The sequence below is a fragment of the Mirounga angustirostris genome, unplaced genomic scaffold (assembly GCF_029215605.1).
Source record: "Mirounga angustirostris isolate CCGP_5_RB_7025 unplaced genomic scaffold, mMirAng1.0.hap1 SCAF_6, whole genome shotgun sequence".
NCBI lineage: Eukaryota > Metazoa > Chordata > Mammalia > Carnivora > Phocidae > Mirounga > Mirounga angustirostris.
The window spans coordinates 53,474,178-53,546,266 of record NW_026991714.1 but is presented as its reverse complement, the minus strand read 5'-3'; the positions used below and the strand labels follow the sequence as shown (position 1 = coordinate 53,546,266).

Genomic DNA, 72,089 nt, shown 5'->3' with positions numbered 1-72,089 from the left:
TGTGGACATTGCTGCTATAAACATCGGGGTGCACGTACCCCTTCAGATCCCTACTTTTGTATCTTTGGGGTAAATACCCAGTAGTGCAATTGCTGGATCATATGGTAGCTCTATTTTCAACTTTTTGAGGAACCTCCATACAGCTAAAACCACCTCTTGTGAGGTAGTTATTTTTGCTTCTTTGTTGTTCATGAGTTTAATTACCCTGTGGACCAAAGCTAAGAGGAAGAGATGAGCATGTAAGAAAAAGCAGTCAAATTGCACCTGGCAAAATGCCATCACCAAGGAAGCTGGCTTTAATGTTTCCCTCAGCTTGACTAAACTTTAGACAGGCTTCCTCCTAACTCTGGGCTCTGATCTTTTTCTTAGAGATTTTACTTTAGAAAACTTGTAAATTCTTCCTATGACCCTTTGAGATGTAAATCTTTTTGAATGCCTCTTGCTAGTTTTATAATCCAAGAAAGTCTTTATCAAGAACCTGGGAGCAATCCCTTTGAAATATAATCATCAAGGGACATGGCACCACATCTAGTCTTTGTGGGAGAATAGGAGCCTAATGTTAGTGGGTGACTTACTCCAAGTTGCAAAATTATGTCCTGTCGTGACACATGAGAAATGTACTTTTCCTTTGGATAAAGTCAATTAGCAAGCATGGCTGGCCTATGATTTCCCCCTAGCATCTTCTGGTACTTCTCTCCTAGCCCAGCTGAGTTCATAAAAACCCTCTTGCCCTTTATTTCAGTGCATTTGAGTTCAGACTGAGTTCTAGCATCTCTCTCCTATTGCAGTAGTCTTGAATAAAGTCTTCCTTACCTGTTTAGATTTGCCTGGTGCAGTTTGTGCTATAACAGAAATACAGATGGTTGAATGGAAATTTTTGGGTGGGAATGAAGGCATTTTAAACCTTCCCTCAGTCTGGAATATTCTCATCTGAGCCCTGTTACCCTCACTTCCCAGCCACTACAGAAATCCCTACCCATCTCTCCAAAATGAGTTCACGCATTTTATCTTCTACAAAGCCTTCCTAGAAACCCTACACCTGATTTTAATCCACCCTGTATATACCTCTATCACCGCATTGCCTACCATATTGTAATTATTTCTTTGTACATCTGTCTCCATGAAGTCCAGGACTATATCTTATTTAGCTCTGTAGCCTGAGTACTTGCCATAGCACTTGACACATAACAGATATTGTTGAGTGATAGATTTATTTCATATCCTGCTTTTCAACCTAAAGAGCAATTAGGTTTGAGGTACATGCTTTGGATTTAATAATTAGGCTTGGCTTGTATTACAAAGTTACTTGCCTATTACTATTGCTCTGTCCAGGAGAAGGTACCTAACACAGTTTAACATTCTATGTGGACCTCTACCACTACACCTACATCCAGTATGACACCACAGAAAACTGCTCCTGCTCAGCAGTTAGTGGGAGGCTGAGAGTAATGAATTCTGAATGGCCTTCTAGTCACTTAAAATCAAAAAATCAAAATATGACCAATTTTTATTCAGGAGAGTAACATGTTTTGAGTTCTTTCACCATGAATGAGATTAGTTTTCCCTAATGGAGGTAACTTATTGTGCAATTGTCTGGGAGGAAGGCAAAGCCAAAATGCAGAGACAGTTCACTTGTTGGGTGCCATTCTCTTTCTCCCATTGTTTCCCATAGGGAACACCAGGAACTAGCTGATGGATTTTACCATGGCACTCACAAGGCCCAAATCAAGATTTAGGACTTTTTAGAAGTTTTGTTTTGTTTTTGTTTCCTGTCTGCTAAATTCCAGTCCATTACTACATCAGGAATTCTCATCATCATCAAGTATTTGCTAAGTTAGCACCTATGAAGCTAGGCATTAATAACACACAGAGCACAACATGATTTCTGCCCTGTCAAAGCTGAGAGATCCATAAGAAAGACCAATGAATAGATAGACCATGCTGTTCTCTACTTCCAGAGATGCTGATCTTACAGGTTTCTTTTTTGATAATATTCAGGTAATTGATATTGATATCAATTTTGATAATAGTCTGATAACATTCAGATTCAATTTGCAAGAATTTCAGATTCCTCATTGTGATACTGAGGTTGCAGAAAGAAATCCTAAAAGTAGTTAGGATTTCAGCAGTTCTGAAGATGAAGCTCAACATGTAGATTCTAGCTTTAAAAGGTCGTGGTAAAGCATTTTAAATCCCTATGCTCCGCTAAATCTGCACCCTATACATGATGAACCAAAGTGAAATCTTTCTTATGAGCATTTGTTAGTTGGGGCTCACTCTCCCTTTTGGCATTCTGAAGCTAGAAAAGGGCTGCATGCTGATTGACAGTAATGTTGAGGTTAAATTGGGAGTGCCTAGCTTTAGCTCAAGGCTGCCATGTATCTCTTGATATTTTTCTCTAAGTGAGTTTGCCTCCACTCCTTTCTTCTCCCACATCTACCCTCCAGGTAACTTCCTTTACACCACAAGGGAAGTGTGAAAGGGAGGGATAAGGCTGAAGAAACAGTTTATTTAGGTCATTGCCAGCCCTGCTGAGGCAATAAATGAGGGTAGGTTTCTTAATCCCCAAAACATCTGATCCTGCCAGTTGCCCACACTTGTCTCAGGTGGCTAGACCAGTGGTTAGAACCTGGTATCATTCCGTGAAACAGCTCAGGGATGGGGCGCCTGGGTGGCTCAGTCATTAAGCCTCTGCCTTTGGCTCAGGTCATGATCCTCAGGGTCTGCAGGGAGCCTGCTTCTCCCTCTCCCACTCCCCCTGCTTGTGTTCTCTCTGTCTCTGTCTCTGTCTCTCTCTCGCTGTGTCTCTCTTTGTCAAATAAAATCTTTAAAAAAAAAAAAAGAAAAGAAACGGCTCAGGGTTCCCTGAGCTTCAGAGCCAAAAAACTCAGTAGAGATCAGTCCTATTGGCAAGAGGGAAAACAACCAAGTATGCATGTTTAAATATTGTGCCTGTAAAATTCCCATGGTCTCTTGTTTTAATGAGTTTCAATGAGAGGGTGTACATAAAAGAACTTAGAAAAATATTAAGCCTACATGTGGAAGGTAATGTTACTTTTATCTTGTGTTTACTTGGCAATCCCCCACTGTCATTAATTCTCAGCATAGAAATTATCTTTGCTCCACATCATAAATGGGAAAACAAAGAGAGAAAAGGTAAACTTAACATGTTGAAGGTCAAGTATGTGATGATTTCCTCCTTGTTCTTCATCTCTGACTCCCACACTCATTCTTGTACTCATTCAACAAATATTTTGTGAGCCCTGATTCTATACAAAGCACTGATGTCTTAAAAAGTGTCTATTTATCAATTGAATCTGATCTTGTGGTTACATGGTAATTTTTTTTTCCTTTCTCTTGGACAATCCCTTCAGACACTTCCAAACAGAAGGCTAAATAATGTTTTTCTACAGTCACATAGCAAGACAGGAAAGACTTGGGATGTGAACCCAGCCCCCTTGATTCCCCTCTGGACAGGTCTTGCTGCTGCTTATTGTGGCCTTAGATCATCAAAACCCCTTTCCTCTTCTAATAAGTGCATCCACCTTAATAAATTTGGCTGTCATTTGTTTTTTTCCTCTTTCTTCCATGCCTTTCTTTTTTCTCCTTTCAGATAAAACAGATTTGTATGTGATCAGCCAAATTAAAAAAAAAAACTCATTTATCTAATTCACAAGCTCAACAGAGAAATCTAATAAATGTACTTACAGTCTTATTACTGCATCTTTAAAATCCAATTGTTGAAAATTAATATGAAGCAAAAACTTAAAAGTAAACTTTAAAAAAATGGCAATTTGCAGTTTGTTTAACATCGTTCTGTGGAGGACCTGTAACTATTCTCTAATATTAATGACTCACTATTGTACATATTGCACTTAACACATTACAAAATACTTTTAGACACATCCCATTTGAAAACTTCCTATAACTTTTGGAAGATGAAAGCCAAAGCAGGATTAATGCTCTCCATTTTGCAGGAGATTAACAGATGTGGTGAGTTTAGAGACAGATGATCTAAGATCACATAAGTTCTATTTGGCAAATCCAAGTTTTCTTATACTACTAATACATTTTCCAAGAATGCTTCTTTGAGAGAAACTTAGTTATATTAAACAAAACTAAACTTTTTAAATAAATCACACAAAGCAGAGCCATGTCATACAGACACAAATACTTTCATGTACCATTTTCTCATCATTTGATACACACTTGGCCAACCATGAGCAAAAATTAAACATCCAGTAAGTTTGTCATTTGGGATCCTATTATTCTCCTTCATCTTTTACCCTCCATCCCTCCTCCCCTTCTCCCTTTGTACACTCTTCAGCCTTCTGCTTGCTTCATTCTTCTCCATCTATCCAAAAAGAAGAAAAAAACATTTCAAAGATCAACATGTTATCCTTCTGGTTGTGTAAAGTGCATAAGGATATGCCCAGTCAGTAAGGATAGCACAGAAGGGTGAGTTGAAGGATGTTCCTGATATCCAGGAGAAATTATAAGCTTTATACATTTCTATAACTGAAAAAAACAACCATTCATGTATTCATTCACTCAACATTTATTAATGCAATAATTTATTTAATAGCTACTCTAATCTGTTCTATGCTTTACAGACCGAATAGTATTCTCCTAGGCTACTGGTCTAGATATATAGTAGAAAACAATACAAAACAAAAAACAAACAAAAAAACCAAACCCATAATAATGTTAAGTACTATGTATAATAGGGGCACAAAAGAGGAAGTAATCAACTTATAAGACAGAGGTCAGCAAAGACCTCTCAGAGAAGAAGATATTTCAGCTGGAGTTGTAAAGAGAAATAAAACTTAGCCCTCCAGGCCTTCCAGGCAGAGAAAATGGTACTTGCAAAAGCATGAAGGCCTGGAATGGACTAGCACATTCGAGAGACTGTAAGTAGTCCAGAGATAGAAAGGAGTAAAGATGGGGGAGACTAATAGCAATCAAGATCATGGAAAGATACGGATGTCATGGGAAGTTTACCTGTGTTGTTTTTGTAGGACCAACATCTCTTCACCCTTCCAGTGATAGCAGCACCCTGAATTTCTTTGGGGAACCACATTTCCTTGTGGTCTTGGTTGGGTTGTCTTTCATTGCAACCTCCTGGGGACAGACAATGACTCAAGCTACCAAGTCAGTCTTCCTTGGCTACAGTGATTACTTCAAAGCATATGACCTAGGCTAGGCCAATAAGAAACTAAGATTCAGTGTGTGGAAATTGGGATAAAAGGTCTTGTCTTCCTTCCTTTGGAATCTTGAACTGTATAGATCACACAAGCCTGCAGTTGTAAGTAGCTTCCTCCACTGACTGCCTACAAGATGTCTGCCAAATGAATCAAATACACAGGGGAGAATAGAATCCAGGGACACAGAGAGGGCAGGGGAAAGGGAAGAATGGAGCCCTGGTGATAGCACTAGTACCCTGTGCTTGAAGCTTTTGATCAATTCCTGGACATTCTCATTACATGGGTTCCACTTGAGCCACTTTAAATTGAATTTTGGTAACTTATGACCAAAAAAATTCCTGAATGTTAAACTATGCTAAGGACTTTAGGGGCGCCTGGGTGGCTCAGTCAGTTGAGCATCAACTCTTAGTTTTGGCTCAGGTCCTGATCTCATGTGAGACTGAACCTTGTGTTGAGCTCCACACTCAGTGGGGAATCTGCCTGAGGATTCTCTCCCTTTGCCCCTCCTCCCACTCTCTCACTCTCTCTCAAATAAATAAAACAAGGACTTGGAGTTTATTATCTGAGCAGTGACAGCATCTTTGAAAAGTTTGGGGCAGTGAATAGATTTGTGTTTTACAAAGCATATGGTGGCAATAGTTTAAAGAATGGGTGGGTGCAAGGGAGGGATTGTCAGGGAACCCAGCTATGAAGCTAGTCTGACAATCTAGGTAAGAGACCAGAAAGACCTAAACTAAGGTGATGGCAGTAGGTGTGAAAAGAAAAAATCTTTTTGAGGAAGATTTAAGAGGTAATCAACTGGGTAAGTGGTATGAGGGGGAGGAAGAATTCACAGATAATTCTTGGCTTTCTTGCATGGATTTTTAGGTTGAATGGTTTTTTGGTTAACCAGAAGAGGAAACCCAAGGGGAGAGAAATATTGGGGGTGGGAGGAGTTAAGTTTATTCAGGGAACTTCTAAATTAAATATTTCTGTGGCACATCGATATGGAGATGTCTAGGTGTCAGTTAGCTGTACAGTTCTGAAGGTAGATCTTAGTCTAGGCAGGAGATCCAGATTTGAATGTCATTGTTATACAGATAATACCAGAAGTTTTTGATGTAAAAGAGATTACACAGGGAAACTGGAAGGAGTGAGAAGAGAAGAAGACCAAGAACTGAATTTTGGGGAATGACAGCATTTAGGAGGTGGGCCTGCAACAGGAAAAGGAAGGGGAGATGTTGGAGAGATAAGAGAGAAATTATGAGAGTGTAGTGTCCCAGAAGCCAAGCTATCAAGAAGGAGGAAGTAGTCAACTGTCTAAAATACCTCAGAGAGGTCAGGTAAGGTAAAGACTATGAAGTGTACTTTATTTGACTATTTAGAGGTCATCAGTGACAGGAGACTATGCACTTTCAAGAGAATACAGGAGCCAAAAGACAAAACTTTATAAGCAGAGGAAATAGAAGGGAACGTGCTCATCCAACTGTATTTTTAAAAATATTTTCAGATACAATATCGATTATATGTAGAATTTTGCTTCATGTCATATCATATGGAAGGCATAGAAGTAGGATTTTACAGAAAATATTTATTTTTTATTGGGAGGGGTATACTTCAAACATGGGAAATATCTTGTGTACATAAGTATGTCATAGGCAATCCAGAAACCCAAAAGACACATCTTCCAGAATCATCTAGTTACCACATTTGTGTCTATCTAGACTGTTCTTCACCACCTCAGATACCATGTGGCTTTCATTCAGGCTAAGCACTTTCATTCTGCTTAAATAATCAGAGTCAGAGTCAGAGAGGTTGTTTAAAATGACCATTTCCTGTCTTTGATTCAATCTAATTTTGCTTGGGCTGGGAATTAGATTGGGGTTTGTAGCTATGAGTCTTAATACCCTCCTTAGAGAGATCTTGTGTGTGTGAATCACAGAACCATAGAATTAGATGTGAGGACATCACTCTAATATAAAATGAATGGAAAGTGGGGAGAGGAGAAAAAGAAAGAAGATAAAAGATAAAGTATAGGAGAGGGGGAAAAAGGAGAGAGGAAAGGCCAAAACCAAGTGAAAGGCAGTCCTTATCATCAGAGTACGTTCTTAGGATCTCACGTGGAAATGCCGCTGAAACAAAAGCCTTCAGAACAGCAGAAAACTTGGCTGTAATATAACCTGATTGCACAGTTTCCATTCTCTCAGGATTTTTCTAGCATAGGAAGTATAGAAAAGGAAATAAATGGCCTCATTGCCCTTTAAGACCACCTCATGCCAACAGAAGTTAAACTTTCTGCTACCCTGAGTTTAAATATCACCACAGCAGGGGGAACATGTGAAAAGATTAGCCCTGACCATTCTACCATTGATCTATGCAGTCACAAGACACATATTTAATAAACCTCTGTTTTAGCCCAAGAACTGCACAGGTCCTGTGAAGAAAGAAGGCTTAGATTCCAGTCTCTAGAGGCTCAAGGGCCTTTTTTTTTTTTTCTTTTTCACTTATTTGAACAAAGTCTGGAGCCTGAAACCTACCTCCTTCACTTAATATGCTCTGTACCTTAGAGAAGTCCTTCACACACTCTATGTCTCTGTTTACTTACCTGTAGAAGGGAGGTAATACTAGTGACTGACACCCTTAGAGATCTTCTGTGAAGACTAAATGAACTAGAAAGTGTAAAGCACCAAAACCAGAGTCTAGCACATAATAATCACTCAATTATCTGCTATTGCCTTTATCATTATCACTGTTAATTCTGTCCTCCAAAAGAAAGTAACTTTTTCTTGGAATTTTTGACTGGGACTCTATTATTTTATTTTATTTTATTTTATTTTGTCCAACCCAATGAAACTGCTTGCATGTTCTGTGATAGAAAGCCCTACACTAAGCCACAGATTCTTGAGAAATCCTCAGCCTGGTCAGGCTCTGGTGAGAATAACTTCCTTTGTACTCCCTGTGGTTGCTCAGGAAATGAGAGAGGATTTGTAGAATGTCTTCCCTACTCTATCCAATTATGGCTTTATTTCTTGTCAAAGAATAAAGTGTCTTCCCACATGCTCACATCCGCAACTTTGAGACATTACCCAAGACAAGTCAGAGCAGCAGCTCTTCTCCAGATGTGAGCTCCTACTTGGGTAGCTGTATGCATTTTTTTGATTCTTGAGGATAGAAAAATCTCTCCAGAAACAATGCTTTGATACACTAAAAACTGTAAACTCATTTCCTCTCTCAGGTGGGTTCAAAGCATTCCCTTAAGTTCACAAGTGTGTTATGTAATGTGGAAAAGCAAAAAACATGTTACATTCTTTTGCATCTCACCAAGATCCATGTGAATGAAGTACACTGACCTCATGCTTTCATGCAAAGTCTTATCAATACCAGAGCTAATTGAGTCAAAGGGTGGAATGCACCACCCAAACGCTGAAGTGGGAAGTGCTTGCAGCGTGGTTGTTGTTGTTGTTGTTGTTTTTTAAGATTTTATTTATTTGACAGAAACACAGCGAAAGAGGGAACACAAGCAGGGGGAGTGGGAGAGGGAGAAGCAGGCTTCCTGCCGAGCAGAGAGCCCGATATGGGTCTCAATCCCAGGACCCTGGGATCATGACCTGAGCCGAAGGCAGACGCTTAATGACTGAGCCACCCAGGCACCCCTGCAGCGTGTTTTGATATCTAGCCTGTCTTTGGCTGAGAACCTTGAAGATCACCCATGCTTATCCTTCTGAACATGGACTTCTTTTCCTTAACAATCTTCTGAAATGGAAACTTCTACAGGACACACATAAGTGAGCTGTGTATTCATAGCTAGCTGGTGGCTCTCTGTGTGTTCTACCCATCATGGTCATCATCCTGGTTATGTTCGCATCTTCTTTCTGTCCTGAGTCTCCATTCCTTCACCCATCCTAGTTATCTATTGCTATAGGCTGCCACAGAATCAAACAATCAAGCATCTATCTACAGAGCCCACTTAAGGGCCAAGGACTATGTACCTTCTGTTGTCCATGTAAAGGAATTCTGTGATGTAGTCCCTTTCTGTGCAGTTTGAAAGACAAAGTGAACACATCTGAAGCAATTAAAAAGCTATAAGGTATCTAAATCATAGTGCATACTTCCCAGATGTTCCCCCAGAGGGACATCCTAAAGTAAGGGAGCTCTAGGTTTGCTTTAGATGTGATGGGAAGGACCCAAGGAAGAGGAATTCAGCCAAACCTTGGAAGACTAGCAGGCTAGAGAAAGAAGGCAGGAAGGCTGTTCCAAACAGTGGGAATTAAAAACACAAAAGCCAAAGTGTACAGAGCAGGTATGTGGGACTGTGGCAACGGGGTGAGGGACAGGGAGAGACTAAATGACAGAGCAGCATATTTTAGGAAATTTAATTGCCCTCCCTGGATTCTAGCCATCCTTCCATGCATTGGAGTGTGTTTGTGAATCCCAGGACTTCCTTTGAAAGAGGTAACTGAGAAAACTGAGAGTCTTGTTCAGGGAGTTACCTAGAGTCAGAGGGGAACCAGTGAGCTAGATACTGTGTTTTCCTTCTCCTTGTTAGGGCTGTAGTGAGGGCCTGGCACAGAAAGCTCTCATTTTCCCATATTCCTTTCTCTCATGCCTACTCCACATCAGCACCACCATCTATCATCATGAAGAGCTGTCCACACCAAGAAAGGCATGGGCAAATCCAGCATGGTGCCAACCAGGAACAAAGCCTGATCCTTGAGTGTTAATTTCATGGCCTCTGTCACACTGGTCTGGGGCCCCAAGAGGGCCTCAACTGCTTTCTAGAGAAGTCTTTACCAATTGCTTTTCTGCTTCAAGATTGTAAAACCAGCACTTTTAGCATTATTTTAGTTCTCTTTTAACACTTGCTCAGTGAAAGAAGGCAAAAGAGAGAATTAACTTTCTCAATATTCCCTCTTCCCAAGAAAAAGCACACAAGCCTTTTTCCCCTCCTCACCAACTCAGAATACAAGTTCTTACCTGCTTCTGGGTCCTCATACGATCTGGTAGTAGGGTTTCTATGTATATTTCTCTGGCTGGACTGTGAGTTCTCTGAGGACAGGACACTGTGCTACACGTACCACATTTATCTTTTCACCCCAATGCTTAACAGAATGGCTGATACCTATAGAGCATTCAATAAATGGAAAAGGAGAAAAGACACCAAAAGAGTTTCTAGCCCTCATCCTGGAATTCTTTCTAGGACAAAGCAGATCATGAATGAATGAATGAATGAATGAATGAATGAATGAATGAATGTTTACTCCACCCAACACAATGCCTTTAAACTCTTTAAGTTTAGGTTAACGCTTCCTTTAAATTGAAAAAGACTGGATGTCCTCATTAAATCATCAAGTCTTTTCCAAAGTGGCAACTAACTATAAGCAAGATCTTATGATCACACAGGGTAATTTTACTAGAGAGGAGAGCAGAGGTTAGGATATAGGATTTCATGTATTTATTGGAAAAATAGAATATGGTGATGTCACACAATGAAAGCTTTATGTATCTTGTGTGATGAGGGAAGGGGTCAGGTTACAGGAAATGTGCTAAGGAGGGAGATGAAAGGGTACAAAACACCACATTACCTCTTCACTTGACCTATAATCAAGTTGCACAATTTTGAAGTTACCTCTTTCAACAACAAATCAAGTTGCCACATTTGAGGAAGAGACCCTGTTACTATCCCTAGAAAACTGTTCTTTCCCTCTAAATACAAAGCTTAGCAATTTTTCCAGAAGTTTTCATGCACATCAGGCTGAAGTCATTTTTCTCTCCCGCAAAAAATGTTCTATAGAGAAGACAGAAAAATGAGCATTTTAAAACTGGCTGGGGGACTAGAGGAGGAAAATAATAAGACACCATGTGGGCATATTAAGAAAATATGTGTCACAAATAAGTTGTAAAGAAATAGCTATTCTGTCTTTGAAGAAATTTCTTCAAGTTCCCTGAAATGTAGTCAAAATAAAGCTGACAATTTGGTGGCCTTTTCTAGAGATCTACTGTGCAAACATTGAGAAAATATCCCCAAGGTTCTTGCATGGCTTTCTCCAACAGGGTCATTACCTTATCTGTCTTTGGACCTTAGTATTTTTTTTCACCAGCTCAGGAGGTAACTGAAAATAATTTATCTTGTTCAAACTTGTCCCAGTGTTTAAAAGGACACATCATATCTCATATTTAGGTCAACTGGCAATTCTGCCAAGAAAACAGCAGACCATCACAGTGGCAAGAGAATATCCCCAAAGCTAGAGACCACAGATGTGCCCTTTGGCTATCATACCACAGCAGAGCCCTGATTCCCATGCTTTTTAATATTGACTTGCCCCACCCCTGCCACACACACACAGTGCATTCATACAACCTGATCTCTACTTCCTCCTGGGAGCCTTCCCCGGCTACCCAGGTCTCACTCATCTCTCCTTTCTGTAAACCACATATCGATGACAATACTCACTTTGTATTTAATTATCTGGATCTTCTAGGGTTTTATATAAGTACTTTCTGTCTCCAACCAAAAAGCAAAGTCCTTGAGGGTCAGGGACTGTGCTTATATAGTACTTCTCTTGAGACCCTCACCTGGTCTTTGCATTGTGTTGAACTTGTCCTAAGCATAGAGAAAGTAATGGTTGGTGAATTGTTCTATTTGGAGCCTCTCATCCTGCAGGTCTGTTTAGCATCCCTGTCATAAGTGAAAATTTTTCAAATATAATGACTTCTGGAGTTACTAAGAGAAAAGATATAGTAGAACTTAGCATCATTTTTTCTAATGCAGCTAAAGAAAAAGTGACAAAACAAATTATACACAGGGGAAACTATGGGGATGTTTCTCATCTGGTTTTATCTTCCTCACTGGATTATACTTCCCATGTCATGGACTGACTATGTCAATGAGACTCAAAAGGCCAACAAGTTATCCTAGGACTTCAGAAAGAAAAGAAAACAAAAACAGATATCCTTCCTCAAAAACTCTGGTGTTAAGCCCCTAGGTGGGAGACTTGATGTCAGAAATCATGTGAAAACTCCATTTCCTGGTGATTGCAGACCTGCTCCATCAATGAGAGATTTCCAAAGGACATATCTACAGCTTGATATCCCTTGTCTTGCCTTCAAATGGCAAGCTCCTTCAGGCCAACACTCAGTTCTCATTCTTTTGCAATTCCCTCAGTTTCTCTCAGAGGCTAGTTATGTGGTACTCAATAAATACTTGATTAAATGACACTTTCAGTTGTGATTTTTATTTCAATTACCAGCATGTATCATAATAGTTACTCTCAGTCTAGGCAATAACTCTTCTCCCACCAACATGGTATCTTTTTTTTTTTTTTAATTTTATTGTGTTATGTTAGTCACCATACAATACATCATTAGTTTTTGATGTGGTGATCCACAATCCATTGTTTTCGTATAACACCCAGTGCTCCATGCAGTATGTGCCCTCCTTAATACCCATCACTGGGCTAACCAATCGCCCCTCCCCCCTCCCCTCTAAAACCCTGTTTGTTTCTCAGGTCCATAGTCTCTCATGGTTCATCTCTCCCTCCAATTCCCCCCCCCCATTTTTCCCTTCCTTCTCCTAATGTCCTCCATGCTATTTCTTATGTTCCACAAATAAGTGAAACCATATGATAATTGACTTTCTCTGCTTGACTTATTTCACTTAGCATAATCTCCTCCAGTCCCAGCCATGTTGATGTAAAAGTTGGGTATTCATCTTTTCTGATGGCTGAGGAATATTCCATTGTATATATGGACCACATCTTCTTTATCCATTCATCTATTGAAGGGTATCTTGGCTCTTTCCACAGTTTGGCTATTGCGGACATTGTTGCTATGAACATTGGGGTGCATATGGCCCTTCTTTTCACTACATCTGTGTCTTTGGGGTAAATACCCAGTAGTGCAATTGCTGGGTCATAGGGTAGCTCTATTTTTAAATTTTTGAGGCACCTCCACACTGTTTTCCAAAGTGGCTGTACCAACTTGCATTCCCACCAACAGTGTAAGAGGGGTCCCCTTTCTCCATAACCTCTCCAAATTTGTTGTTTCTTTCCCTGTCCATTTTTGCCATTCTAACTAGTGTAAGGTCGTATCTCAGGGTGGTTTTGATTTGGATTTCCCTGATGGCTAATGATGATGAACATTTTTTCATGTGTCTGTTAGCCATTTGTATGTCTTCTTCAGAGAAGTGTCTTTTCATATCTTCTGCCCACTTTTTGACTTGATTATTTGTTTTCTGGGTGTTGAGTTTGAGAAGTTCTCTATAGATCTTGGATACCAGCCCTTTATCTGTAGTGTCATTTGCAAATATCTTCTCCCATTCTGTGGGTTGCCTCTCTGTTTTGTTGACTGTTTCCTTTGCTGTGCAGAAGCTTTTTATCTTGATGAAGTCCCAAAAGTTCATTTTTGCTTTTGTTTCACTAGTTTTTGGAGATGTATCTTGAAAGAAGTTGCTGTGGGTGATGTCAAAGAGGTTACTGCCTATGTTCTCCTCTAGGATTTGGATGGATTCCTGTCTCACATTGAGGTCTTTCATCCACTTTGAGTTTATCTTTGTGAATGGTGTTAGAGAATGGTTGAGTTTCATTCTTCTGCATGTGGCTGTCCAATTTTTCCAGCACCATTTATTGAAGAGACTTTTTTCCATTGCATGTTTTTTCCTGCTTTGTCAAAGATTATTTGACCATAGAGTTGAGGGTCCATATCTGGGTTCTCTATTCTGTTCCATTGGTCTATATGTCTGTTTTTGTGCCAGTACCATGCTGTCTTGGTGATCACAGCTTTGTAATATAGCTTGAAATTGGGCAACATGATGCCCCCAGCTTTGTTTTTCTTTTTCAACATCTTGGCGATTCAGGGTCTTTTCTGATTCCATACAAATTTTAGGATTGTTTGTTCCAGCACTTTGAAAAATGTCATTGGAATTTTGATCAGGATGGCATTGAAGGTATAGATTGGTCTGGGTAGCATAGACATTTTAACAATGTTTATTCTTCCAATCCATGAGCATGGAATATTTTTCCATCTTTTTGGGTCTTCTTCAATTTCTTTCATGAGTGTTCTGTAGTTCCTAGAGTATAGATCCTTTACCTCTTTGGTTAGGTTTATTCTGAGGTATCTTATGGTTTTTGGTGCTACTGTAAATGGAATTATTTCTTTAATTTCTCTTTCTACAGTTGCATTGTTAGTGTATAAGAAAGCAACTGATTTCTGTGCATTGATTTTGTATCCTGCCATATTACTGAATTACTGGATGGGTTCTAGTAATTTGGGGGTGGAGTCTTTTGGGTTTTCCACATAAAGTATCATGTCGTCTGCGAAAAGAGAGAGTTTGACTTCTTCTTTGCCAATTTGAATACCTTTTATTTCTTTTTGTTGTCTGATTGCTGTTGCTAGGACTTCTAGTACTATGTTGAACAACAGTGGTGAGAGTGGGCACCCTTGACGTGTTCCTAATCTTAAGGGAAAGGCTCTCAGCTTTTCTCCATTGAGGATGATATTCACTGTGGGTTTTTTATAGATGGATTTTATGAGTTTGAGGAATGTTCCCTCTATCCCTATACTCTGGAGAGTTTTAATCAGGAAAGGATGTTGTATTTTGTCAAATGCTTTTTTTTGCATCAATTGAGAGGACCATATGGTTCTTCTCCCTCCTCTTATTAATGTGTTCTATCACATTGATTGATTTGCGAATGTTGAACCACTCTTGCATCCCAGGGATAAATCCCACTTGGTCGTGGTGGATGATCCTTTTAATGTATTGTTGGATCCTATTAGCTAGGATTTTATTGAGGATTTTGGAATCCATATTCATCAGGGATATCGGTCTGAAATTCTCCTTTTTGATGGGGTCTTTGCCTGGTTTGGGAATTAAGGTAATGCTGGCCTCATAGAATGAGTTTGGAAGTTTTCCTTCTATTTCTATTTTTCGAAACAGCTACAGTAGAATAGGTATTATTTCTTCTTTGAATGTTTGGTAGAATTCCCCAGGGAATCCATCAGGCCCTGGACTCTTGTTTTTTGGGAGGTTTTTGATCACTGCTTCAATCTCGTTACTGGTTATTGGCCTATTCAGGATGTCAGCTTCTTCCTGTTTCAGTCTTGGCAGCTTATAAGTTTCCAGGAAGGCCTCCATTTCATCCATATTGCTCAGTTTATTGGCATATAGTTGTTGATAATAATTTCTAATAATTGTTTCTATTTCCTTGGTGTTAGTCATGATCTCTCCCCTTTCATTCATAATTTTATTAATTTGGGTCCTTTCTCTTTTCTTTTGGATAAGTCTGGCCAGTGGTTTATCAATCTTATTAATTTTTTCAAAGAACCAACTTCTAGTTTCATTGATCTCATCTACTGTGTTTCTGGTTTCTAATTCATTGAGTTCTGCTCTAATTTTAATTATTTCTCTTCTAATGCATGGCTTAGGCATTGTTTGTTGCTTTTTCTCTAGTTCTTTAAGGTGTAGAGTTAGTTGGTGAATTCAGGATTTTTCTATTTTTTTTGAGTGAGGCTTGGATGGCTATGTATTTCCCCCTTAGGACCGCCTTTGCAGTATCCCATAGGTTTTGGACCAATGTGTTTTCGTTCTCACTGATTTCCATGAATTGTTTAAGTTCTTCTTTGATTTCTTGGTTGACCCACACATTCTTGAGCGGAGTGGTCTTTAGCTTCCAAGTGTTTGAATTTCTGCCAAATTTTTTCTTGTGATTGAGTTCCAGTTTTAGAGCATTATGGTCTGAGAATATGCAGGGAATCATCTCAGTCTTTTGGTATCAGTTGAGACCTGATTTGTGACCCAGTATATGGTCTATTCTGGAGAAAGTTCCATGTGCGCTCGAGAAGAATGAGTATTCTGTTGTTTTAGGATGGAATGTTCTGTAAATATCTATGAGGTCCATCTGGTCCAATGTATCATTCAAAGTTCTGTAAATATCTATGAGGTCCATCTGGTCCAATGGTTTCCTTATTGATTTGCTGCTTAGATGATCTGTCCATTGCTGAGAGTGGAGTATTGAGGTCTCCTACAATTAACGTATTGTTATCAATATGACTCTTTATTTTGGTTAACAGTTGGCTTATATAGATGGCTGCTCCCATGTTGGGGGCATAGATATTTACAATTGCTAGATCTCCTTGTTGGATAGACCCTTTAAGAATGATATAGTGTCCTTCTGTGTCTCTTATTACAAACTTTAGTTTAAAATCTAATTTGTCTGATATAAGAATTGCTACCCCAGCTTTCTTTTGAGGTCCGCTGGCATGGAAGATGGATCTCCATCCCTTCACTTTCAGTCTGGAAGTATCTTTAGGTTCAAAATGAGTCTCTTGTAGACAGCATATGGATGGGTCCTGTCTTTTTATCCAATCTGCAACCCTGTGCCATTTTATGGGAGCGTTTAGGCCATTCACGTTGAGAGTGATTATTGAAAGATATGAATTAATTGTCATCATGTTGCCTGTGAAGATGTTGTTTTTATAGACTGTCCCTGTAAATTTCTGTTGTATCTCACTCTTGTGGTATTTCTCCTTTTATAGAACCCCCCTTAATATTTCTTACAGGGCCGGCTTAGTGGTCACATATTTTTTCAGCTTCTGCCAGTCATGGAAGCTCTGTATCTCTCCATCCATTCTAAATGAAAGCCTTGCCGCATAAAGTATTCTTGGCTGCCTGTTCTTCTCATTTAGTACCCTGAATATGTCTTGCCAGGCCTTTCTGGCTTGCCAGGTCTCTGTGGATAGGTCTGACGTTATTCTGATGTTCCTCCCTCTGTATGTAACTGCCCTTAAGATGGTTTCCTTGGTTCTAACTGCCCTTAAGATGGTTTCCTTGGTTCTAAGATTTGCAAATTTGACTATTACATGCCGGGGTGTTGGCCTGTTTTCCTTGATCTTAGGAGGGGTCCTCTCTGCCTCTAGGACTCAAATGTTTGTTTCATTCCCCAGATTAGGGAAGTTCTCAGCTACGATTTGCTCAAATACATCTTCTAGCCCTCTCTCTCTCTCCACTCCCTCTGGGATTCCAATTATTCTGACATTGGAATGCCTCATGGTGTGACTTATTTCTCTGATTCTATTTTCATGGATTCTGAGTTGTTTCTCCCTGGCCTCCTCTTTTCCCTTTTTATCTATTATATTGTCCTCCAGGTCGCTTATTCTCTCTTCTGTCTCAGTTACCCTAGATGTTAGATTATCTAGATTGGATTGGATCTCATTGATAGCATTTTTAAGTTCTGCCAATTCACCTTTTATTTCTGCCCTTAGAGACTCTATGTTGCCATTAATTGATTTCTCCATTCTAGCCATTGTCTTCACAATTGCTAGCCTGAATTCCATCTCCAACATCTTGGTTATATCTGCATCCATTTGTAAATCTGTGGCATAAGTCATAATCTCTGAGTCTTTTCTGTTTTGGGGGCTCCTCCTCCTAGTCATTCTGTTGATGGGTGTTTGAGGGAATGTATAGAGTTGAAATTATTGACCAGAACCCAAGCAAGAGGCACCTGTTTTCTAGGGACCTTAGGGTTGCTGGCCTCTTGTTTTCCCAGCCTGTCTTCTGGGGGAGGGGCCTGCCACGCTGTCACTCAGGCAACCCTGTTTGGGCGGAGTTGACCTGCGCCCTTGTGGCGGGAGATGGGCTCAGTGGGAATCAGTCTTTGGGGCTTTTGTTCTCTGGCGCCTTTCCCTGGTGGCTTTCCATGTCTCGTCCATGAGTCAGAGCAGAAGAGACCGTTTCCAACCCTCTGCCTCAGAGCAGAGAGACCGCAGTCTGTTCTTCAGTGAGCCCTCCAGGCCACACCATCTCCATTTCTGTCTGTGCTGCTATAAACTGCAGCGTCCTGGGTTGTGCGCCCCTCCGCAGTGCACCCAGTCCTGCCTCCAGGTCAGGGCATGTCTCTGCCCTTTGTGCTTCTAAAACCGCCAGCCGCTCCCAGTTCACTGCGTGCGCGACTCCACCGCTCCGGGTTTCCACCCTGGGGGCTACAGTTCACCAGTGAGACCCTGGCGCTCTGGTTTTCCATCTGGGGGGCTGCAGTTCACATGCACGTGACTCCATCGCTCCGGGTTTCTGTCCCAGGGACTGCCCTAAAGTCCTTTCCCGATGCTACCGGTCTGCCAGTCTGTGCCCCGTCCGCAGTGCACGAGGGTGTCACTCACCGGCAGTGTAGGATCCCCATGGCCATGCACCCTCCTGCTGCCGTTTATCCTCTGATATCTGCCCGCAGAATCATGGCTCCCCGCTTTGTACCTCAAAACCAACTGCTGCGATATTCTGTTTGTAGAGATCCAGATCTTCTTACATCTCAGGCTGGTTTCATGGGTGCTCAGAGTGGTCTGGTAGATATCTAGCTCAATTCCGGGGACCAGCTGAAATAGGGTCCCCTACTCCTCCGCCATCTTTCCCCTCCCCCTCAAGGCTTCTTCCCAACGTTTAAAATTAAACAGTTCCTCTCCAGTATGGCTTCTCTCCATTTCTACCACACTGGGTGTTTTCCCCTGCAAAATATTATGCTGAGACACTGACCATTTGGTATTAAGACAAATCTCCCAATCTATTGCAGCCAGACTCTTGTAGTTCTCCAGCATCACATTTCTGCACAGCCTTCTCTGAGTTTGATCCAGCAAAATCCACTTCTCCTGGGTGAATTCCACAGCCACATCCTCAAAGATCACTGGGTCCTGAGAATAATTTGTCAGACACCTGGTCACTATGCTTTCCTCTTCTGACTTCTCCTCACAAAGACAGAAAAAAAAGGTGACCACAAGAGAAAAGATCAATGGCTGGCATCCTGTGGGTATGACAGTAAAACCTCCCTGAACCCTTCTTGTTCCCAAAGTCCTTCAAGACAGTTATCTGAATTTAGTGGAGATAGGTCAATCTCAATTCCTCTTGATTAAGTAGCAGTGGAGTCTTGCCACATACCATCAGTCTTTAAGCAACAGGTAGTAGTCAGCTGTCATGAAGCATCATTCATTAGTCAGCTCTCGAATTTCAATAACTGACATCCAGAAGTGCACTGCGTGCCCGCCGGCAGGAAACACAACTGCCAGGCTGCAGGGGGCGGGGGTCGCAGGAGTCGGAGTCACCACGACCAGAAAAGGCCCGGCCAGCACGGCTCGCCCCGGGGCTACCGTCACCGCCCCCGGGGACCCAGCCGGCCCCGGCCCTTGGAGGAAGGGACCTTCAACCCTGCGCCTCCCCCTTGGGATCCTTCCTTCCCTCGTAGGCACTCCAAGGCCGGCCGCTGAGGGTAGGACTTCCCTTCAGACACGGGAGTCGCGTGCGGCCCCAACATGGTATCTTGAAAGGATTTCATGCCTTAGCTAAGGTTTATAATCTGGATTGATGAGTGAGCTAATATAGCAGAATGGTGAAGTGTTTGGTCTCAAAGTCAAACCACCTGAGCTTGTAGCTTGACTTTGTTACTTATTTCTTGTGTGAATTTGAATGAGTTTTTTCTTTGTTTATCTTCTCTGCATCTCAGTTTCCTTACTTGGCATGGATTTGTTATGAGGATTAGGTGAGATAATCCACATAAAATACTTGAGAAAGCACCTGGTACACTAAATGTTAAGTAGGTATTAATTATTACTAGTTATTCTTCTTGTCTAGCTCCAGAGGGTATGTCAGCCACCTAGACATACCTTGTCTGTACTCTGAATTTGGGGCCTCCACTCTGAAACCAGACTCTTACCCACCTTACAGGCTTAAGGAAGGTAAACATCACTCCCTCCCACATAGCCATATGTGGAAGGACAGTGAACACCCTGCTGCACTGTGGAGCTGGAGCAGAAAGCAGTGCATGTGGACCAGAGTTGCCAACTTGCCCGAGTTCAAGTGAACATTGATGAGCCAAGACATTCTGTGACAACATGACAGCAGCTTGTATTTGTTTCCTCTTTCCTTGCTGCTTCCTTTTCAGTGAAACTTTTGTACAAAACAGACCACTGTACAACAAAGAAATTTCCAGGCCCTCAAATGGTTTGTTTCTTAAATGTTACCTGATCAGACCAAAGTTCAGTACAAATACTTGGAATTGTATAGGACTTTGGAATGTGTTGTGATCAACATGACTGATGAGAACAACTTAGGAATTAACTTCTTCAAGTGGGTGTCAAAAAATTATCTTATTTCTAATTCTGAGACTGCTATCTGGAGAACTTCCTTCTTGGATTACTTCCTTCCTGGATTTGGATTTCCCCCTGATAATCTCTGAAAAATAATATTCATCCCCACTCTACTGTCAGAGTCTGTCTAAAAGCACTTCAAGAGTTCCCCCCAAACAGTAGGCAAAGGCAAAGGAATAAAAACCCTTCCTGGTTTGATAGGTTCTCAAACCTGTCTTTCTATGTTTCCATGATAAGCCAATTAACAAAGAAGTTGGATGATTTTCTTGCATCAAAAACAAAGAAAATCCAGAAAGAGAATCTTATTATATGAAGAAAGACATTGTTTAATATGGATTAACTTTTAGGGTAGGATAACTTTAGGTAGGAATTATTTTGTTAAAATTTTTCTGTGACCTGAGTTAAGATTGCAAAATGCAAATCTTAAATTATCCTGAGAACCCTTCATACGGTGTCAGTGATTTTACAACTCTCATCTAAGTCCTTTTGACTGTTTAATCAGAAAAAACTAAATTTGTCCAATCTCAGAAGTCCCCAAGAATTCCAATACAAATATTTACTTTTTAATTGAAATATATTTATCATATAATACTGTGTAAGTTCAAGATGTACAATGTTAGTTTGATATATTTATATATTATAATATGATTGCCATTGTACTGATAATTAACACCTCTATCATGTTACATAATTATGCTTTCCTTTAAGAAGTTGGAATAATTAAGTTCTAGTCTCTTAACAAGTTTGGTGATTTTAATACAATATTGTTGTCTATATTCACTATACCATGCATTAGATCTCTAGGGTTTATTTACTACTCATTGCAAGTTTGTACCCTTAAACATCTGTCCTAATATTTCTCAAGTCATTCTTCACCACAGATGAGAGACTAAGTCTTATTAGTGAGGACACAATAATAATAGCAAGTGGCATCCTCACATATCACTTTATAATTTATAAATAAGTCATTTCATATACATTATCTCATTTAATCCTCACAACACTGTGAAATAATTATGAGAGATATAGTTATCCCAATTTTTATACATGAAGAGGACAGAAAGAAGAGGAATCAATAGAGATGACAGAGAATGGATGGCCACTCATAATTTATCCACCCATTCTTTCAACAACCACTAATGAATAATTATATGTTTCAAGTTACAAGAGGATATAGCAATAAACCAAATATTTATAAAACCTATAGCTTAATGAAAGCAACTGACAGTTAAAGAGATAATAAAATAAGATAAATGTTGGGATATGGATCTCTGAGATCAAAAAGCAGAGACCCCTACTTTAAAGGTTACAGAAAGCCTTCTTAAGGAACTTATATTTCAGCCAAGATATAGGAAAGGTAAGGAGTTAGCCAGATAAAGTGGAAGTGGGGATGAGTAGTCCTAGAGGAAGGAACATCATGTCCCAAGGACCAGAGATGAGTGATGACAAATAATGCTTACCACAAAACCAAAAGAATTTTATCATGATGGAGAAATGCAAGATGGAAAAGGAACAAGATGAAGCTGTAGAGTTAGAAAAAGCATGAAAGTCATATGGGACTTTATTTATTTTAAGACCAATGACAAAACAAAAGCTAAGGCAGCATAAAAAACTAGGAAAGTAAAATATTTTGGAGGTCAAGGACCAAGGAAAGCTTCAGGAATATAGTCAATGATATCCTAAAAAGAAGTCAAAGAATAAGAGAACTGAGAAGAGGCCACTTGAGATATCATGGATGACCTTAACATTTTCAGTTTGGTGGAAGAGGAGGAATACAAGCTCCATGTGTGATTAAAAGACAAGGAAGTAGAAACAAATGTTGTGTAGACTATGGTTTGAAAAGTTCAATTCCCTTATTGCTAGAGTCGGTCGCAGGGTCAAAGAAAGTTTTTCAAGACCGAAAAATTTAAACATGTTTGAAGGCACAGGGAAAAGGTTGAGGATAAAGGTAGAAATTAAAGATGTCATTAATTCATTGAAGATTATGGACGTGGTAATATACAGCATACTAACTATAGTTAATAATATTGTTTTTTAAAAAATATTTTATTTATTTATTTATTTGAGAGAAAGAGAGAATGCACAAAAGAGTGCATGAGCTGGTGGGGGGGTGGTGGAGGGGTAGAGGGAGAGGGAGAAGTGGGGTCCCCACTAAGCAGGGAGCCCCACACAAGGCACGATCCTTGGACCCTGGGATCACAACCTGAGCCAAAGGCAGCTGCTTAACCGACTGAGCCACCCAGGCGCCCCTATAGTTAATAATATTTTATTGCATATTTGGAAGTTGCTAAGAGAGTAGATCATAAAAGCTCTCATAACAAGGACAAAAAGCATTGTAACTCTGTATGGTGATGGATGCTAACTACACTTATTATGGTGATCATTTTGCAATATATACAAATATCAAATCATTATGTCATACACCTGAAACTAATATGTTATGTCAATTTTAAAAAATTAAGGAAATAGGATACATGGGAAGAGTTAAAATGAAATGCTCAGGGGGCGCCTGGGTGGCTCAGTGTGTTAAACGTCTGCTTTCAGCTCAGGTCATGATCCCAGGTTCCTGGGATCGAGCCCCACATCGGGTTTCCTGCTCAGTGGGGAGCCTGCTTCTCCCTCTCCCTCTGCTGCTCCCCCTACTTGTTCTCTCTGTAAAATAAATAAAATCTTAAAAAAAAAAAAAATGAAATGCTCAGGTGAGCAAGAAGGCTCAGAAAAATATCTGTGTACATGTTTTTAAAGCCCAAGTACCAAATCCAATCCTACCTATTTCCCTCTCCCTGGCTACTTAAACTATAACATTCCTGAAATGCTGTGTCTTTTTATCATTTGGTCTCTCTGTAGCGGGACACTTTCATGTTGGACCCAACTTACTTATCTTCATCTTTGAGATGATGTTTAAGATGATGTTAAGAATTGTTAAGTCACATATCCTTGAGATATGGAAAGACAACCTAGAAAATAAGTTCTGGCATATGAGGATATTCTTCTCCATTCCCATGAAAAGGGGAAGTGCTCATATGCAATAAATGGGTATGGAAATGTCTTCAGAATTTGAAGTGAGATGAGTCAGGCTGTTGTCTTTCATCACTTTAGTAACCAAAATGGCAAGTTCTCAGATCATCAAAGCATTGACAATCAACAAGGAGAAACCTCTCACAAGCATTTGCAAAGTAAGCCACCCAATGACGGTTGTGCCGTCAACACCCACAACACACACACACACACCCCAAAATTCCAGCAATGGGGTTTTTCTTAGACATTTCAAGGGATTATGGAATCAGATACCCTGGAAGATTGCATCTCAAAGTATTTCAAGACCTCTTACATCTATATGTGTGGATCCTCCTAGGCCGACAATGGAGAAGTAGAGGACAAATCTATCCCTTATGCAGGCTATAGGCAAAGAATATTGAAAAGAAAATTGATCTATTTGCAGATGCTGCAGAGCTGGATAACAGGACTCAACCAGAAGAATCACCTAATATTCTAAATATCCTCAACATATTCAAGCTTTGGGCCAAGACCAACAGTGTGAAATTTAGCTGGCACAAATCTTAATTCCTGCATCTAAAGTAAATACCATGATTGCATTTGAGCAAAGTGGAGGCAAGCTATGAAAAAGATCTGGGTATTTTAGTTGATCACAGGTTTAAGATGACCCAGTATAGCTACTAGAGACATCTAATGACACTTTAGACATACTAAAGAACAGTGTCTTCACTGAGAGAGCAAATTACCTCCCCATAACCTTTACAAATCAGCCCCATTCTGAAGTGCTTTATTCCAGTTTAACAACTGGACTGTGAGCAGGGGTAGGACAGCCATGATCACATTTATATACCAATCTGCAGTATTCACATCTTTAACATATTCTCTAATATTGATTTTGATCCCCATAATCATCCTATGAGATAAATGTTATTACATCCATTTTTATAGATGGCAGAGCTAAAGTTGACCAAGGTAGCATGGTTTATAAGTGACAGAGCCAAGTCATTGACTCTTAGACTTCCAGTGTTTCATCTGTACCATCCTATAACAACTGTGATGTTTAACCGAAGGAGAGAGACTTAGTGATTCATGTTAGCACTCTTCAAACATTGGAAGGACCATTATAGGAGTTAATGGATAGATGTTAAGAGAACTGGATATGAGTAAAGGCTAGATGACTGTCACTGAAGGAGTAGAAAGGTGAAGAAGGAGAATGGAAGATAAAGCCCATGTAACTAAAAGGAGTGAGTACACTAAACTGTATTCCCTAGTAAAACTTTCTGTTTTAAAAAACACTTCAAAGAAAATTCCTGAACAAGAGTTTGTGCAAAATTTTCCTTAACTCTCATTTTCTCTATAAAATTTCCTCTATTTTTATTATGAAAGCAGAAGTGGAAAAATGGGAGGGAGAATGCATTGAAAGTGACTCTAGAAAAGGAACCACTGATGGTACCACCTCCCTAAAACTTTAGGATTACATCAGCAAAGCCTTTTATGAAACATACCAATTCTTCCCACTCCATGTGAAGGAAGACAGAGAGTAAAGGGTGAGAGGCTAATCTTTTCCCAAGACAGTGTTTGGATCTAGCAGAAGTATATCCTTTCACACTCAAAATTCATTCTAGTCCTTCAAAATATCATATAAAATATCAAGCCAATTTCTGCTATATCTACCTAAATCCAGTAATGGAGAATGTCAAGACATAGTAGAAAGAGCACTGAACCAGTAGTCAGAAACTTTGCTTCTAATTCCAGTTCTGCTAGGTACCACCTGACTGGCCTTGGGCAAGCTTACACTCAGGTTTACATTAGGCAATGGGGCTGTCAAGGTCTGTAGCACCTCATATAGGACTTATGAGCATATACTGTGTAACAAGGATTAAGAGTGCATGCTTTAGCATCAGACAGCCTGATTTTAAAGCAATTCCCTGCCACTTAGATGTCTCGCCTTGAGCACTTCACTAATTTTTTCTAACTTTAGTTCCGTCATATGCTAGTTAAAGTTATAGAAATGAAAATGCATATGAGAGCCGCCTGGCTGGTTCAGTGGGTGGAGCATATGACTCAATCTTAGGGTCATGAGTTCAAGCCTCATGATGTACATGAGATTATCATGTACATTTCCAATGAAGGTAGTCACTGGTCATTATACTTATATTTTTGAGAAGGCAGATTTCAAAAACTTCAAAGAAAGTTAAATAGAATTCAATGAAATATAATTGGGAGAGGGACAGGGAGTGGACCAAGAAAGTTGGGAAACTATGAGAAAGAAATTGCTGACACTACAATAGTGTACCACCCAGATGAGTAAGTAAAGAAAGCCATATGGAAGGAGATATGTGGCTATACAAACAGCTTTTCTGATGGGCTCAGATCCAAAAACATATAAATTAAAGATGAGAGATGGGGCATATAACCAAGACAATTTTAAAACAGTGACACAAACCTCCCAGAATAGAGGCAGGAACACTTGCTTTCGACCAAAATGAACTAAGGTGTGTGAAAAAACATTCCGAAGCAAGAAAAAAGACTGCTTTATTTGTGTTTTGTTTTTTGCTTGTTTAAAGAAGACTAACAAGAAAAGAGTAAGAGCTTGATTCCTTGGGGATAATATTGTCATATTAACTTGCAAGCAGAGGAACCTGAGTTTCTCAGGACCTGTTTTGCTTTCCTCCAATTTCTGTCAGGAATATTTATTGAGCAGCTGCTATGTGTCAAACATCGTTCCAAACACTGAGCGTTTTATAATGATGTGATATAATCGCTCTTGTCAAGAGTTTGAGAGTCCAGTAAGAAGATAGGCATGAAAATAAATAAATATAAATTATATAATTAAATGTGCTAAAGTAATTATAGTAATGGAGGTGAGTATGAAACCCAAGGGAAACATAACTAAAAAATTACCCAAATCTGCCTGGGTTTCTAGAGGACAATTCACAGAAAGAATAGCATTTAGACTGAGACATCTCAGTTAATGAAATGCTGTACAAACTGGAAAGGATAACAGATAAAAGATAAGAATATACTAGAATTTTCTGTCATGTTGAATGAGTTTAGCTCCATTGATCCTGGTGAATTCTTTCAGTTTGCTAAAAAAAATTTACTAAGATTTCATAATGCCTATCAAATTTTGGAAATAGTAGAGAACCAGAGAAATTCCAGAAGACTAAAAATTAGTAAATATTTAGACTTTCAATTTTAAGAGGAAGGATTCAGTGAAAGACAATGTTGTGGATTGTTTGAGAGGACAGGCTCCAAATTTACACTGCTAAGATGGAGTTCTGGCTTTACTCCTTACTGTTGTGTAACTTTAACTAAGTTATTGAATATCTCTGTTTTTCAGTTCCTCATCTATAAAATGGGAGAATAAGAGGTTCTATTCAAAAAGGTTGTAGTGAGAATTGCATGGAAAGTGCTTAGAAGAGTACCTAGTACATGATAAGCTCTCAATAACTGTGAGCCATTTTATAATTCTACAAACTGTAGATGAAATGGTTGGCCTCACTCACAAGAAAGACTCCAAAATATAAGGTTTAAAGACTCTTACCACAGAAAAGGAAGTGATGATATTTTAGGACGAGGGTGGGTTCTCTAAAAACAAGTCGTTTCAGACCCCCATACATTTCCAGTATTGACCCATGTGTCTTGCCGGCATGGGAAAGGGATTTTGTGGACCCAGAACATATGGATTTTATCAAGGAATTTTTCAACCCTTATAAAAAAGATGAGAAATGCATACAGGTTGATGTTCTGATTGGGCATGTCCTTAACTAAGTCAATGAAAGGATCTTGCCCAGTACCCAGGGAAGGAATGTACACGGAAGGCTTTAGTAATACACACAGATGAAGAACTATGCTAGACACCAGAGAAACAAAATAAAATCATATTCCTATTCTCAAGGAGATTATAATAGATTAGGGGAAATAGATGTTTATACAAATGCTTACTATAATAACAAATATATGTCAACTACTATAGAAGGCAGAGTCGTCCATTCTGCTTAAGTGATCATGAAAGGCAAAGAGGTCCCAGCAGGGAAGATACTTGGACTAGTTTTGAAAGCTGGCTTCTTGACCTTGTTAAAATATTTTGAAAAACACCTCGTCATGTTATTTTAACTACCAAAACTTCAAAATATATGATTGTTCTAATGACAATAGTTCTATCTATTTATTGCTAAAACAAAACTATCCAAAATAGTTATAATTAAAACCATCATTAGTACAACCATGTCTTATTGTTCAGGATTGGAGTTTTCTTAATTTTGCTCCTCTGGCAGAGCCTCCCCTCCCCTCTATTGCTTCTATCACCACAGACCCCCTCCTCACCTGAGCTGTCTTGGTAGCCTCTTGGGTGGCTTTGCTCTGCCTTGCCCACCCATCTTTCACCATGCCACCTGAGCTATCTTCTCCAAAACAGATCCCATCAAGTTGTAAACTCCTAAAATAAAAAATAAAAAGTCCCTAAATAGTAAAGCATAGATTCCTTGGACCAGCTCTACAGCTACTTGGGATTTGGCCTCTTGTCCTGTATCAGCTCCCATCTCCTATCTCCACAAGCCACCTTTGCCAGGCCATGGGACCACACCTGCTCTCTTCCACATTTCTATGCCTTTGCTTGCACTTCTCCCTCTGCCTGGAGGGCTACCTCCTACTGTGTCATCACACATAAATTCAAATACTCCACCTTCTCTCATTTGGCTAGAATGTGTTATTCCTTTATTAGAGCCCTATACTTATCATAAGACTTGCTTCTTTCTTTGTTTCTTTTTTTTTTTTTTAGATTTTATTTATTTATTTGAGAGAGAGAGAGAGAGCACATGTGCACAAGTGGGAAGGAGGGGCAGAAGGAGAGAGAGAAGCAGACTCCCCACTGAGCAGGGCAGGGAGCCAATGCAATGCAAGAGCTTGATCCCAGGACCCTGAGATCATGACCTGGGCTGAAGGCAAATGCTTAACCGACTAAGCTGCCCAGGTGCCCCCCTTGCTTCATTCTCTATTGTATTGGGTGAAATAATGGAAAAAGAACTGGGCTAGGATTTGGACTATCCAGATTCCAATTCCCGCATTACTTCTTTTCTTCACCGTGTCTCAGTTTTCCCATTTGTAAATGAGAAATGTGGGATTAATTACAGACAGTCCCTAACTCATGATGATTTGACTTATGATTCTTCGACTTTACAATGTGCAAAAGCGATACACATTCAGTAGAAACTGTACTTCAAATTTTGATCTTCTTTGATCCTGGGCTGGTGATATGTGGGACAATCCTGTCTCACGATGGTAGGCAGGGGCAGTGAGCTGCAGCTCCCAGGCAGCCGGGCAGTCAGGAGGATAATCGACTGATATCATTAACAACCATTCTGTATCCATACAACCACTTCGTTACTTTCAGTATAGTATTTAGCAAATTACGTGAGATACTCAACACTTTATTATAAAATAGGCTTTGTGTTATATCATTTTGCCCAACTATAGGCTAATGTAAGTGTTCTTCTAGCAGGACTAAACTAATCACATTTCTCCATGTCAACCCCTAAGCACATGATAAGTTTATAGCAATCAATTCTGTTTAAAGTGTCTTAAGAAACTTGAAGAACTTGACCTACATTAACTAAAGACACCTGAATGATTGCTCGAGCCTGAGTGGCAGCTGTAGCTGATCCCCCCCCAACACACACTTCTCTCCCCTTTTAAAAACTCCTGCCTACATGAACAGGGAAGGTGGTTTTTTGGGACATTAGTTTGCCATCTTCTCAGTTAATTGACTTTCTCAAATAAAGTTGCTTTCCCTGTGCCAACACCTTGTCTCTTGACTTGTTGGCCTATCATGTGGTGGGCAGATGGGACTTAGGTTTGGTAACAATTTTGGTGAGCCTGCCAGGAGAGTTTGCTCATGGTTAGCTAGCCCAGTGCTGGGAAGACTTTGGGAATGGTCCCTATAAACTTCTAGAACTGCTTTCAACCATGGACCCTCCCTTCATTTTTGAGGTCAGTGTAGTTTACCCCAGCTTTCTGTAGGAGCAAGGAGCCAACCTCTGGATGAGTTCACAGACTCAAATACTGGGTGGGTTGCTGCTCCAGTTTGTACAACTGGAACGCCCTTTCTTTGCTGTTTGTTTCTGTTGCTTGAGGTAATTGGCTAGTAAAATTAGTTGTTGGACTTTTTATCCAATTTGGTTTTGGATTGTCAAGTAAGCAGCTTTTTTGTAATTGTGTGTGATAGTCATGGGAAGTTTAATACCTGTTCTACCTTGACAGGCTGTTTGAGTGCATTTTGAAGAAATAGCCCAATTTCAGATAGTCGTCCATGTCCAAGAAAATGACCCTTTATTGTGACACAGCATGGACACAAAATATACCCTGGAATCTGTGAATGATGGATTTTAAACAGCTCCTTGAATTATCATACTGCTTTGAAATTGGAGTTGTATTGCCAGAGATCTGGCAAAGATGATGAGATTCCCCTGTGTGCAAGCTTTTTTGCTCCTCTATCAGGAGGAGACTAAAAGGGAAGTTGATGGCACAGAGACCAGAAAAAAAGGCTATTCCTCTGGTACTATAAGAAGATGGGGCAATTTAAGGGAGGAAGAAGGCAGGATGATGTTATAAGCTCTAAATCCTTTACCTGTCCTTCCACCCTTGCCTCCTCTAGCCAATTTTCCATCTCCTTTGGCTGAAACACTTTAGCTTCTGGAAACTGCTGGGGCTTTAACTCCTCCTCAATAGGATACCAGGGAAGCACCAGGGCCTGGAGTAGTCTCCCCTTATAAGAACATCAAAAGACTCAATTTGGCTAGGAGAAATTCTAGCCAGAGCAGAGCAGTTCCCTGCTGTGGTATAAACCAGCATGGACAACTGGCCAGATACTTATGGACTTACAGTCCCTTTTCTACTTCAGATCTGTTGAATTGGAGGAACAATAATCTCTCTTACCAGGCTGATCCCCTTGAAATGACTGAGCTATTTACCTCAGTATTTGCAACTTACTGACACTCTTAGGCAGATATTCAAACTCTTAAATATGCTTTCATGGTCAATAAGAAATGATTAGTGATAGAGAAGGCTTGTGAAGAGGCATGCAGGCTCCATTATAGAGGAGCTAATAGAACACCCAGGTTGATTTTGTGGTTCCCTTGGTGGAACCAAATTGGGATCCCAATGACAGGGGAATGCCTGGATTTGGTTACTGCAAGAAGTACATTTTTGATTGGTTTCAGAAAGGGGGTTCTCAAAAGAAACCCTAATAAAATACAGGAATTCCAACAAAAATCTAATGAGGATCCCTTTGAGTTCTTGGAGCACATTTACCAAATGTACCAAAAGTATACAGATGCTGATCCTGAGGCACCTGAAAATATTCAGATGGCTAATATGACCTTTATCAGAGTGCTCCTGACACTAAAAGAAAACTGCAAAAGTTGGGTAAAGCATTAGGAATGAATCCATTGCAGCTAGTGAATATAGCATTCAAAGTATACTATGGCAGGGACTAGATACCAAAAAAGAGAAGATGCAAAGAGACAGGGTACCACTTTGTGGAAGCCCTGGGTGGCTCTCACAAATCCGGAGCTCTTTGGAAAAATAAGGGAGGTCCTTTAGTTGAAAATCAATGTGCTTACTGTAAGAAAGAAGAACACTGGAAGAAGAGCTGACCTAAATGAAGAAAGAATAAAAAGGCTAAGGAGGGGAAGGAAAGAAGTATCAAATGATCAAACAAGATGCAGGTGTCTATGAAGAATAAAGGGGCCCAGGGGCTCCCATTGATTTAATGAAGCCAATAGTAATTTCCCCACAGGAGCCCTGGGTAAAATTGACAGTGAGGAGTCAACTAATGGACTTTTAGTAGACCCTGGAGCCACTTATTCAGTTGTCAATACTAAAATAGTAAAAAGTTCTAGTAGAAAATCTCCATAATGTGGATTACTGGGGAATTACAACAAAAAACCTTTATGCAAGCTATGAAATATAAATTAGGAGATCAGAAACTATGACAGATTTCTGTACATGCCTGAGTGTCCCATCACCATAGTTGATTGAGACTTGCTCTGTAAATTGAATGCTCAAGTCACTTTTTCTCCAGGAAAAAAAGCAGTGAAGAATCCAAGTACCTCCTGGACAAGCTTAAAGACTGCTGGAAGATGAGGCTTTAAGATGATTCTGCTGGGAGATAAGGCTTCGACTGCTGACTTATTCCCACCTGAGATCTACGAAAAAGCAAGTAAGGCTGTATGGGCAGATGGGAACCAGGTAAAGCTAAGAATGTGGAACCTATTTCCATCATGTTGAAAGAAGATGCCAAAAAAAAATATCCTTTGAAAATGTAGGTTCTTGGAGGCATATAGCCAATCCTCCAAAACTTTTTAAAGTATTGGCTCATTAGACCTTGCAGGTCTTCCTATAATATTCCTATTTTAAAAAGTCATGTTCTCACCAAGACAGCATGGTATTGGCAAAAAACAGACACATAGACCAATGGAGCAGAATAGAGACTCCAGAAATGGACCCTTGACTCTATGGTCAACTAATCTTTGACAAATCAGGAAAAAATATCCAATGGAAAAAACACAGTCTCTTCAATAAGTGGTGCTGGGAAAATAGGACAGCTACATATAGAAGAATGAAACTGGACCATTCCCTTACACCATACACAAAGATAAACTAAAAATGGATGGAAGACCTCAATGTGAGACAGGAATCCATCCAAATCCTAGAGGAGAACATAGGCAGTAACCTCTTTGACATCAGCCACAGCAACTTCTTTCAAGACACATCTCCAAAGGCAAGGGAAACAAAAGCAAAAATGAACTTTTGGGACTTCATTAAGATAAAAAGCTTCTGCACAGCAAAGGAAACAGTCAACAAAACTAAGAGGCAGCCCACGGAATGGAAGAAGATATTTGCAAATGACATTACAGATAAAGGGCTGATATCCAAGATCTATAAAGAACTTCTCAAACTCAACACTCAAAAAACAAATAACCCAGTCAAAAAAATGGGCAGAAGACATGAACAGACACTTCTCCAAAGAAGACATACAAATGGCTAACAGACACATGAAAAATGTTCAACATCACTAGCCATCAGGGAAATACAAATCAAAACCCCAATGAGATACCACCTTACACCAGTTAGAATGACAAAAATTAACAAGGCAGGAAACAACAAATGTTGGCAAGGATGTTACACTGTTGATGGGAATGCAAGCTGGTACAACCACGCTGGAAAATAGTATGGAGGGTCCTCAAAAAGTTAAGAATAGAGCTACCCTATGACCCAGCAATTGCACTACTAGGTATTTACCCCAAAGATACAGATGTAGTGAAAAGAAGAGGCACATGTACCCCAATGTTCATAGCAGCAATGTCCACAATAGCCAAACTGTGGAAGGAGCTGAGATGCCCTTCAACAGATGAATGGATAAAGAAGATGTGGTCCATATATACAATGGAATATCATTCAGCCATCAGAAAGGATGAATACCCACCATTTGCACTGACATGGATGGAATGGAGGGGATTATGCTATGTGAAATTAGTCAAGCAGAGAAAGACAATTATCATATGGTTTCATTCATATGTGGAACATAAGCAATAGCCCGAAGGACAATAGGGGAAGGGAGGGAAATCCAAAGGGGGAGAAATCAGAGAGGGAGACAAACCATGAGAGACTATGGACCCCAGGAAACAAACTGAGAGTTTCAGAGGGGAGGGGGGTGGGGGAGGGAGTAATAGGGTGATGGGTATTAAGGAGGGCACATTTTGTGATGAGCACTGGGTGTTATATGTAACTAATGAATCATTGAACACCACATCAAAAACTAATGATGTACTATACAGTGGCTAACTGAATATAATTAAAAAAAAGTCACGTTCTTCTGAATACTGTTTTGTCCAAGATCTCTGGGCTATTAATGATATTGTACAAGAAATGCATCCAATTGTGCCCAATCCAAACACTCTCCCAACTGCTATACCTGGGAGATATGACTGGTACTTGGTCTTGATTTGAAAGATGCCTTCTTCTGTATCCTGATAGATGAGAAGACCCAACTGTTATTTGCTTTTGAATGGTAGGAACAAGATACTGAAACCACCCACCAGTATTGTTGGACAATTTTATCTCAGAGGTTTAAGAACTCCCCTACCATTTTGGGGGAATTACTGTTCAGAGACTTGACAATCTTTCAGTTGATAGAGGAAGTCCTCTTGCAGAATGTGGATGATCTACTGGTGGTTAGTCCTACTTATGGAAGGTATTTAGAGAATACCATCCTCTTATCAAATCATTTGGCTGACTGTGGATACAAAGTATCCCCCCACATGGTGCAAATTTGCAAACAAGAAGTAACTTACCTGGGCTTCAGCCTGACACAAGGGCAAGAAAGCTTATTGCCCGACAGGAAAAAGACTATTAGTGTGCTCAAAGCATCCACCACTAGGCACCAATTACAGGGGTTCCTAGGCATACCTGGATTCTGCCCCATTTGTATTCCAAATTATGGACTGATAGTTCAGCCCTTATTTGAGGTATTAAAAGGAATGGATGCTGAGCATCTAATTTGGACAAAAGAGTGCCAGAGAGCCTTTGATACTATAAAAGAAAGTCTGCTATCAGCCCCTGTTTGGGGTTGCCTGATCTAAAGACAGCCTTTAAATTATATGTTCATGAAAGACAAGGCATTGGATTAGGAGTATTAATCCAAATGCTGGGGGATCTTCCCCAACCTGTAGCCTATTTTTCAAAACAGTTGGAACAGACAGTCAAAGGATGGCCACCCTGCCTCCAAGCAGTCACTGTAGCTTGTGATACTTTACAGGACGCTGAAAAATTCACACTTGGCCAACCTATAACTGTCTATGTACCTCATTAATGCTACTCTGTTGGAACAGAAGGGTGGATTTTGTCTTACTGCTGGCAGAATGGGAAAATACCAAATGATTCTACTTGATAACCATAATGTGAAATTGCAAGTTACTTCTGCTTTAAACCCAGCAACTCTGTTTCCTGATCCCAATGATCATCTTGAATATGATTGTTTAGACATTGTGGACTTAGCATGTTCTGATAGGCCAGACCTTATAGACCAGGCTTTAGAGCATCTGGATTGGAAACTCTTTATGAATGAAAGTAGCTTTACAGAACAAGAACAGCCAAAGCCTGGATATGCTGTGGTGACTCTTGGAGATAATTGAGGCCAAGCAACTGCCCCCAGGAATCTCGGCTCAGAAGGCTAAAATCATTGCCCTAATGAAGGCTCTTCCTTTTGTTTGCTGGTGAAAAGGTAAATATATACACTGACTCTCACTATGCCTTTTTTTTTTAAGATTTTATTTATTTGAGAGAGAGAGAGAGTGAGAGAGAGCATGAGAGGGGATAGGGTCAGAGGGAGAAGCAGACCCCCCTGCTGAGCAGGGAGCCCAATGAGGGACTCAATTCTGGGACTCCGGGATCATGACCTGAGCCGAAGGCTGTTGCTCAACCAACTGAGCCACCCAGGTGCCCTCTCACTATACCTTTTTGATAGTGCATGCTCATAGTGCCATTTGGAAGGAGCAGGGACTCCTGATATTTAACAATAAGTATATTAAGCACTCTATGGAAATTTTAGCTCTACTGGAGGCTATACAACAGACATCTAAGGTGGCAATCATCCAGGACATCAAAGAGAGGAAACCCATGTAATGAAAGGAAATCAGCAAGCAGACATTGTGGCAAAACAGGCTGCTAAAGAAACTATTTTTGGGGTACTCTGATTCCTCATATATATCTCTCCAGTTATCCCTCGTATCCTGCAAGAGACAAGAAACAAGCTAAAGAATGGGGATTTACTGGGCGCCTGGGTGGCTCAGTTGGTTAAGCAACTGCCTTCAGCTCAGGTCATGATCCTGGAGTCCTGGGATCGAGTCCCGCATCAGGCTTCCTGCTCAGCAGGGAGTCTGCTTCTCCCTCTGACCCTCCTCCCTCTCCTGCTGTCTGTCTCTCATTCCCTCTCTCAAATAAATAAATAAAATCTTTTTAAAAAAATGGGGATTTACTAATACAGAGATTACATTCCTCCTGGAGGCCTCAATCTACAGGAAACACTGGAAAAATGAATCACACCTTGAAAAAAACTATAGCTAAAATTTATCAAGAGACTAACTTAACATGGAATAAAACATCGCCTTTGCACTGCTCAGGATAAGGGCAGCTCCCCAAAGCAGGTTGAAATTAAAGGACCTTTTGAAATTGTGCATGGGAGACCTTTCCAGGCTACAGTTTTGACCTCCTTGTCCTCTGAAATCAATCATGAATTAAATGTTATAGGATATGTTCAAAATTTAAGTTAAATATTAAATAGTATGCATGAGTTTGTTTCTGCTAGATTTAGTTACCTGACAAACGATTGCACCCCTTTGTCTCTGGTGATCAGGTGCTACTCATGACCTTGAGGGAACAGGGACCTGATCACCAACTTGCTGTGAAGTGGATGGGACCATATGACATACTGGTGACGACCTAATCATCTCTTAAGTTGGCTGCGGTGATACATCACAGATGGGTGAAGTGAGCCCCACTTGGGGAATCAGAAACACAACCTGAAGCTTCCTCATGGACATGTGAGTCAGTGGAACATGTATTCCACAAACTTACTTAAGCTTTTTATGCTATTTATTTTACTACTAAAATGGGCTTAATAGTACTTATAATAGGAGTTGGCATATATATGTTCATCAAGTTGATTACGATTTGCATAGCTAAGGGATGCTCTAAATGGGAGGAAACTAAGAGACAGTTCCCAGTTTTTAAGTCCTCATCTAGTAAGGGTACAAATTATTTTCTAAAACAAGTTCAGTTGTTTCACTCCATGACCTCCCTCCAATGTCCCAATTCAGCAGGAACTAGTTAGACTCTAGACAGCTTCCTTTTCCCTTTAGTTCTCTAAGGTATGGAAAGAAATAATTGACAGGGAGGGGATTTGTAGCAGGACTAAATTATAATCAGCACATTCCTGCACATCAACCCCTAAGCAAACAGTAAGCTTATAGCAATCAATTCTGTTTAGCGTTTCTCAAGGAACTTGAAGAACCTGGCCTATGTTAACTGAAGACACCTGGCTGATTGTTCAAGCCCAAGCAGCAGCTGTAGCTGGGTTTCTCACACACACACACACATACATAAAATTCTCTTACCCTTTTTAAAATCCCCTGCCTGCACTGAGATGGGAAAATGGCTTTTTTGGGATGTTTGTCTGACATCTTCTAGGTTAGCTGGATTTCTTGAATGCAGTCACTTTCTCTGCCCCAACACCTTATCTCTGCACTGGCTTGTTTTGTGGTGAAGATTGGACCTGAGTTCAATAACATTCTGAGCATATTTAAGGTAGCCTAGGTGAAGCTGTGATGTTTGGTAGATTAGGTATATGAAATGAATTCTCAACTTATATTTTCAACTTATGATAGGTTTATTGAAATGTAACCCCATAGTAAGTCGAGGAAGATCTGTATCTTTGTATAAGATACCTTTTACCTCTATAATTCTGTGGTTTGAATTCATCTATCTCTTCCTAGATGTAGCCTCTTAAATCTCAATGCCTTATAAATCTTCACATTGTCTGTAGCACCTAACTGCACTTTGTACTTGGGAGAACCATGACAAATATTTGTTGAGTAAAATGGATGAATGAGTGAATGAATAATTAAGATATTTTCTTTATATAAAATTGAGTCACCATTATATATGGAATTTAAATACTGTACTTAAATAAAGTATATTCTCCATTTAACTGTGTTTCTAGAAAAGATCTAGACAAGGCAACTAATAAGAATAAGCTATAGAGATTTAAGCTTTTTAATATTCATCATTCCAAGCACAATGCAAATGTCAGTATGCTAATATATAAAGTGTGAAGAGGCTGAATATGTACTTTGTTGCTCACTAAAGCTAAAAAAGAAAACAAATTTAAGATAGAGAAAAGGCTTCCTACCTAATATAGCTAGTTGTAAATTAATAATAACACAAAAATCATTGGTATATATTGAACTTTCTGTTGCCAGAAACTGAAACTATATTATGTAGTATAAATAATTTTCCTTACTTTACTGATGAAAACACCTCCCTCCAGAGAAGCTACACACATTACTCAAGCTCACATAGAGTGCAATTGGCAGAGTCAAGATTTAAATTGAGGCCTGTCTAAATCTAAATGCATCTCCTAACCACAGCACTCGATTCCCTCTCCTGAGATGATACAGCCTAGAAAATAACAGATGTTTTCATATATTTCAAATGTTTTCAAATATATTAAAATATTTTCTAATATTCAAACATCTTAGAGTTGATGGGCCTCATTTTGTTGAAGGGAAAGAGACCCATTTACACTAGCTCAAGGACAAAGAATGTTTGTTGAGGTGATTTATAAGCTCTAGAACAGGAACTGAATATTGGGTCAGAAACTGCAGCATCTCTGGGCATTGCCTGTTTGCAACTTTTTCTTTGCAGCAAGTTGCATGGTCTCTCCTTCTTTTTCTCCCATTCACATGGCAGCAACTGCTTTTTCTCTTACATCAGTTCTATTCTTCCTACCTGTCAACAGCTCCATGGCATCATTTAACTTCTCCACTGCTAAATGATAGGTTTTCCTTCTATGTTCTAGATCAAATTCCTAAGAAAGGAAATTGGATCCTTCCAGTTCATTTTTTGTGCAAGCCTGGCTTATACTGTGCCTCTCTAGCTCTTTCCTGAAAGAGGACACCCTGACCAGCCAACATTAATACCTGGTCTACTTGCCACGTAGATGCCTCTTTCTATCCATTTGCCTTGAGATTACCTACTCTCTACCATTCCACAGTTCTTTTCACAATCAAGTTTTTACAAAGACTAGTATAACTTACTATCTCACCTTCCATTTACTCCACATCCAGCAACTGTGCTTCTCATTTGTTCATTACTGGAAATCTGGATTTTCCTCCCATTATACCACTGAATGATCTCACTGATGTCACCAACAATTATCTATCAGCAAAATCCAATAGGCAATTTTCAATCCTCATAGTATTTGACTTCTTGGAACCTCTAACATTGTTGACTACTCCGTCATTTGTAATCACTCATGGCCTGTTTCTGTGGACTCACTCCACCAGTTTGACCTCATTTGTTCCCTGGCTTCTACTCTATAGGATTCCTTTCCTATGCCCATCCTCAAATATTGGTGCTCCCAGGTCTCACTCATTGGCTCCCTTTTCATTCTAAACCCTCACTGTTGTGATATCATTCACAACAGTGACCTTACCCTAAAGGCTGTTGACTTTCACATATTCATCCCATCCCATGAGACTGCTCCGGAGTTCTAACTGCATACTAGTTATGCCCACTTGGATATTCTACAAACATCTCAAACCATACACTTATAAAGCTGAACTCATTATCTTATCCATTCCAAACTTTCTCTAGAGTCTCCTTCCTATCCCCTACTCTGAAAACACCACCATCTCTTCAGTATCACCAAGAAGGTCCTTCCCTCTTATCCATCCCTCACCTTGAATCAATCACTTTATTAGTTAAGACTCTGATTTCAATTAATAGAAACCAACTTAACCCAGCTGAGGAAAAAGGAGGAATTTGTTACAAAGGTACAGTGATTCTCATAGAATCCAAGGACAAGAATGTAGCTGCGTTTATAGTTCAATGGAGTTTCTTTCCATCTTTCATTGCTGCTTTTCTTTGCATATTCCTTTCATTCTTCTGTCCTAGCCAGATCAGCTTTCTCTGCTTCTCAGAGAAAACCAGAAGGAATATAGGCTACCAAATAGCTCCACATTTTTATCTTGTCCAGTCAATCCTGGGTAGTTAATCCCAGACAGGTCAACCTCAACTAAGAGAATAGGCTTACATGGTAAAAACGAGGCTGCTGAAATCCACCCCTGTGGATAAGAAAGTCTGATAAGGAAACCACTATGAAGTTGGCAGAAACCCCAGTGGTATCTACCACAATAACTACAGTCTGAAGATTCTATGACTTAAATTTTTCTCTCAGTCTATTCCCTATCCCCATGGTTAATGCCGTTGTCCCTGTTTAGGTTCTCATCTTTATTGTGGCTCATTTACAGCCATTAGAGCAATTATATATACAGTCCTCTGATCATTTGTATACATTATTTTTCTGCTAAATTCTGAACTGTTTGAGGACAGGCAATATATCTTTTGATTTTTGTATCCCCTCTGGTACTTAGCATAATACATGGGATATAATTGGCCCCAGGAAGTACTTGCTCAATGAATAAAAGATGTATTCAGTATCTTAAGCCGTTATTCATTTGGGTCCTCTCCTGGCCTGCAAATTATGCCTGACAATACCTTCTGGTTATAATTAGAATTCCCATTCAGTGCTTCCTCAGGGAGGGGATGTGCTGACTAATAAAATTCCACATTTGTTTATATCTCATTCTCTTATGAGTTTGGTTATATGGTCCCTGAGATATTTATAAACTCTAAGACTTGGATAAAATTCCATTTCTGTACCTATAAATGTGAAGACTGGACTTTAGACATGGTAATTTCACCATTCTGAAATAACCACTCTGAACAGCCTTGTTGAAAAAGCAACACATTAACTAAGGCAGCATCTGTCAACATCTGTGCTCAGAAACTATAGTTCATGTTTATGAAAATATTCATTTGGAGTAATTAGTAACAAATCTAAAGACTGTCAGTGCTTTTGCAGAGGAAATATGTACACATTCCAAAATCTCACATGTTAGTGAGCCCTTTAATTGCTCTATAAAAATATGTGAGGAAAAAATACCCCTAGAGATATGCTTTCAAGTTCATGAGAGATTGATTTTCCTGAATGTGTTTGCCATAAAGAATGATCAGTAACATAAGAAGCATTGTTGTAAGAACCATTTTTTGAGAAGATACCCATGGATGTTCTAATATAAATTTTTGATAAAAGCCAAAGGCACAAGCTTAATTTAAAATTTGGTGAGGACATTACTGTGGTAGAGCAAGCTAATGTGTTCCAGAATACTGCTTCCTAGAGAAACAAGGATAATGAAATGATGACTATCATGATGATGATGGTAGTGTGGACAATGGTGATAGCAGCCAACTTTTACTGAGCACTTGTTATATGTATACTTAGAAGTTTCAATGTATTACTTAGAGGTTTAAAAAACCTAGAGGAATAGAAGTGAACATACCATTTTGAGAGGTTGTTTACAACATGTGTATCTTATATCTTGCTGGTCATTCTAACCAAGAACCAGAGTCCCATCTTTTTTGCTTATTCATGTCAGTACATCTTGAAGCCTTTTAATGTTCCAAGCACTATTTTTGGTGCTGCTCATACCACATTAAACAAGTAAAATGCTTTTATCTTGGAACTTACCTTATCTTGGGGAAGAGAAAGAATAAAAGATATGTTAAATATCTCAGCTTGAGAAATGACAAGTTCAGAAACTTAGGAATAAATCCAAATCTGTAATAAAAATCAGTGGCAGCCACCATTTCCGTGTCTATTATGTAATCAAGAATTTTACATAAATTAGTTGGTATTCTAAACCTATTTTAAATTTATTATTTGACTCAACAAATATTTATTAAGCTCCAACTATGTGTCATTGGAGCTTTGGCATTGGATAAGTAATAGCAAGCAAAATAAACAAGAAAGGTCTCCAAGAGGGCAAGTAATTTGTCCAAGATCCAAATAAGTAGTAAATGGCAAAACTGGAATTTGAAAATAAGTTTTTCTGACTCCAAAGGTAGAAGTTATGAAGCTGTTGAAATAATCTTAGTGGCACAGACAAGAGACATAGCAGAAAATAGGTCAGATTCTCTTTGAAGGTAAGACGACATGATTTCCTAATAGATTAAATGTATGAAAGAGAGGAGTCATGAATGACTTCATGATTCAGAGGCTTTTGCTCTATACAACTAAAATAAGGGGGTCTTCAAGAAAAGCTGGTTTGGGAAAACATTTTGGAGATGTTGGATTTGAGATACCCATTATATCTCCAGTGTGAAACTGTTGAATAAACAGCTGGATTTACAAGTCTGAGGTAAAGGAGAGCAACTTAGGCAAAAGATGAATATTTGAGAGTTGACAGTATACAGGCAGATAATGTAGTATTGATTGTGGCCAGGCTCAGATACCTTAGATCGCCAATGTTCAAGTGTCAGAGCTGCCATTAGGTTATGAAAAGTGAAGAGCCTGATCGTTTTTCAGATTCAGAGGTTAGAAGGCCATTTGCTTCTGTGATGAGAGATGGATTATGGTAAGTCTCATGGGCAGCACCAGCACTGGTTTTGTTACTGTTGTTCATTTTGTTTTGCTTATTTATTTATTTTTTTGTTGAGAAGCTTTGAATCTTTTTAAATACTTGGAGAAATATTCAGCTGAGATTCATTATATGCCATAAAACAGCAGTTCTTTTTTTTTTAATTTTATTTTTTATGTTATGTTAGTCACCATACATTACATCATTAGTTTTTGATGTAGTGTTCCATGATTCATTGTTTGCATATAACACGCAGTGCTCCGTGCAGTACGTGCCCTCCTTAATACCCATCACCAGGCTAACCCATCTCCCCACCCCTGTTCCCTCTAAAACCCTCAGTTTGTTTCTCAAAGTCCATACTCTCTCATGGTTCATCTCCCCCTCTGATTTCTCCCCCTTCATGTTTCCCTTCCTACCATCTTCTTTTTATTTTTTTAAACATATGATGTATTATTTGTTTCAGGGGTACAGGTCTGTGATTCATCAGTCTTACCTAATGCACAGTGCTCACCATAGCACATACCCTCCCCAGTGTCCATCACCCAGCCACCCCATCCCTCCCACCCCCCACCACTCCAGCAACCCTCAGTTTGTTTCCTGAGATTAAGTCTTTTATGGTTTGTCTCCCTCTCTGGTTTCATCTTGTTTCATTTTTTTCCTCCCTTCCCCTATGATCCTCTGTCTTATTTCTCAAATTCCTCATATCAGTGAGATCATATGATACATGTCTTTCTCTGATTGACTTATTTCGCTTACTATAATACCCTCTAGTTCCATCCACGTCATTGCAAATGGCAAGATTTCATTTTTTTGATGGCTGCATAATATTCTATTATACACACACACACACACACACACATGCACCACATCTTCTTTATCCACTCATCTGTTGATGGACATCTTGTCTCTTTCCATAGTTTGGCTATTGTGGACATTGCTGCTATAAACATCGGGGTGCATGTACCCCTTTGGATCACTACATTTGTATCTTTGGGGTAAATACCCAGTAGTGCAACTGCTGGGTCATAGGGTATCTCTATTTTCAACATTTTGAGGAACCTCCATACTGTTTTCCAGAGTGGCTGCACCAGTTTGCATTCCCACCAACAGTGTAAGAGTGTTCCCCTATCTCCCCATCCTCACCAACATCTGTCATTTCCTGACTTGTTAACTTTAGCCATTCTGACTGGTGTGAGATGGTATCTCATTGAGGTTTTGATTTGGATTTCCCTGATGCCGAGTGACACTGAGCACTTTTTCATGTGTCTGCTGGCCATTTGGATGTCTTCTTTGCAGAAATGTCTGTTCATGTCTTCTGCCCAGTTCTTGATTGGATTATGTGTTCTTTGGGTGTTGAGTTTGATAAGTTCTTTATAGATTTTGGATACTAGCCCTTTATCTGATATGTCACTTGCAAATATCTTTTCCCATTCTGTCAGTTTTTTTTGGTTTTGTTGACTGTTTCTTTTGCTGTGCAAAAGCTTTTTATCTTGATGAAGTCCCAATAGTTCATTTTTGCCCTTGCTTCCCTTGCCTTTGGCGATGTTTCTAGGAGGAAGTTGCTGTGGCTGATGTCAAAGAGGTCGCTGCCTGTGTTCTCCTCTAGGATGTTGATGGATTCCTGTCTCACATTGAGGCCCTTCATCCATTTTGAGTCTATTTTTGTGTGTGGTATAAGGAAATGGTCCAGTTTCATTCTTCTGCATGTGGCTGTCTAATTTTCCCAACACCATTGTTGAAGAGACTTTTTTCCATTGGACATTCTTTCCTGCCTTGTCAAATATTAGTTGGCCATAGAATTGAGAGTCCATTTCTGGGCTCTCTATTCTGTTCCATTGATCTATGTGTCTGTTTTTGTGCCAGTGCCATACTGTCTTGGTGATGACAGCTTTGTAATAGAGCTTGAAGTCTGGAATTGTGATGCCACTGGCTTTGCTTTTCTTTGTCAACATTCCTCTGGCTATTCGGGGTCTTTTCTGGTTCCATACAAATTTTAGGATTATTTGTTCCATTTCTTTGAAAAAAGTGGATGGTATTTTGATAGGGATTGCATTAAATGTGTAGATTACTCTAGGTAGCATAGACATTTTCACAATATTTGTTCTTCCAATCCATAAGCATGGAACGTTTTTCCATTTCTTTGTGTCTTCCTCAATTTCTTTCATGAGTATTTTATAGTTTTCTGAGTACAGATTCTTTGCCTCTTTGGTTAGATTTATGCCTAGGTATCTTATGGTTTGGGTGTAATTGTAAATGGGATCAACTCCCTAATTTCTTTTTCTTCTGTGTTGTTGTTGGTGTCTAAAAATGCCACTGATTTCTGTGGAATAATTTTATATCCTGCCACTTTACTGAATTCCTGTATGAGTTCTAGCAGTTTTGGGGTGGAGTCTTTTGGGTTTTCCACATAAAGTATCATATCATTAAAAGAGCAGTTCCTAAACTGTAGTGTGCATAAGAATAACCTATGGGCCAGACTGTGTTAAATCCATTTGATCCCTAGTCCTCACTCCTAGAAACATTTATTCAGTACACTTGAATGAGCCTTGGAATCTCTTGTTTTTTCCAAGCATCCCTTGTGAATCCGATGTAGAGTTCATAGACTTCATTTTGAAAACCTCTGCCATTGATCATTGAATAAATTGAATAAATTGTTTTGCCTTAGGATATTATAAAGACAATTGTTTCTTAGTATTTCTGCCCAGCAAAGCTTAAAACAAATAAGATTTTGTCCTGTTTTAGTGATTCAAGACAAGGTAGCTTATTGGCTATTTTCCCTTAGTGCAAGTGAATTTATGTTTCTTTACCTTACTTACATTAACAGTGTTCCTCAGAGCAGATTTTGATGCGGAAGGAGAGTACTTGAGAATAGTACATGATGGGATGGGAGACAGTAAGGATAGGGAGACTGAAGGCTTTCCCCACTGGGCTCTGTTATCCAGAGTACATACAATAATGCTAAGTTTTTACCAATGCTCAAGTAAATTTATGATTTATTTATTATTTATTTATTTACAATAGACAAAAAGGACTATGAGTCAGGCACTGTGTCAGACTCTGGACTCTTGGACATCAGATTCCTCTCAGAGATTAGCTCATTGGATAAGAGATACAACCTATAAGCAGGGAGGGAAGGTAAGAAGAGGCTCTGTGTCTTCCATTCTGTGAAACTTAAACTCACCAGTTCACCCCAGTTGACTCGGACTCTGCATGTTTGAGGCCCAGGGTGAGCAACATGCTACCTTTGTAGGGTCCCTGGATAACACCAAAGCTGGCTGGAAAAAATCACCCTGGACATGAAAATCAGAGATTCCCATTCCAATTATGTAATTGAAGCAGTGAGGAAGGTGGTTTAATCTAATGATTCTATTTATTGAATTTTCATGTTCCTATTCCTAAACACTTCCTGAGTTCTTTGAAGGAGGACCTATAAACCCTCCAGTCTACTTTCCCAAACAATATAATGGGATTCATCTTCTGTGTGTCTTAGAGTGATAGCTCAAGTAAGCTACTTTGAACTCCTTAAACTAGTTAACTGCTAACAGAATCCAGTACATTCAAATAAAATAAGTGGGAAAATCTGCATTTTACTATCTAGAGCATTCATTGTGGAACTGGAGAGAGTCTGCTTAGAGCTCAGTACCAGGGGAAGGTTTCTTTTTCCTAATAAAACAGTGTGTGTTAAAACAATTTTTTTTTTGGATGAAACAACTCTATTTCCTTCATGCTTCTCTAATTTTCCTTGATTTTCAAGAAATTAAAAGCAATGTTTTATGTTCATTTGTAACAATGTTCTTAAGCCTAACTTTTCTGAATGATAATTTTCCTCTCTCTCTGCCTTTGTATTAAGCTTTTATTTTATTTCTCCTGTGATGAGAGTTTGGAGGTTTTTGTATTTCTGCATATTATCATACATCTCTCTCATCCTTTCTTGACATCTAAGAGTATAACTGGATGTTAAAGTGGAATTCTACCTGATTCAATTTCAACTCAGGCATAATACAACTGAACTAAGATATCAAAGTGAGAGTAAGACAGTTGACCCCACCAATATGCAGAATTTACAAAAGGAATGAAGGTAAGCCCCCTTTTTCCAATACTCTTTGACACATTAGCTGGATCAAGGACATAAAGTGAGGGCAGAGTGGTAAGAAGGAGAGTTTGTGATAACATTTATAAAGAAAAAGCTGTGGCCATGTTGTGAGTCCTCACCCACTCCGTTTACAGGAGGAATGGGGAGCAATGAAACTTTCTAACCTTAAGCTTGGTAGGAGGGCTTCAAGGGAACCCCTAAAAGAGCTTTGAAGTATATTTCTTGCAATTGGGAGATACAGAGAACTACTGCCTGACTCCCACGAGAGAAAGCAAAAGTTGACAGTGAGCTAGAGTTTGACCTCACCCAGCAAATCTGTTGGGAAGAGAAAGGCCAGCTCCTGGTAGTAGAAATGGGAGAATCTTGCTACAATCATACTCTCTGAGTTTGTAGGTGCAAAGCGTGTGTATAGGTTTCTTGTGGATAGATGTGGGACTCACAGAAGTGTCATGGCCAATAGAGTGACTTTGCTAGGGTCACTAGTGACCCCAAAATAGACATGTATCCTATCAGATCAAGAAAAGTGTATGTACTGAGGTATCCTTTATAATTTCTACCTGAAGGTAATCCTCAGACTCCTCATAGCTGATGAGGTTTTTGCTTCTCCTTCTTGCATAAAAAAATTTAAAAATATCCTCTCACCCCCACAAATGAAACTGCTTCTTTGAGATCAAACACAAAAAGACAGGAATTTCATCTCCAAAATGAACAGATATGCTTCATTTAAGGAGTTAGTTTACCCCATCAGATGCTCAAAACTGCATTGCTTTTCAATTAAATGCCATCTTCAGAAGCAGAGACTTAACCCAAAATGATATTCCACACTCTAGGTAAGTTTTGATGGGTAAAATGAAAGGTAAAAAAAACAATTATTATAAGAGGGTTTGGTGACGGCTTTGTTGGTGAGGACGTCTGAGGTGGAGTTGAGGGGGTGGGTGGAAGTCAGAATGTGAAACTGTCTGACTAACTCATCAAAAATTGGGACAGCTTATAACAAAAAGCTAATTGCATCCAGCTCTCAGTTTTGCCTAATGCTAGCCAAGCAAGTGTTTCATGTGGGCAAGGATTTCTCTGATGTCCCTTCAAGTTCTCAACATCACTGACTCTAAACTGATAACTCACAGATAAGTCAGCTACAGTCCACTTATCAACATACATTTATTATAGGTTTCAACTATTTGAAGACAAAAAGGAAACAGAGTATACATGAAAACAAAGGCTGAAATTATAACACCAGGAAAATTCAAAGGTCATCTGTTGGTAACCCTCACTCTGGCTGCAGCTGCTGAGATCACTCTTGCCCTGAGAAATCATTGCCATGTGGGACTTTTGCTGGGAATATGACAATTTTCCTCTCTCCCTTGCCTGTCTCGATTGTCCCAGGAATGAGGCAGGAGCAGAGAGGAGTCATTAAGAAGGAGAGTTTTACAAACAGTGGTGTGCTGGTGAACAGGCTCTCCAAAAGGAAAATCCCTAATTTGTAGTGTTGCCAGTTCCCATGTTATAAATAGTCCCACCATGGCCAATTTCAAGGATGACTGTAATTAATAACCAGATTGCAAAATTTTAAAAATTTAACAATCAGCTGTCATGAGCTTAGTGCTAGCTCACTCCAGCACTCCAGCACACTGCTGCTTATAACTCAACAATAATCAATAACAACAAGTTTCTATAAATATATGTGATATAACTTTAATTTCCTGAGAAGATATGCAAATACAAGAGAAACAAGGTATCTAGGTCTTTGGCCAGTACAGCTACTCAGCAGATGTTTTTTTAAAAAGACTAAGAAACATCTTGGCCTCAGGCTTACTCTGTTCCCCAGCAATTTTTGTCCCATACAATACAAATATTTTTTAATTAACATAGTATAACTTTTTACAAATATCCATAAATATTTTAAATTGGGTTATCATGTAATCATATTATATACCTTTCAACAAGAACCCCCAAACAGCTAATTAATTTAATAGAGTCTAAAAACTTTAGCAGGCTATCATTTAATTGAGTGCTCTTCATTATTTTTAGAAGTTAACACGTTTGACCAAGACAGGCTCTTTAAAGTGAGGAAGGGGATATGGTTGGAATAAGCCCTGAGCAACACCCTTGTGCTCCCTGCTTCAAGCAGGGAAAGGAAAAAGTAGTTTGCTAAGGAAGGAGAGTCGGTTGTAGCTTTAGTCTACCCACCTTGAGCTGAAAGGGAATGCATCTCTTGATAATTAAATCTGCTAAGCTCTATGGACTTAACATCATAGCTGAAATACTAACCCTAAAGCTGAGATAGTGTTCCAGATGCCTTCATATTTTCTTTGTTTAAATTGTGCCAAAAACACCTGCCCCATTCGCTTCATAGAGTTGCCCTGTGATATATGAAAGCACTTTGCAAACTGTGGACAGCCAGCTAAAAATATGAAATTATTACATGACATAATACAGTACTGGTGATACCAATTTCTAGGGTTTAATTTTATGATTACTAATGATTACTTTCTTTACTACTGACAATATTTAGACACACATCAACAACTTCTCATGAGCCCAGTGTCAACGTTCAGAATGAGTCCTTTGACCAAATGGTTTTATAAAGCATTCTGCATCCTGAATGTGATGAAATCAAGGGAATTTCCCAAGTAAAGTGCATTCCATTCTATGCCATCTGTGCCTCTGCCCCAATAATTCTGAGTATTCTCTGTGTTCTTAACATCATCACATCTAAAGTGGGGTGTTGTTGGCATATCTGTGGCCACCCTCCCAGTCTGGCTACCTTTAATAGGAGGGCCTCAAAAGACAGGAGTATGGGAAGAATAAAGTGAAGCAGCCCAGGAATATGAGAACAAGGCCAGGCCACCACCCTGAATCGTTTTTTGCATACCAGGTAAGGCTCCCAGGGCAATAAGACAATTTTTCCCCATCCAAGGATTCAAGAACTAGACACAGACTCTTTGAGAAGCTCTGTCCTTGAGCCACCCACAGTCACTTATCATGGATTAGTAAAGCATCTTTGCTGACCCAATGTCAGAGGTAATCAAATGTCTCTGGCCTGTCCTCTGAGTCTCTTTCGGATAAGCTTGAGAGATGAAAACTCACATGCAGAGGAGTTCTGTATGTGTTGATTTGTATACTCAGACAAACTGTGGGTGTTGAAAATCTGCCTCCTCCAACACACTCACCAGCATTTCTGCATGTGCTAAAGATGATAAGGAGGCCAAATTGAGTCTCTAGGAGTTATATTGGGGATTTGCTAGCAATAAGATCCCCCAGTATGTATTATTTTTTAGAACCTGATGTTCAGAGTTGTATATCAACTCTAGTATATCTCCAGCATGCAATTCATAAGTCCCTCCTACATTTTGAATTTTAGAGTTCTTTGTTAGCGCTTGTATGATGTCTTCATTTTTACATAGCCGCACCTCAAAAGGAGCTGGTTCCTTGTAGGTTGTATTGGGAGCCACTTGGCCATAAATTAGGTACAAGCCATTCTGAAGTATCTCCAGTTTCTCGTCAGCTGTCTTATTCACACAAGGAAGCTTGGGACATGTCATTTGCCATTTTAAAGGGAATGGTCCTGTAAGGAATTTACAAAAGAGAAAAAAAAAGAAAGCATAGTTATTTATTTAATTCCCTTCCTGATTATAGTTCTTTCCCACTTACAAGTTGTTTCTTTACCTAGTCTGTATTAGTTCTCCCCAAAAACAATTTTAATATTTTAAGTATCTATTCCTTGTTTTAGAGAAATTACAAATCCTAAGTGCATCTCTTGCTTGGGGAGCTCTAAAGAAATGGATTTGGAATAGAAAAATGGGTTAAGTTTTAGGTGGCATTGCATCTCCTGTCAATCAATATTTGTGAAAGGAACTAAAGGAGGAAGGGAGAGAGGAATCACACACTAGGATTGTGATAACCAAAGGTGGCAGTCCAGGATGCATATTCATGCTTTTCTATGTAAATACTGTTTACTGTGTATCATTTTATCAATGAGACCTTCCTCATCAGTCTACATAAAATAGTGCTCTCCTGCCTCTCTCTCCCTTTATCCTGCTTTAGTTTTTTTCATAGAAGGTGTGTCACCATCTAGCATATTATAAATTAAGTTGCTCATTACTCACTTGAATATAACATCTTTCAGGACAAGTGTTTCTCTATTTTGTTCATTGCTATATCTTCAGCACCTAAAAGAGTTCCTGGAACCTAGTGTGTGCTCAGTAAATATTTATTGATTGAATGATACATCCCTGTTCCTGAATTAGGTGCATTATGTTTAAATTATGGCTCTTCTCTTTAGTTTTTAGGTATATACCCAAGATCTACTTGGGATATCCTGGTAAATTCATGAGTTTATAAATGGAAGTTATTTAAACTTTTAAATATAAAAATTTAAATTTTTAAATGCTTAAATATAAGTATCCCTAGTTTAAAACTGTCACAGGGGATGGAGAAAGAGTTAAGACTTGGTCACTTATTTTCATAGGAATATGTGGAATTTACATATTTTCCTAATGTTAAATGCTTTTGCATAGTGTGTGATTTCAGAGCCCCAGGGAGTGTCTTGATCATTCAAAAATACTTATTTGGTCTGTTCTCTAATTCTCTGTAATTTTTTTATGAGGGCAAAGCCTTTATCTCATAATTAGAAAGAAACCTTGATAAAAAAGCAACCCAGAAGAGATCACATGTTGACTTAAATTGTTATTTATATATAAATGATTGATTATAAGGCTGAGAGGGTAGATTCTGAGGAAGGATGGAGAGATCATTAGAGCAAGAAGCAAAGTCTCTCTGTATCTCCAGTGAGCCCAAAGCCCAGTAAATTTCTTCCTGCTTTACATGTGATACGTAATAGAAAATAGGCAAGTCACAGGAAAAAGTGTCACTGGTTCTCTTATTCTGTAATAGGAGCCACTTAGAGACTTGAGGCCACTTAGCAGCACTTGAGGTTCTCAACATTTTATCACCTCAAGAGGGAATTTCAAACATATCATGATTTCCACTCCATTTACTAGAAAAACAAAAACAAATTACAAAGGCAGAGACAAATAGTAAAAAGAGATTCCCTAATTCCCACAAGCCAGGGAAGCCCAGCATTTCAAACTGTATAGGAAAACAGGGATTGCAGTTAACTTTAGAAATGTTCTGCTCTCAGCTGAAAAATGTGTGTGTGTGGTCTAAAATATGTAAACAATCCAAATGTATTTATTTTCAATTTTGTATGTATTCTAAGAAGTACCTTAAGTCTCAGTGAACCTGTAAACTTTAATGTTTTTTTTTTTTTTTTTAAGATTTTTATTTATTTAACTGACAGAGAGAGACAGAGACAGCAAAAGAGGGAACACAAGCAGGGGGAATGGGAGAGGGAGAAGCAGGCTTCCCGCCAAGCAGGGAGCCTGAAGCAGGGCTCAATCCCAGTTCCCTGGACCATGACCAGAGTCAAAAGCAGTCTCTTAACCAACTGAGCCACCAAAGCACCCCTTTAATGTGTTTTCTTAGTAAATACCAGGTCACTCACTCTGAGAAGCTGAGAGGATGGGAGAGGCACAAAGGAAGTAGCCATTTCCCTGGCTTTCATTCCTTTTTTATATATTTGGAAACAAAAATGTCACCCTACACACACTCTACTGAGCACCAGCAATATAGGAACTTGAGAAGAACTTTGAGTTTGTCAGAGGGAAAGGTTGTAGAAATTTGAAACTTGCGCTTATTTAAACACAAAATTAAAGGTGGATTCCCAGATTTCAGGTTCCTGGCCCTGTAAAAGTGATGTGAATTCCTGCCCAGAGATGTGACCTTGAATGTAAGCTTCATTGAGGATGGACTTGTCTGTCTGGTTTACCTCTGAAGTCTCAGCTCCTAGACAACTGCTTGGCACATGATAAGCAGTTATAAATAATAGTTGAAAATGAATAAAAATGGGCTTCCTTCTTGCATCAAATACTAATAAAAGTAAAAAGGAGGTATGCAAGACAGGTTACTCACCAAACTTAGCTATGCAGGGCTCACTGGCAGTCTGTAGGGGAAGAAAAAGAGGAATTGGTCAGGAGGATGACAGTGTCACAGCCTTCCTGATTGGTTTATTTAGAGCTTCAGATCCTGAAGCAAACTTCTATTCCTTAGCCATATTAGAAAATCCTTCCCTCCAAATTGTCTTTCCTGTTTCAACTTTCCTTTGTAGATGGCCTGGCTCTTTCCTTTCCCTTTCATTACCTAACCGCCTTTTTTGGTCTTCTAGGCAAAAGTTAAGGTCTCATTCCATCCATCTGACTTCTACCAATAGGACAACTATTTGATCTTGGACTCTTCTCCTCTTGGGCTATAGAAATTATCTATAAACAGTAGTCTCCACACCCCAGTCACTACACAAGGTGATCCATTGGCATATGAAAAGAAAATAATAGAATTTCTAGTTAAGTTTATTTTTATTTTTAATAATATTAAACTATAGAAATATTCACAATACAGACTGGTAAAGCCACCCTCATTTAATATTCAGACAATCACAGTTTACAGTAACTGAGATACCATGGGGAGACTAGTTTCAAACTTGCAACATACCACAGTTTACTTGCTACAAGAAGCCATCAGTGTGGTTAATTCTATAAATACTGGTATTTAAATGCTAAAGGCTTTAAAATACTTAGTACTAAAATAAGGTATAACCACCAAAAACATTTTTGTACCATGTAAAGTTCATTGGTTCCCTTGAGGCAAAGGGCTTAAGAGACTGTTTGAACTTAAAGATATATTGCACATTTTTCTTTTATGGGATTTCTTTGGCTGCCATGACAGGAATAAGGAAAAGAGAGGCCAGTGCAAAAACAGTGAGACCAGCCAAAAGATCACTATAATCATCCAGGCAAGAAAGCATGGTGCCTCTGACCAAGGTTCTGGCTATCCTGACATGGATATGGGATGAGAAAATAAGAAGACAAAAGATGACTCCAAGATGTTGGGCATCAGTAATTGGAAAGATAAAATTGTTAATCACTGAAATGAGCAAGATTTAAGAGGAGTAAATTGAGAGGAAAGAATCATGAGTTCACTTTTGTACATATCAAGTTTATAATTGATACTTATTACATATCCAGGTAGACTCGAGTTTCAGGCAGGCAGTTGGACGTATGAGGATGGAATTTAAGGAGTTCTGATGATGTGACATTTTAAGACGTGAGATTGTGTGAGATTGTCAAGGCAGTGAGTATAGATAGAGAGGAGCATTTGGAACACTGCACTATTTGGAGGCCAGGGAATGAGGAAGAAACACCAAAGGAGACTAAGAAAGAAAGGCCAGGGAGTCAGAAGGGAAACCTAAAGAGTGTGATGTTGGAAATGAAGAGATGAAAGTATTTCAGGGAGACGTGATCAGCTGTATTAAATGCTGCTGATGGATCAAGTGAGAAGAGGACAGGGAATTAACTGATGGATTCAACAACATGGTAGTCATTGGGTTTCTTGGCAAAAGTAGTTTCTGTGATGTGGATGATGATGGATGATGGATGATGTGGATGATGAGGACAGAAGCTTCATTAGAATGGATTCAAGGCTAAGTGAGAAAAGAAAAATTGGGGGAATTTTCCTGTAAGGGAAAATGGAAAAATTAAGTGGAGCCTGGAGGGGGATGGGAGGTCAAAGAAATGTTTTGATTTTGTTGTTTTTCTTAGTCTTTGGTTTTCTTTTAACATCAGAGAACTGACAACATGGTTACCTGTTGCCATTTGATGGGAATGTTCCAGTAAAGGGGAATAGAATGTAAGAGCTAGGAGATCATTGTTGGAGCAATCAGTGTCCTTGAGTAAGTAAGAGGGGACAGAATCTGGGTCACAGGTGGCCTTAGATAGGTACATGAACAATTCATGCACAGTGACAAGAGGGAAACAGTCTATGTGAACAAAATTGCAGGTAAGTGGTAGATATGATAGGGAGCTTTGGAACTTCGTTCCTGCCTACTTCTGTTTTCTCATAGAACTTAGAGGCAAGGTTTTCAAGTGAGAAAGAGAATGAGGAAAAGATACTGCATATTTAAACAGAAGTCAAAGGAATAAAATAGTCTAGTAGAGGAGAGGGGAGAAATACAGTTTATGACAGTGAAAATCATGAATCAAAGTAAGTTAACTTATAACCTTCAAGTTATTGTATCACAAAGTGTTAGACTAAGGTTAAGAAAATAAAAGAAACACATTTATCAAATTACTAAAATATTATTTTGGTTATATTAGAAATGCTTATATTAACATGTAAAATATAATATTTTAGTAAAAGCAAAACAGTTTTGCACTGTGAATAAACTATATGAAGCATGTCATTCAGTTCATCCTTCGAAGTTTCCATTTTGTGTATCTTTTTATTATACATAATATTAGCCCTTATATCTAACATAATAAATTAGCATATATGGTGGGATTGTACTCAAAAATATTTTGTTAATAAGGAGGTACAATCAGAAAGTTTGGATTCCTATAATTGTTTTTGCTCTTGTAATTATTTCATCCTCCTTTTGGGGTTTCTTAGAAGAAATGCTGACATTCAATTTAGTTTGATCCATGATAGACATGTGATAGATTCCCTTATTTTTAATTTTCTCATTTATAAAATGGGAGACATAATAGCACCTAACTCACTGAGGGTGTTTATGGGTTTAAATGTCATAATTGTTAAGAAGGGCTTTGCCCAGACAGATCTGGTTCTGCTCATTAAATATTAGCTGTTTTGATAATGATGCTGATTATAATGAACTGAACAAAACATTAATCACCTATATTCCCAACTAGCATTGTAAGCAAGAGAAACATACAATTTATAGTCCTTGCCTCTTAGGCAGTTTATAATCTTTCTAGAAAGACATGCTTACACACATGAGGCAATTGGGTAACAATCTAAATATAAATGAGTGCCAAAATATGTGGCACAGATAACATCTGTGGTGTCTACTATCATGCATAGACTGTGTGGAGAAACCTAACGCCACAGACAAATTAATTGCCAGAGACAGAAATCCTGGATATTGTACTTGGGCTGTTTTAATGTCTACTTAGAACTACAGAACCACCACTGACATTTTCTATTGCCACAAATGAAAATCTGTCTAATCGAAAAAATCATCTATTTGGCAGCAAGGTATAGTCTTTAGCTGAGGAAATGAAATAGATGAGCAAGGAATATCCGTTTTGTTAAAAGTCTTTTTAAATTTATCCTCATTATGATGTCAATAATAATGATGCAAATATTAATCACTACAATCTATTCAGAGCCTGCTCTGGGTCAGGCACTGGACTGTCTCATTAATCCTTACTACAGGTCAATGGGATAAGAACTAGCATGCTCATTTGCAGATGAGGAAGTGCTCCTGAGAGGGATTAAGTAACTAGCCCAATGTCATGCAGCTGATAAAAGGCTATGCTGAGGTCCAAACAGTCTGTCTGATTCAAAAGTCTCACCCTTACTACTCTGTGGGAGCAGTTTCTGTTTATAATTCTGCTGATCTTATAAAGAAGCATATGGGACTTTCCATTTAGTTTAATTCATTTTTGCTTAGAAGGAGCAATTGCTCTTGTTATAATTTAAGCCCAGATTTAAATGCTTGGGTTCAAATGGCCAAAACAATAATTCTTTCTCCAAACCAACCCTACTCAGATCATCATTTGGAAATAGACTCTATTCTGCTTTTAAGTACAAGCACATCTTCCCCTTTTGGAAGGGCATCCTTCATTTCACTGAAGCAGGGGACTCTTCTGAACATTTGTTTTTGTTTTTTTGGTTTTTTTAGAGAGATAATTTCTGTGAGGTTAATTTCACTGAGGAGTAGACCGAATTCCTTGGGTTCATAGCCAATCCTTTCAGTTGAACCTCTTTTGAAAGATGGGGGGAGGGGGCACCAAAAAAAAAGTGTTCTCCCAAGGAAATTTCTGTTGGTTTAGAAGGAGCCAATCTTCCTGTCTAACGCTTTTTTGAATTAGGGCCTAGAGAAGTTGGAAAGTGGGATTTTGTATATAAAAACTAGAGTGGAGACAAAACAAAAACAAAAACAAAAAAAAAAACCCTCCAAGTTTCATGGGTATTGTGAGAAGGTGGAAGCGGCCACCTCATAATGACTCACCATCCGCTAGCCACACAGCCCTCCTTTCCTAAGATACTTATTTGTGGCCAATAAGGAAAGGGAAGAGCAGGCAAGTGGAAAGTGAGTTAATGTTGCATTGCGTCAGCCAGGCCATTGGCTTTTCCTATAGGAAACAGCCTTTATGACATCCAATCAGGACAATATCCTGAAAACCTTTAAAATTTCCCCAAATTTGAAATAAACTCTGGGCTATTTTTTTAGAGGCAGAACCTTTCATTGAGAAGATGCATGTTGTCTAGGAGAGAGAATCAGAGCTCAAATACGTGGGACTGGTCAAGTTCAGTTCTGGCAAGAGATATCCTAGGTGCCTCTGGCATTATTAGACTTCCTCTTTCCCTTTGCAAGAGCCACTGTGTTCTGTTGAGAAGGACATTTCCAGCCTCTTCTATGCATTGGTTCCCCAGTCATATGTAGGAATGGATAACACCTATAACATATCTTACATTCTTCGGGGAAATCTGGCTAAAACTTGAGGTGGCTTTAGAGGGATAAATTCTTCCAAAGTTAAGCTATTGCTATTCTCACCCTTTCCTTTCTTCATAAATCGAAACACTCAGAATTCCTAACAATTCTTTTCTTTCTGCTCAAAGCTTCACTGCTCCACAAAGTTCAGACTTCTGCTTGATACATTCCTGGAGAGAGTTGGGGTGTGATTAGAAAAGTCTCTGTTGCATATCCTTGTGTACAGTTAGGGAATATAGATTAATGGTTTAGTGTGTAGAGATGTGGCCAAAGCTACACTTCCCCTAACTAAATTAATACCAGCAATTACCATGTACTTCCTCCTGCATCTTTTCTCAATGGCTTTTAAATATCTTAAGTAGTAGAAAATATTTTTGGAGCTTTCACTGGCCAATCCCCTTAGAAAAATATTTCCGCAGGTGCTACTTTTATATCATAGCCCTTTCTTAGATAAGCATATACTACTTTATTCTCTCCAAGGCTTGGAATCTTCAAATGTACCCCAAAATAGGTTCAATCCTAAATTAAATAAAGCATTGTCATGTGGATACATATAATACAGTCAGAAAAACTTCTAAAAAGAACCTCATATATTTCCATTTCCTTTACTAGACCCACAACTTGGATTGGAGCTCAATGGGAAATTCCTGATAAGCATCAGGGGCTTCCCAAATAGGAATGTGCTACCTCCTTCCTCCATGAAGCCTTCCTTGATCACTCTAGCCCAAAGTCCTTGTCCCCTATTTTGAATTCCTAAAGCATTTATGTTCTATACTACCCTTAGATAAATTATTAATCACTATATTTTATAGCTAGAAGGGGCACTGTAATGAACAAATCCATTCTCCTACCGCCATTTTTCAGATGAAGAATCTTTCTGAGAACCAGGAAGATTAAATGTCTTTCTTAAATTCATACAGCTAGGGAGACCTAGAACCAGAATCCAGATCTTACTCCTAGTTCAGTGCCATTTCCTTTCACAAAGATGCACTAACCACCTGGCACTTACCTTATTCTGACTTCCATTATCTTCTTATATCTTTTCCCTCAATAAGACTATAGCTTGCATCCCATTCCTTGAAGGCAAGCATATGTTTTATACCTTTATTTCACCAAGAGGGTTTAACAGAGTTACAGAAAGGGAGAAAATATTCCAAGGCATCTATCAATCTGATTTAATTGATTCTATCTAACCCAGTTATGCTGCTAACATTTAGCATTTTCTAATACCTTTCATTTCAAAACATTTAGATAAGCCTCAAAAGCCATATGCCATGACAAAATTGAAATTCTTTTTGTATTATGTGTACCCACATGTCTCTTCCAACTAGCTCTAACAATACTGAGTGACAATGATAATAACTAGACTTACAAAAGAAAAGCAGCAATTTTAGGTACTATTGTCTCCTTACCTTGAGTGGAAGAAAAGTAAGAATTAGTGTACTGAAGGAGCAAAGCAACAGCAAAGTAACTATTGTTGAGTAGAGGAACCATTGCTTCCAGGATGATCTGTGTGTCCCTTGAGGACTTGAATGGCTTAAAGGCATATCTTCCATGTGGCTCAAACTCATTCTCTGCAAGAATAAGAGCTCTGGAAAGCAGAAATTCACAAGTGATGGTCCAATGATGCAACTAGTCAGTTTTGTGGTATGGTAATTAGCAGTGGGTGTAATAGGCGGGGTTTTCCTTTTGATTCTGTGTTTTGGAAAATGATACTTTTGGGCTAAGTGATGACTCTCATTTGGCACAAGACCAAATGCACTGAAAGGAACAGAGGGCTAGAAGCCAACACAGACAGAGAGGATGAAAAAAATCAACACAAGGAACGTTCAGAGGGAAAAAAAGTTCCTTTCTGAAGCATGAGGTAGTACAGTACTGTGTAGCATTACAAATTATTTTCAGATAATAAAATTATAAGAAGAAATAAAGTTCAAGATCAAGCCCTATCATGCTGTAGATATCATGTATGTATAAGGCTGGGGTTGGGGAACTAGGGAGGCTAGGCTGCATGGTTTGGGAAAAAAAGTTTCATCAATTTCTAGGGTATAAAATATGTTCATTCTGAAATAGTCTCTGGAAAACAGCTGCATTACTAGAATTTCATTTTAAAAAAATGTAAATACAACAAGCTCAGTTTTCTCACACCTCATCATTTTTAAACCCTGAAAACTCCATGCTGGCATCAAATGAAGTTATCATACAAAAGGATGTTTTCCTACACTGGCACATGATGTGAGCTTATACTCTACTCCAAAATACTTGAGTTTCTTCCTGGCACCAAAAATGTTGGTTTACTACAAAACTGAAGAAGTCCCTGGTTCTATGTACCTCAGTCTTTCCATCTGTTAAATGGAATACCTACCTTTTTTTTTTTTTACAAAATGCCAGCATCATATACTAGAAAGAACATGGATTTTTAAATCAGTCAGACCTGAGAGGAGAGCCTGGCACTGTCCAGCTCTGACCTGGCCTTCAGCATGACACTTGACTTCTCTGTTTCCTTAATTTTAAAATTGAGAAAATTTCCACTTCATAAGGCTTGAGAATGAAATAAATACGAAAAATCTGGCTTATATGAGATGTTCCATAAGTGTTTATATCTTTTCCACCCTTCTTAGAGATACTATAAAAATGGAATCCATCATAAAATCCTAGAAAATAATGATTTAAAAGAAATATTTACAGCAGGGCATTATTCAGCTGAAATTCACTTAAATAAAAGGAGTTTAAATGAAAATATTTTGAAGAATTTTTTTTTTAATCTGGGAGAATCAAAGATTTTTTTTAATTAGGGGGAAAAGGCTTAGAGATTTAAGATCCTCATTTATTGAAGAGGAAGCTAAAGATAATAGAGGTTGTATGGTGGGTCACACCATGAATCACGGGGTACAGGGGAGTGGGAACCTGAGCTCAGGGATACTACCCATCTTCTAACCTAACATCTTCTCTTATTATCACACTATTTGTAGCAATATTTCTCCCTGTGTTGTCACATTTTAACTTGGCCTTATTTTACCTTGATCAATAAACTGTCTCTGAAGAGTGCAGAGTCAGTCAGGAATAATTTTTTGGTACAACAGTGTTTCTGGGACTCTGTACTAGATGTTGGGATGCAGAGATGAATAACAAACGGACCCTAGAAGAACCATACATTGTACCTAGAACTCCTGTACTCATATCATGTCTGTAATGCAAATGCACAAGCACAGAATTTAAAATTGATTTAAAAGATTTAGACTCCTGCTTCTTTGAACTACTCCCTCTCCTATCTCTTTTCCAAATTTTAGATGGAAATGCCTCTGCTTACTCACTTCAGTAAACATTTATTCAAATGAGGAACTGTTCCAAATAAAATCCAGTTCCTCCTTCTACCCTTAACTAAGGCTGGGCTCTGCTATAACCTCATTAATTCTTTTAACTTTATGAAAGTATCTTAAGAAAGATAACATGTTTATCTCAAGAAGAATACATTCCAGTGCTTCTTTTCATGAAACGGGATTCAGAAATGAAGGAACTTCAAGTTAGAACAAGTGATAGTAAGGAAGACTTTTGAAATTCTGGAGTAATGAGTCACCATTGGTTAGTTTTTGGTGTAAGCTGTAAGAATTGACATCTCAGATGTGACATCTTAGGATCTGACAAGAGCACCAAACTCAAGCTTTTGTATTTATGACCTGTTACTGGATCACATACTTAGAATGAGATTGTTTTCTTAAATTAAGTACAACTAGCAAAAGCACGTTGAACATTTACTATCAGCTTTCTACTGTGCTAAGAGCTTCAGGGATAAAAAAAAAAAGTCACAGCTGTCAAGGAATTTGCCACACAACTAAATTAAAACCTTAAACAGATGCCCAAATGAATACTAAAGGACAGAGCCTCAGAGAACAGAAAGATCTAGATAAACTAAATTAGCTGAGAACACAGGTTAGAAATGGATTGAGAGGAGAAAGGAAGGAGCTCTTTCTTATGGGAGCAGTAAAACCTGAGGAATAAATATTCACAGGTATAAACATCAGCAAATGTTAGAAAACATTTTAAAAGCTTAATATGAACAAAGGCAAAATACCAAATTTTTTAATGGATCTAGTAGTTCTCATTCAAGAGGATGAGGAATTCAGGAAAACTAATAAAATGAGGAATTTGGGAAAACTAGTAAAAGAAAATCTTTCTACATTTTTGGATTTAAAGAAAAGCATGCAAGATATGCTTGATTAGGCTATTTTAACTATATTCATTGTTGTTTTGAATTTGGAATGAGTTAGATATATAGAAACTTGGCTCTAGTTCAGTTATTGCCCACATTATACTAACATGAATTGGGTACCTACTATGTGTCTTCTCTGTGCACAAATGATTATATTTGAACATTAAGCAACCCTGTATTGACATTCCATATTTAAAAATGATGAGACTGACATTTGAGAGGATAAATCACTAGCCCATACTGATAGAACAGGAATTGAATCCCCGTCTTTTGGACTCCAAACCTCTTATTTTTCTACCTCTATACACTGAAATATATGTGAAGTGGATGCTGTGTGGAAGAAACAGAGTGGGATGCATATTAAAATCTGTGAGAAAATATTAGATGGACATCAGATTCGTCCAAAATCCTGTATTGCTCAGGTCTGCATGCCTTGCCACATTCCTTTTATACACTATTTACCATGACTTTATCCTTGGGATAGTGAATGGTGTAGCATACTGAGTCAGAAATATTCAATATATCAGAACTCGGAAATATTGCACAACTGATTTTGTTTACTCTAGATACCAGAGTATTCACTCTTGTGACAAATAAGGCCCATTTAGCTTGAAGTTACATAGATAGATAGATGATAGATGACTGATAGATGATGATGATGATGATAGATAGATGATAGATAGATAGATAGATAGATAGATGATAAATAGATGATAAATAGATGGTAGTTAGATAGATGATATAGATAGATGATAGATAATAGACATGATACAGAAATAGGGTCTTAAACTCAGAATTTTATAAAGGCAACATGTGTATAATATACATATTTATACACATATTTATATGTTATATTACAATAAATTTTAAAAGATATACAGAGACTTCTTGTATCAATCTCCAGATCATTCTAAGGAACTAAAAACAACCCTAATCAGGATGGTCTAGGAAATAGTTGAAATTCAAATTATGTTTTCCTTGTTTCGCTATTTGCAGATGACATGATATTATACAGAGAAAATCCTGAAGACTCCACCAAAAACTACTGGAACTGATAAATGAATTCAGTAAAGTTACAGGAAACAAAATCAATGTACAGAAATCTGTTGCATTCCTGAACACTAATAATGAAGCAGCAGAAAGTGAAATTAAGAAAACAATGCCATTTGCAACTGCATCAAAAACAATAAAATATCCAGGAATAAACTTAACCGAAGAGGTAAAAGACCTGCACTCTGAAAACTATAAAACACGGATGAAAGAAATTCAAGACAATGCAAAGAAATGGAAAGACATTCCATGCTCATGGGTTGGAAGAAAAAATATTGTTAAAATATCTACACTATGCAAAGCAATCTATTACAGATTTAATCAAAATACCAACAGCATTTTCCACAGAACTAGACCAAACAACCCTAAAATTTTTATAGAACCACAAAAGACCCCAAATAGACAAAACAATCTTGAAAAGGAAAACCAAAATTCCCCAAGTTATGTTTTTACAAGCTGTAGTGATCAAAACATTATGGTATTGGCACAAAAATAGGCACATAGATCAATGGAACAGAATAGAAAACCCAGAAATAAACCCACAAATAAATGGTCAGCTAATCTGTTACAAAGGAGGAATGAATATACAATAGTAAAAAGTCTTTTCAACACATGGTGTTGGGAAAACTAGACAGCTACATGCAAAAGAATGAAACCAGACTACTTTCTTACACCATACACAAACTCAAAATGGATTAAAGACCTAAATGTGAGACTTGAGATGATAAAAATCTTAGAAGTAAGCACAGTCAATAATTTCTCTGACACTGGCAGTAGCAGCATTTTTCTAGATATGTCTCCTGAAGCAAGGGACATAAAAGTAAAAATAAACTATAGGGATTACATCAAAATAAAAAGCTCTGCACAGCAAAGTAAACAGTCAACAAAACTCAAAGACAATCTACTGAATGGGAGAAGATATTTGCAAATGACATATCCAATAAAAGGTTAGTATCCAAAATATATAAAGAACTTATAAAACTCAACACCCAAAAAATAAATAATCCAATTATTTTAAAGTTAAAATATTTTTAGTTGGATTATTAAATGGGCAGAAGACATAAACAGACATTTCTCCAAAGATGTGTAGATGGCCAAGAGACACATGAAAATACTCAACATCACTGATCATCAGGGAGATACAAATCAAAACTACAATGAGATATCACCTCACACCTGTGAGAATGACTAAAATCAAAACACAAGAAACAAGTATTGGTGAGGATGTGGAGAAAAATGAATACTCATGCACTATAGGTGGGATTGCAAACTGGTATGACCACTGTGGAAATACTTGTCCATCTGGGTTCAAGTCCTTAACATTGCACTTGGTACATAGAAGATATTCAATAATGTTTTCCAAATGAACAAGGGCAACAGCATGTCCTTTTGTTGTATTTGGAATCATTTTATTTAGAAAAGCCACAGACTTTCTTTATTCATTTAAGTTCCCAGTGCCAAAACCAACAAATCTAGCCATGAGCCAGAATATTTAAATTAAATCTTGTAAGGCCAAGGCTAAAAATGGAAAACCAGAAGATAAAGTGTCTCATAGATTTCTGTATGAACACATGTCACAGTTGGATGTTGAATGCAGTAAATGTGATGACCATTCTCCACTGGTGAAGCTGGTATGTAGTAGTTTGTCAAATGGGAAGACCAAGTAGAAAAATATAAAGGGAAAATGTCATATATGTCATCTTTGCCAGGGCTGCCCAAGGAAATCCAGAAGATCTGGGGAATGCTTAGTCTCAGGAATATTAAGACCCTCTTATTTCAATTAGGTTGATAGGTAGGTGAAAGTCATACCTCTTTGGTGACTTCTGTGATACTGGGCAAGATATGATTTAACAGCAATGCCCATCCATTATGGCTTCTAAGGTGACATTTGATGGTTTTAAATAGGAAGTGATGTGCCATTTTACAAAATGGAAAATCTATTTTCAGTCCAGATTCCAAACAGGAAATAATTCTTCAAATTTGTATTGTTTTTTGTTTGGTTTGATTTGGTTTTTATGGATGGTTAGGGAAAGAGACAAATATAGAAGGCCACTACAGAAAAAAGTGTGGAAATAGGATGAGAACTAAATACCTGACCTCATGCAAGGGAAGGGGAAGCTTTATAAAGGAGGCAATATCTAGGCTGAGATACACATCTGAAGAGAGGTTAATTCGATTTAAAAACCTCATAATATACCATTTCCCTAAGCTAATTAATTGCAATTCAGTAAATGTGTTAATATATAATATGTATGTGTTATATATTGATAATTTTCAAAATAGCATAATATATTAATATGTATTACTTATGGTATAATGTATAAATATATATTTAATGTGTGTCCAAGCATGTGTGTGTGTTTGTGTATACATGTGTAGTCTTACAGCTTCTTGAGCACTTTACTTGACAATGGAGAAATCAGGAGAAATAAGGCAAGATCTCTGATCTTAAGGAATCACTCGGTTGGTAATTGCTGATTTTTTATTTTTACATTTGTTCATTCCAAACTTGCATTGAAATATGTTTCAATTTCAAGATAAGTTTCACTTATCTTTTTTTATATGATTTAATGTAACTTTCCCAGAGCTACCAGTTAATTCAATTCAGGTGAGAATTGGCAAAGCATCTAGAGTTGTTCAGTCCAAGGTACTCGTCTATCCAGTTTGATGATTCTAGCCATGAATACAGTAGGATGTTCCACAGTAAAGAGGAAATCTCAGGCTGGTGTGCCAATGGAAAAAACACTGAATCACAGGCAACATTTTGGAATGTTGCTCAATGGAAAGGTGCCAGCCAAAGGTAGCAGGCAATTTCCATTTGCTAAACAAAGAAAGAACAACCTTGAAGAGTTAGCTATGAATATTATACTAAGATAAGGCCCAAATTAATTCAGGGTTTTTATCACCCAACAAGCCTAAAGGAAATATTTTTGGCTGAAAATAAGAATATTCTTCTACTCACACGTACACAGCCTCTTACAACCTCTTCTGGTCCCTCATCCTGTAAATTCATAGATCATGTCAGGCACCCAGCCTTTCTGATGGCAACATCACTGAGTGCTGATTTCACATGTAAACCATAAAAAAAGAAGACAGAAAATTATAAAGAGTGAAAACAAGGAAACAAATATATATTAAAATCTAGGCACTGTGTTTAAAGTTTAAACTCTCACAGGCATTGTTAGATTTCTCTAATCTTCACAATAACATTACATAGGAGCCCATGTTAGTCACATTCTACAGATGAGAACATTGAAGCTGAGAAATGTTTAACAATTTAACCAAAATCACAAAACTACAAATTCAAATCTAGATCTGTTTAACTCTAAAATCTATTCATTCTGTCTTGATGCATAAACAAGTACCTGAATTTGGCTTCGGTAGGAGAAGGATTTTAAAATGAGAAAACAATTTACAATGTTAAGGATCCTGAAGTGTTTTACTTCTTTTATACTTTCTGTTTGTTGGTTGGTTGGTTTTTGTTTTTTAAGTAGGCTCCTTACCCAGCATGGAGCCCAACATGGGACTTGAACTCACAACTCTGAGATCAAGACCTGAGCTGAGATCAAGAGTTGGAGGCTTAACTGACTGAGTCACCCAGGTGCCCCTGCTCCACTTTTGAATATGATATCTACTAATATATCTTTTGAAGGGGAGGCTCTTAGTAAATAATAGTATCTTTTTTAAACAGACATATTTTTTGCTCTGTCTTCAATTTCATATTCTTTCCTTTATTCCTCCTCATCTCAAAATGACTCAGGTTTCCAAATGGAGTCAGATGTGAAATCAAATTTTAAATTAGGATAAAAATATTCATTGTGGTGGGAAATGTCAAAATGATTTCCAATCACATAATTTCCCCCATGGTGTTCAATTTCTTTTAGCAGAAAATGTCAACTGAAAAAAACAAAACAAAACAAAACTTTCTTTACATTCCAACACTGTATATATAGCATGCATCTATTTTTAATTTTATCCTTCATTTATCTTAAGAATGAGATAATAATAGTAAAATTTATGGGTAAACACAGTCAGAGGGAGTATTAATTAAAAGAGAAATTTAGAGCCAGTAAAGTTGTAGGAACCAAATGGAGGGGTTAGTTGTGGTAGTTTCAATGTAGAAGAAAATAGAGGTCCCAGAAGGTTCAAAGGGAAGACGGATGGTACAGTAACAGTGGCAAAGATGACAGATTATTTCAATAGCTGTTAGAGTCATTCATGAATGTGCTGAAAGCACAAAGACTGGTGAGAGGATTCTACTGATAGTGCCAATATTGACAACAGTCACGGCAGCAATAGCAGCTAACATTTATTGATCACCTTCTATCTTTTAAGTAGGAGTTGAGTAGCCATTATAAGGATTAGACCATGCAGATTTGAAGTCTTCCTATGGGTAAGACTATTTTAGGTTCAAGGTAGGAAATGTGTAAACATACCACCAGTTGTATTTCTATGAACACATAAAGCATGTGATTTGTCAGTGAGTGGATGGACAAGAAAATTAAATGGCATGGACTTCTGAAATAAATGAGCCAAGGAAAGGAGAAATGGCTCTGGCTCCATCATTCCCCTTTTCTAAGTCCAGGCTGCAATTTGTCCACCTCAGTTTTGCATGGTGGCTTGGAGCTGGTGGACATGGGGAAGCCATACCTTCCCAGCTGGTATTGCTTTGCTGTGTGATGAGATAGGAGAAGGAGCTTCAGGAAAGCACCCTGATAAGGTATAAAGAATCTAGCAAAGGGGTCAAACACTCCAGATTCTAGGAGTCCATAGTCTCTCATGGTTCATCTCTCCCTCCTATTTCCCCCCCTTCATTTTTCCCTTCTTTCTCCTAATGTCCTCCATGTTATTCCTTATGTTCCACAAATAAGTGAAACCATATGATAATTGACTTTCTCTGCTTGACTTATTTCACTTAGCATAATCTGAAGGTTTTAGAGGGAGGGGTTGGGGGGAGGGGTTTAGCCCGGTGATGGGTATTAAGGATGGCACATACTGCATGGAGCACTGGGTGTTATACGAAAACAATGGATCGTGGATCACTACATCAAAAACTAATGATGTATTGTATGGTGACTAACATAACATAATAAAATAAAATTTTAAAAAAAATTCCAGATTCTGGGTCTGAAAACTCTAAAGTCCTATACAAGTATAAGATATTTAGGATGCTTTCCTGCCTTTGCAGTTGAATTCACAAGGCCACTTCATACTTCATCATTTATTTTATTCTATTCTCAGTTACAAAGAGTTTTCTGTGTTTCTCTATGGAATCCTCCCCTCCACGCACATTCACATATACACATCACACATATTTTTTTTTCATTATGTTAAGTTAGCCACCATACAGTACATCATTAGTTTTTGATGCAGTGTTCAATAATTCATTAGTTGTGTATAACACCCAGTGCTCATCACAACACTTGCCCTCCTTAATACCCATCACCTGGCCATCCCCCTGCCCCCTCCCCTCTTAAACCCTGAGTTTCTTTCCCAGAGTCCATAGTCTTTCATGGTTTGTCTCCCTCTCTGATTCCCCACCCCTTCAGTTTTCCCTTCCTTCCTCTATTGTCCTTCATGATACTCCTTATGTTCCACATATGACTGAAACCATATGATAATTGTCTTTCCCTACTTGACTTATTTCACTTAGCATGATTCCCTCCATTCCATCCATGTTAATGCAAATGGTGGGTATTCATCCTTTCTGATGACTGAATGATATTCCATTGTATATATGGACCACATCTTCTTTATCCACTCATCTGTTGAAGGGCATCTCAGCTCCTTCCACAGTTTGGCTATTGTGGACATTGCTGCTATGAACATTGGGGTGCATGTGCCCCTTCTTTTCACTACATCTGTATCTTTGAGGTAAATACCTAGTAGTGCAATTGCTAGGTCATAGGATAGCTCTATTCTTAACTTTTTGAGGAACCTCCAACTGTTTTTCCAGAGTAGCTGTACCAGCTTGCATTCCCACCAACAGTGTAAGAGGGTTCCCCTTTCTCCACATCCTCGCCAATATTTGTTGTTTCCTGCCTTGTTAATTTTTGTTATTCTAACTGGTGTAAGGTGGTATCTCATTGTGGTTTTGATTTGAATTTCCCTGATGGCTAATGATGTTGAACATTTTTTCATGTGTCTGTTAGCCATTTGTGTTTTCTTTGGAGAAGTGTCTGTTAATGTCTTCTGCCCAATTTTTGACTTGATTATTTGTTTTTTGGGTGTTGAGTTTGAGAAGTTCTTTATAGATCTTGGATATCAGCCCTTTATCTGTAATGTTATTTGCAAATATCTTCTTCCATTCTGTGGGCTGCCTCTTAGTTTTGTTGACTGTTTCCTTTGCTGTGCAAAAGCTTTTTATCTTGATGAAATCCCAAAAGTTCATTTTTGCTTTTGTTTCCCTTGCCTTTGGAGATGTGTCTTGAAAGAAGTTGCTGTGGCTGATGTCAAAGAAGTTACTGCCTATGTTCTCCTCTAGGATTTTGATGGATTCCTGTCTCACATTGAGGTCTTTCATCCATTTCAAGCTTATCTTTGTATATGGTGTAAAAGAATGGTCCAGTTTCATTCTTCTATATGTAGCTGTCCAATTTTCCTAGCACCATTTATTGAAGAGACTGTCTTTTTTTCTTTTTTCTTTTTTTTTTTAAGATTTTATTTATTTATTTGAGAGAGAGAATGAGAGACAGAGAGCATGAGAGGGAAGAGGGTCAGAGGGAGAAGCAGACCCCCCGCTGAGCAGGGAACCCGATGTGGGACTCGATCCCGGGACTCCAGGATCATGACCTGAGCCTAAGGCAGTTGCTTAACCAACTGAGCCACCCAGGCGCCCAAGACTGTCTTTTTTTCTATTGGATATTTTTTCCTGATTTGTCAAAGATTAGTTGACCATAGAGTCAAGGGTCCATTTCTGGAGACTCTATTCTGTTCCATTGATCTATGTGTCTGTTTTTGTGCCAATACCATGCTGTCTTGGTGATCACAGCTTTATAATATAGCTTGGAGTCAGGCAACTACACACCACACCTATTATTTTATGATGGGAAAATAATAAAACTATAAAGTAGCCAAATTTGTAAAGTGTTTATTTAGTTGCTAAGTTCACATATCTAAATGAAATGGCAGAGAATCTGGACACTTTTGAGTCTAAAATGTGAGTGTATAGATGGGATCCTTAGGATGTTCTTTTGTCATCTTGTAAGCCTAGAATGTAAAAGCTGGAAACAATTATTTTAACTCCTTCATCTTTCCAATGAGGGAACTGTGGACACTACTTAAAACTCTTGATGAACCACTAGTATTTCTCTAAATAATAAATACTTACTTAGAAAGTGTTGCAGTGCTAGTTCTGATACAAGATGGTGACATAGGAGGCTCCTAAACTCACTTCCTCCTATGGACACATCAAGTGCACATAAAGCTACACATAAAGCAATTCCCTCTGAAAGAAATCTGGAAACTATCTGAGCAACTTCTACACATTGGGTGAATGAGAAAAAAACCCACGTTGAACCTGATAGGAAATGCTAAGACACACTCTCATCATAAACCCCACCCCTAGCATAGCACCATACAATTTGGAGGGAACCCCCACCTCCCAGCTTCTCCATGAGGAATGAAGGGTTTGGACTCCACATCCAGCACCCCAAATTTGAAGACTCCCACCTGAGGGGTCGTTCTTCAAAACACCTCACTTTGAAGCCAGTGGGGCTTGCATCCATGAGACCCACAACATCAATACGAAAAAAAGACACAATTGTTAACAGGCTTAATTTAAATTTTAATTCCAGTATTGCTAACATGCAGTGTTATAGATAGATATTAAATGGACTAAACTTTCCAATCAAAACACAGAGACTGGCTGAATAGATTAAAAAACAAGACCCATCTATATGCTGCCTATGAGAAACTTTCTTCATGTGGGTGAGCATGTGGAGAAATGCAGCCACTCTGGAAAACAGTATGAAGGCTCCTCAAAAAATTAAGAACACAATTACTATATGATCCAGTAATTCCACTACTGAGTTATTTACACAAAGAATACAAAAATGCTAATTAAAAAAGATATATTCACCTCTATGTTTATTGCAGCATTGTTTACAATAGCCAAATTATGGAAGCAGCCTAAGTGTCCATCCATAGACAAATAGATAAAGAAGTTATGGTATATGTATACAATGGAATATTACTCAGCCATAAAAAGGACCAAAATCTTGCCATTTGCAACAACATGGATGGAGCCAGGGAGTATAATGTTAAGCAAAATAAGTCAGTTAGGGAAAGACAAATACCATTTCATATGATTTCACTCATATAAGGAATTTAAGAAAAAAAACAAATGAACAAAGGAAAAAAGAGACAGAAAAACAGACTAACTATAGAGAACAAACAGATGGTTACCAGAGGGGAGAGGGGTGGGGGATGGGTGAAATAGGTGAAGAGGATTAAGAGTACACTTACCATGATGAGCACTGAATAATGTATAGAATTGTTGAATCACTGTATTGTATACCTAAAACTAATATAACACTGCATGTTAGCAATACTGGAATTAAAATTTAAAAAAAAAAAGAGAGACTCATTTCAGCTTTAAGTACACACACAGACTGAAAGATGTTCCATAAAAATGGAAGCCAAAAGAAAGCAGAATAAAATAGACTGTTATTTTATTTTTATTGTTTTAATAAAATAAATTTTAAATGAGAGACTGTAATAAGAGATAAAGAAGGTCATTATATAATGATAAAAGGGTCAATTCATCAAGAGGATATAAGATTTGGGCTCCTGGGTGGCTCAGTCATTAAGCGTCTGCCTTCAGCTCAGGTCATGATCCCAGGGTCCTGGGATTGAGCCCTGCATCAGGTTCCCTGCTCAGCAGGATGCCTGCTTCTCCCTCTCACACTCCCCCTGCTTGTGGTCCCCCTCTTGCTGTGTCTCTCTCTGTCAAATAAATAATAAAATCTTAAAAAAAAAAAAGAGGATATAAGATTTGTACACTTTTATATACCCAACATAGGAGCAACTAAAATATATAAAGCAAATATTAACAGACCTGAAAGGAGAAGTAAAGAGTGACAAAATAATAGCAAGGGACATCAGAACCCCACTTTCAACAATGGATAGTTCATCTGGAAAGAAAATCAACAAGGAAACAAAAACTACACAGTAGACCAGATGGACCTAACAGATATTACAGAACATTCAGCAGCAGCAGGATAAACATTCTTCTCAGGCATACATGGGATGTTCTCAAGGACAGATCATATGGTAGGCCACAGAAAAGTCCTAATACATTTAAGAAGATTAAAACTATATCAAGTATCTCTTCTGACCACCATGTTAAGAAACCAGAAATCAATACAAGAAGAAAACTAGAAAATTCAAAGTACATGGAGATTAAGCAATATGCTCCTGAACAACCAGTGGGTCAAAAAAGAAATCAAAATAGCTTGAGACAAATGAATATGGACAAACAACAAACCAAAATTATGGGATGCAGCAAAAGTAATTCTAAGAGAAAAGTTTATAGTGATAAACACATACATAAAGAAAAAAGAAAGACCTCAATAAACAACCCAATTTTATACCTTACATAACTTGAAAGAGAACAAAGTAAACCCAAATTTAGCAGGAGAAAGAAAATAGCAACAATCATAGTGAAAATAAATGAGATGAAATAAAGATGAACAAAATAGAAAACCTTTAGCTAGACTAACCAGGAAAAGAAGAGAGAAGACTCAGATAAATAGAATTGTAAATGGAAGAAGAGACATATAATTGATACCATAAAGATACAAAGGATCCTAAGAGAAAACTATATCCAATTATATGGCAACAAATTGGACAACCTAAGAGAAATGGACAAATTTTTAGAAATGTACAACCTACCAAGACTGAATAAAGAAGAAAAAAAAAAATAGCTGAACAGACCAGTTGCTAGTAAGGAGGTTGAATCAGTAACAAAAAAAAAATTTCCAACAAAAGGTAGTTCAGGACCAGATGGCTTTACTGTTGCATTCTACCAAACATTAAGGAATTAATATCAATCATTCTCAAACTCCTTTAAAAAAAAAATAGATGAGGAGGAAATACTTCCAAACTCATTTTATAGCCAGCATTTACCCTGATACCAAAACTAGACAATAACACTACAAGAAAAGAGTATTTTTGACCAATATTCCTGATGAATATAGATGCAAAAATCCTCAAAAATATTAAGAAATCAAATTCAACAGTACATTAAAAGGATTGCACACCATGAATACATAGGATTTATTCCAGGGATTCAAGGATGGTTCAGAATCTACAAATCAATTTGATGTGATACACCACATTAACAAAATGAAGAATAAAAATCCTATGATCATCTCAATAGATGCAGAAAAAACATTTAATAAAATTCAACATTCTTTCATAATAAAAAAATATTCTCAACAAACTGAGTATAGAAGGAACATATCTCAACATGGTAAAGGCCATACATTCCAAGCCCACAGATAACATTATATTCAACAGTGAAAAGCCAAAAGCTTTTCTTCTAAGATCATATATAAGAAGAAGATGTCCACTTTCACTACCTTTATTCAACATAGTACTAAAAGTCTTA

At 38.4% G+C, this 72,089-nt stretch overlaps 2 protein-coding genes across 2 annotated transcripts; both read right to left on the bottom strand.

Annotated features, from left to right (window-relative positions):
• Positions 1-18,557: 18,557 nt before the first annotated feature.
• LOC135364670 (uncharacterized) lies at positions 18,558-31,584 on the bottom strand. Its single transcript, XM_064593554.1, has 4 exons — positions 31,501-31,584; positions 29,929-30,066; positions 29,738-29,805; positions 18,558-19,014 (listed from the first exon to the last, which is right to left on the bottom strand). Exons 1-4 carry the CDS (start codon positions 31,582-31,584, stop codon positions 18,558-18,560), a joined length of 747 nt encoding a protein of 248 aa, XP_064449624.1.
• Positions 31,585-48,542: 16,958 nt separating this feature from the next.
• Positions 48,543-57,894, bottom strand: TNFSF18 (TNF superfamily member 18). Its single transcript, XM_045876172.3, has 3 exons — positions 57,633-57,894; positions 51,624-51,654; positions 48,543-49,218 (listed from the first exon to the last, which is right to left on the bottom strand). Exons 1-3 carry the CDS (start codon positions 57,789-57,791, stop codon positions 48,872-48,874), a joined length of 537 nt encoding a protein of 178 aa, XP_045732128.1. The 5' UTR covers positions 57,792-57,894; the 3' UTR covers positions 48,543-48,871.
• Positions 57,895-72,089: the final 14,195 nt, after the last annotated feature.

What these genes read in the sequence shown, in the direction of transcription:
- LOC135364670 (XM_064593554.1), bottom strand. Translation starts at nt 31,584, where the DNA reads ATGATGGAAATAGGTTCCACATTCTTAGCTTTACCTGGTTCCCATCTG. An exon ending in AGGCAAGGGTGGAAGGACAG is followed by an intron (nt 29,806 to 29,928) that starts GTAAAGGATTTA and finishes CTTCCCTTTTAG; the next exon opens with TCTCCTCCTGATAGAGGAGC. An exon ending in TCATCTTTGCCAGATCTCTG is followed by an intron (nt 19,015 to 29,737) that starts GCAATACAACTC and finishes ACTGTCTTGAAG; the next exon opens with GACTTTGGGAACAAGAAGGG.
- TNFSF18 (XM_045876172.3), bottom strand. Translation starts at nt 57,791, where the DNA reads ATGAGTTTGAGCCACATGGAAGATATGCCTTTAAGCCATTCAAGTCCT. An exon ending in TTACTTTTCTTCCACTCAAG is followed by an intron (nt 51,655 to 57,632) that starts GTAAGGAGACAA and finishes CTTCCCCTACAG; the next exon opens with ACTGCCAGTGAGCCCTGCAT. An exon ending in GCCCTGCATAGCTAAGTTTG is followed by an intron (nt 49,219 to 51,623) that starts GTGAGTAACCTG and finishes AATTCCTTACAG; the next exon opens with GACCATTCCCTTTAAAATGG.